The 72,089-nt window shown below is 37.0% G+C and overlaps 1 protein-coding gene and 1 pseudogene across 3 annotated transcripts; one reads left to right on the top strand and one right to left on the bottom strand.

Moving 5' to 3' along the window:
* The first annotated feature begins 10,318 nt into the window (after nt 1-10,318).
* LOC149174308 (Protein phosphatase 2C family protein) lies at nt 10,319-36,546 on the top strand. 3 transcript variants are annotated; one of them, XM_089419302.1, is made up of 10 exons: nt 10,319-10,581; nt 10,663-10,842; nt 11,208-11,530; nt 12,899-13,070; nt 13,319-13,472; nt 13,623-13,686; nt 13,845-13,952; nt 14,149-14,274; nt 14,510-14,742; nt 35,788-36,546. In XM_089419302.1, the coding sequence occupies exons 3-10, from the start codon at nt 11,291-11,293 to the stop codon at nt 36,002-36,004; spliced, it is 1,314 nt and encodes a 437-aa protein (XP_089275428.1). In that variant the 5' UTR covers nt 10,319-10,581; nt 10,663-10,842; nt 11,208-11,290; the 3' UTR covers nt 36,005-36,546. The 3 variants fall into 3 exon arrangements, with proteins under 3 accessions (XP_089275428.1, XP_089275427.1, XP_089275429.1); XM_089419301.1 differs by having other exon boundaries at nt 10,319-10,518; XM_089419303.1 differs by lacking the exons at nt 10,319-10,581; nt 10,663-10,842 and adding an exon at nt 10,933-11,076.
* A 6,042-nt stretch (nt 36,547-42,588) lies between these two features.
* LOC149174309 (S-adenosylmethionine synthase 1-like) lies at nt 42,589-44,617 on the bottom strand (annotated as a pseudogene).
* Nucleotides 44,618-72,089: the final 27,472 nt, after the last annotated feature.

Genomic DNA, 72,089 nt, shown 5'->3' on the forward strand with positions numbered 1-72,089 from the left:
TTCAAAATAACAAAGTAAACCCCTATATGATCTTTTAAAAATTAAAAGCCAACAAAATGCAACACAAAGGCTCCAAATTCCCACAACCCATTGGGCTCATTCTCCGCGTGTATTATGACCTTATGTGATATTATAATGGGCCATATCAAGACAAACTAGGCTATAGTGGGGTTGGGGGATAGTTTATTCTTCCAACATAAACAAATTACCAATTAAGCTTAGAATAGATTTAGGCTGCAAATAATCAAGTAAAACTTATTATGGCCAACACTCTCATTGATTTGGTCTATGATGCTAGAATAAGAATTTTGGACATGCATAGTGACTCAAAAGTCATTATAGGATGGCTATATAAATCCTCATAAAATATAGGTATGATGCATCAAGCATGAATTAGAGTTGTCAACGAGAAGAGTTCAAGTGTTCACCAGATTTCTTTCATGCATGCCTATAAAGAATTAAATTCAAAATGAAATTCTCTAGAAAAAGGTGCAGCCACCATGGAACTTAGGTTTACTTAAGGAAGAGTGCATAATGCAGGGACTCTCCACGTTTCATTCCACAAATCTTTTCTAACATTTTGGGATTCAAGGTGAAATTATTTAGTTAAACAATCTATCACTTTTTATATTCTAACTTTTTAATATTCAAGTGAGGAATACTATTAGAGATAATATTTTTTACCACTACCATTTTTGGTTTGAACTTGTTTGAAGGCTAATCCATTACTACTATTAAACGACTTCATGATATTTTATTATACTATCTAAGATGTTGAAATGTGGCAACAAGAATATTTCAATTTTAATTTGTCCTTGAATTAAAATTGTGAATTAAAATTCGAATTTAGTCTCACCAACTGCTTGAAAAATAATTAATTAATTCATATTCAGTTAATTAGTTGGAGAAATTCAAGTTAGAAGTCTTTCTGAAGTCATGCAACAGTTTTCCCTTAAATTAAGGAGATTATCCCTTAATTAAGGAGATAAGATTGAGTTATATTTGAGTTGTAATTAGTTAGCTCAGTTTACTGAGTTAATTCTAGTTAAATTAGTTCCAAACTGTTTGAGGAACTAATTGTGAGTTATCAGTCAGTTGATGCATGCATGCACTCAACCAGTGTACTCCAGATAACTGAAGATTCCCTCGTTAGTAACTCATGCATGTCTATTATGAGAAAGACCCAGTTGAACTAAATGTCAAGGACAATGTACTATCAGTTGCATGTGTTTTCCTATAAGGAAAACCCATGCATGCAGAAGGAATTCATTCCTTGAGGATTGCGCAGTTCTGACAGTGTGTTAGAGCAGTGTGTGAGATCAGTGTTACACTTGGTAATAGGAGGATCATGATCCGGATCTTGGGAGGAGGCCCCCAAGATCTAAAAAATTGAAATGGATCTTGGGGTAGAGACCCCCAAGGTCTGAAAACTTGAATTGCCAAAAGAAAAAGAGGAGAATGCCCAATAAACAAAACCACAAAGAAATTTTTTATTAAAACCGATAATAACTGTAAAGGCTACATTGTGGCAGACAATCTGTCCTTTTACAAAATGTGACTTGTTACTTATAACATTTTTCAGTTACAATACCACGGGTCAATTCCATGGGTGAATGAATACCATGGGTGGATTTTACAATACCACGGGCGGATGCCATTTACAATACCATGGGTAAATTCCATGGGTCGATGAATAATATGGGTGGATGAGTACCTTGGGTTGATGCCATTTTCCATTCGAATCATTCCTCCCTCCTTAAGAAGCAATGGTCCCCATTGCGTAAAGTTCCCTCCTGCGAAGCCTTTGTTGAATATGAAGAGCCACTGAAGATAAGGGTTTTATGCGGTTAACCCATAACCATGATAAACGAAGATCCGAGGATAGAGATACCCTGTAATGCTTGTGACCAACTGTGATGATGACAGTGTGAGGCCTAGCAAATGGACTTCGATGAAGTGTGGGTTTGTGGATGACCCATAACCATGATGTTGGTTGCTGATGAAGTAGTAGGTGCCTACATAGCCTGGGGTGGGAGGGCACATCTCCAAATAACCCAAGTCGAATGTTGTTATGTTGAAACTGATGAATGTGAAGCAGGTGCCTACTAGAGTGGGGTGGGAGGGCACGTCTCCAATGGGAACCCACTCCGAATGCTGCTCCAGAATTAAAATGGACATAACTCGGCCAATATAACTCAGAATATTTATTATAACCTGTTTTTGGAAGCAGAAGGATCATTTTGCATCTTCCCATGTGTTGGAAATCCTTATCTGGACACCCTAGAATCTCTGATTTGCACTGCAATGTTTTCTGCTATCACAAAAGTTTTGAAAAAAATAGTTGATTTTAAATCAATGATATCTCCCACATTCGAACTCCGATTCGACCCCTTTTTTTTTAAATTGGGTGATTTTTCAAGAGGAGCTCAGATCTAAAATCCTTTTTCTGAATTTCTGCACCAAAAACTTCAAAACATGATAGGAGAGTCGCCATCCACCAGTTGTCATCAGAAAAAATTCTACAACATAGCTGATTTTAAATCAGCGATATCTCCCTCATCCGGACTCTGATTCGACTGATTTTTTTTTGAATTTTGGTATTTTTCACAAGAAATCCAGATCTGATATTTTTTTTTTTAAATTTTGTACCAAAATTTTCAGTTCTAATTTGCAAACTCGCCGCCCAAAAACATTCCTGCAAAAAAATGAAAAAAGAAAAATTGTTCCCGCTTGGCCCAAGAAAATGCTCTGTGGAGGATGTAGCACATGCCTGAAGTTTGTTGAATATTGCTGCAAAATTTGAAACTGAAATATGCATCAAACTCTTGTTCCCATGGAATCGTAACCTGCTCTGATACTACTGATCCAGATCTTGGGAGGAGGCCCCCAAGATCTAAAAAATTGAAATGGATCTTGGGGTAGAGACCCCCAAGATCTGAAAACTTGAATTGCCAAAAGAAAAAGAGGAGAATGCCCAATAAACAAAACCACAAAGAAACTTTTTATTAAAACCGATAATAACTGTAAAGGCCACATTGTGGCAGACAATCTGTCCTTTTACAAAATGTGACTTGTTACTTATAGTATTTTTCAGTTACAATACCACGAGTCAATTCCATGGGTGAATGAATACCATGGGTGGATTTTACAATACCACGGGCGGATGCCATTTACAATACCATGGGTAAATTCCATGGGTCGATGAATAATATGGGTGGATGAGTACCCTGGGTTGATGCCATTTTCCATTCGGATCAGATCACCCAGGAGAAACTGCGCAAGGAAATAGGAGCTGGAGGACAGAGTGGAAGACTTATGAGAAGTCTATTTTGCATGTGAGCATCTGTGAGGATTGTACTGAGAGTTAGCTAGCTGTGAGAGCTAAGGCTTTGTGTAATTCTGAGATATTTCCAACTTGTATGATAATACAGATAGTGGGGTTTTTAGCTGAGGCTTTCCCCTGAGTATTCTTCTGTGTTTCATGTGCATTGATTCTTCTTCTGGTTATATGTGTTCAGCTTGATCTTGCTCAAATCTTTTAAGCTTCCACAAATTGATTGTAGAAGTAGATTAAAGTATTTTGCTTTAGTTATATTGCATTATCAGGTTAATCTACAACCAGAATTTTCTATATAAGATAGTATTTGTATCAAGTTGAGAACCCATACTTAAGTGCTTTTTTATATCAGGTTGAGAATCTATACTCAAGTGCCCCTTTTTAAGTAAAATGAGTAGACTTTTTCCATTGGAAAAGAGAAAAGACTTAATTTATATCAATTGAGGAAAGGGAGACCAACTAATAAATAGTCATTACAGATGATAGACATCTCAACATCTTCTCTAGGGTTCCAATGTGGTCTTATCCAACCATCTAGGGATTTCATTGAAGGCTACATTCCTGTAAATTTACAAATCAACTTGTAGCTCTTTAAGTACATGATAGGGCCAACAATCTTCATAAGATTATTCAAGATCTCCAGATTTGAACTATATCTTTCTAAACAACTCTCCACAAGGGAGCCTAATCCTTCCAAATATTCATAGTTAGCAAGGCCAAATAGATCAATATAAAGGAACAAACCTAATACAACTTCTCCATGAGGATCCTTGACTATGCTCTACCCTTCTTCTCTTTATTCACATTTGTGTGTACCACACATATGCATGTGCACATACCTATACATATATGTATATACATTGATGTGTATGTATATATGTGTACACACATTCATATGTATATGTGTGTATGTCTACACACACATGTATGTATACATACGACATATCTACACACACACATAAACATACATCCATATGTTTATATATACACATGCACATGTAGGTATGTGTATGCGTGTGTTTAGACACATACACAAATATGTGTATGCATACACACACATATGTTCCTCTTTTTAATTGATTTATATGTTTGATGATCATGTAAGGACTGCACTAGATACATTAATTATTGATGATTGAATGTAAAATATTGAGTTTGTTCCCAATTGTATTTTCTACAACCTTGATAGTTTTCATATATGCTTTTGTCGAAGATTTGTAATTAGGCATACAATCTCCCTAAGGAAACATCCATGGCCCAAACTTTTAATTAAAAACCACTTATTACCAACAATTTTCTACGCCAATTGATACTGCAAAACATTACTTACCATATCTTAACTTCTCTCACTTTTATTTATTTACTTAAAAATATCATGACCTCCACCTCCACCTCCACCTCCACCTCCACCTCTAACTAATTTACCTCTAATATTTATCTCTCCATAAATAACTCTTCTTATAGTTTTTATCCTACAAAATTATGATTACCACCTATCCAAACTCCACCAATACTAACACCATTAATAGATCCTCCTCCTCCATCCATGCCACCTCCAATCCTTTGCTATCACGGATGCTTACTCCTCTCCTAACTCCATTACCAAAACCATATATATATATATATATTAACAATCGAAAAGAAGCATTTGAAATTCCCCATATAAAAATATTTAAATAATTGGATGACATTGAAATTCCCCATATAAAAATATTTAAATAATTGGATGACATGAAAATCCCTTGGTAGGCATATATAAAATACTTGAATAAAATTTTATTTTCCATGGTAGACACGTACAAACATTTAATATTTTTATTAGTTGGATGACACTTAAATTCCTTTGGTAGGCATATATAAAATACTTTATTATAATTTTCTTTTCCAACGTAGGCATATATAAAATACTTTATTATAATTTTCTTTTCCAACGTAGGCATGTACAAACATTTAAAAGATGATGTAGACAAGAGAAGAAAACGCTTGAAGGAAGGGGCATCTATTTACCTCCATATTCAACTCTCACACCCTAAATAGAAACGCCCTTTGTTTTGTCTCAAGGACGAAAAAGATGAAGACTAGAACGAAGGAGAAAGTAATTACGTGGGCGCCCCCACAGATTGTGATCCCACGTACACTTGTATGGCCAAACCTATGAGTGGTTATGTTGATGTTCCCCCTCAATTAGATGCAATGGGCCCTCCATCTCATGCATCTGTCTGTAAAGATACTGATTCAACTACGCGCAAATGAAGGACCATTGTCACACTCCACGCCATCTTCACATGCTCTTCTCATCAAACTCGACGCCACCCATTGGAAAACATGAAAAAAGGTGGGCGTTACACTTTCAACTTGCTCGCAACAATTTCAATGTCCTCCTCCTTTTTCCACTGCAAAGGGACATTGCAAATTTTCATTTTTCAAAATTCGCTACAATTTTATATAATATCATTTCATTAAAAAAAATTGATTTATTTTTATTATTATTTAAAATAATAAATTATTAGTTTTTAAATAATATATGTGTTTCCATTAATGGTTTTGGATTGTTTTTTGAAAAAATAGTTTTTTGTTAATAGAAAGAATTTTAAATTTTATTTTAAAATTAAAAATATTTTTAAAAAATCAATATTTTTTATTACGATTATTTAAGTTATTGTGTTGAGAGGCTTTCTATTATTTTACATAGAAAAAATATTGTAATGTCTTGTTCTATTAAATATTTTCATTTGATTACATTACATAAAAAAATAACAATTATAATTATTAGTAAAATATTTTAACTTCCTCAAATTACAAAAAATAAATAAATTAATAATTATATTTATAATTACTATTAATATTAATTAATAATTAAATTAGCTTAGATCTATCTTAACTCTAGATCTACCAAGCACCCACATAGATGAGATTCCTTGACATGCAAACCTTTTTTAGAGTGAAAAGAGATTTGATCTCTTGAGGTGAGAGTGAAAAAATAATTGATGTCTCGCCCCTTGCAAAACATAAATAACATTAAAGATATTGTTACTTCTAAGTTCAAAAAAAAAATGTGGTGTGAGAAAGACTTAGCGGCTAAAAGAAAATTAAGTTATTATAAGAAGGTCATCAACCCCACCCTAGAAGATCAAAAGTATCTCTCTATTTTAACTAGCTCAAAGAAGAAAATTAATATAGCAAAGATTAGAACGAATTCTCATGAGCTCCATAGTGAAACTGGTCGTTGGGCAGTTCCTAAAACGCCCTGGACGGAAAGGATCTGCCATATATGTGAGAATAGGAACATCGAGGATGAAAACCACTTCCTCTTAGAGTGCCCCGCGTATAACCACATTAGATCTCAGTTTCACAATCTTTGCTACAATACTGACCTTCCTAGCCTTTTACAATGTCAAAATTATAGTGAGCTCGGGAGGCTTCTCTCCAAGCTTTTTGAGCTCGGGAGGCTTCTCTCCAAGCTTTTTGAGCATAGGAATAAAATCTTAAATCAAAATAGATAATTTGTTTCTTTAGGTCCGATAGACCATTATTTGGTCTCAGTGGACGTTAACCATCATCATCATCATCATCAATTAAGATGATAAAACCATATATTTTCAAGCAATATTGAGTTTAAGTCCTGTACATGAAACTAAATACTATTAATTTTAATTTTAGTTTCAAAAGAAAGAAATAAACCTCCCTCTCGTAAGTAGTAGCATATAAGTATATTGATTTAAAAGTCCACAAATATCTAAGACAATACAATAATATTCACAGGCACAAAGCAATTACAACACTATTTATCAAAGGATTATAGCTCATCATGTCACTAGTTGAAATTTAAACCTCAGTGAGGAAGATAATGATTATTTTGCCCAAACACCCAAGATAACCCTCATTGATAATTTAAAATAAATTATTATTTAGTTAATTTTTATTGTTTTTTAAATCTTTGACAATATGAAATGTATTATGAGGTAAGTGTTTTGATGCCTATCTCTTATACCGTTTGTTTAATTTACATGACTGCAATAGTAATAAGATCATAACCAACACTAGTAATAAGATCATAACCAAGTAAAATATCAAATTGGTGTATAAAACCCCTTGTTTGTTAGATAAATGATTACCCTTCATCAAATTAACATATAAAACCCCTTGTTTATTAAATAAATAACTCCCCTTCATATAATAAAAATTATAAAAATACCCTTACTCTACTCATCTCTATATTTAAATTTATAACTTTTTAAACAAAAGTATATATATTCTTAACCATTAAACTCATTTAAATATTAACTATATATTTAATTATAAATCTATCTTTAAAAAATAAGATTTAATAATTATTTTAAAAAATTCCATTTAACTTATTCGACATTCATATTTATTATATCGAATGAATTTCCTCAACTACATTAACACAAATAATATCTTTTTAAATTTTAAATTCAAATTATCTCTTCTTTAAAAACTATTTTATATTTTTCACAAATTTCATTAATATTTAAAATTTTAACTATTACAGAGATCTTCATAGTTAATAAATTTGCATTTCTTAAAATTTAACTATTATAGAGATCTCCATAGTTAATAAATTTGCATTTTTTTATCGCAACTTTTGGTAATTTAACTATCTTTTTAAATAAAGTATTAGAATATAATTATCTTTTTAATTTAGTTAATTATTTTTTTAATATTATTTAATTTAAAAATTATTTAATTTTATTTTTGAAATGTTATTATATACAGATTCAAATCAATATAAAAATGCAATAACATTCTTTCACTCTTTGATATATGAAAATTTTCCAAAAAAATCTTCACTCTATTTTACTACAATAATATTGTACAATGATGCCATAATATATTCTTGGGGTGTAATACTAAATCTTAATTTTTGGTAGCTTCGAGATGGATTAAATCTCTTGAGACGCCAACCTCTTTTAGAGTGAAGAGAGATTTGATCTCTCTAGAAGCTTGGTAGATCCAGAGTTAAGATGGATCTAGGCTAATTTAAAATAAATAAATAAATAATATATTACCTCAATTTTATTTTAATTATTAATTTTTTATTTGTCACTCAAAAAGTTTTTATTAATTGATCAAAATATTACATTGTGAATATATATTTTTCAATGCTCTCCCTACTTCACTCTGTCCGAATTTGTTGGACAAGAGAGCAATGTTGAAGCTAAGTAGAAAATACCATGCTTTACATAACAACTAGAAGCAAAAAGATCAAATAGCCCAAAAAACATAGAGAATCAACATACATCTCACGTTCACTGCAAATGAATGGTGAAAATATGGTGCTTGATCCTCACCCAGAGCAGCAAGCGGTCCAAGATCCCTGTGTGCATGGAATTCCACACAAGCAAGGCGAGCTTCCATGCCATCAAGCCTTTCATTTGTACGTCTCTGGCCTCATTGCAAGGAAGCCAGACGATCTAAGACGCCCCACTAATTTTGTTGTAAGTCATTCAAGAAAGCGATGACTTCATTCCTATCATCGTGCCTTTGTTGCCACATTTCCTCCATATTCACCATAATACTACTCATTTGCACATCCAAGGTTTCTAGGGAGGGTGGCTGATCCACTTGCCTCGGCGATTAAACCTGGTCCTCCACAATCTCCACTCCCACAACCCCTTCTTCCTCAGTTGTCGTCGCTCGACCATCCCTACTCTCCTAATGGGCATGAGGCCCCCCTCCTCTACGGACATGACCCTGCTAGCTCAACATCTCTAAATTAACAGTGGAGTGCCCGATACCAAACTCAATTACCACCCCAACATGCCCCCATCTCTAGTGGACCCCAAGGTCACTACCTGTAAGTAACAAAATTACCCAAACTATAAATCTAAACTCACTAACCCCACACTCTGCAACCAGACCCAAGCCTTACCCTTCTAGGCTACTGAAAAGGACACCCAAAAGCCAAAATTCCTAGGTATAACTGTCAATACTCACCAGGCACCAAGATACAACCTCCCAACACTTCAAATGCCTCGACCTAAGGAGTCTAGGCTTGGATTCCCTCCACACAATAATGCCACTACCATACTAGGAAATTAAAACACACTTAAAACCCTCCATAATCACTAAAGCAAAAGTATTTTTCTTTGAAACCAAATACCACAATAATCGACTTACTAGGGTGTCCCTAGACGAGATGGGAACCAACAAACGACTAAGCTCCTTTGGCTTGACTAGTACCATCTTACTCCCTGTCAGTGCAAGACAAAACCATTGCAAATTCTTTCCCACCCATTCCCTAGGATCCCATACAGAGCGACTGAGGTTCCAAGCTTGCACTCGCAGAAACTCTCCCTACGTGACAACTCCAACAACGACCCATTTTAATAATTAATTTAATTAATTAATTATTTTATTTTTTATAATTTGACCGAGTCAAAATGTTTAGATAACATAACATAACAAGACATTACTACATCTCTTCCTCAAACTAGAAAATACCTCCAATAAACCATATCAATATTATAATTTTTAATTATAAAATAAATTATTATTATCCTAATATATGTGAATTGTGAATTGAAAATTGTGATGTTAAAATATTCCAAATAAATAATCCATTTATTATTATATTAATAGTAAACATTCAAATTATCCATTTTTAATAAAAATAACTTTACTAATAAAAGGAAATTTCATTTTTTCATTTATTTTTATTAAAATACCATTTAAATTCAAAAACTTTTAACATAATATTCTATGAACAAATGTCCCCATAAAAATGAGTTCACATACAATTACCACTCCCCATAAAAATGAGCTCAGATATAATTCCCACTTGATTTAAATACCATTTTTACCCAACAAAAAGAACCCTATGAATATCCCTTATTCCACGCCATAAATCATTACTCATGTTTTATTATTTATTAAAGGCTTTTATGTAAATGCGATTTTGCCGTAATTTAATAACTTTTAACATCCGCTATTCTGATATTGATATTGAGTAGCCAAAGGACGTCCAAGGTTCGAACTTGGGATCCGAGGTTCCCGAGCCATAAGCCTGCGCTTCGTGAAAATTTTCGTGTACTATACGATTATACCATTCTTTTTTACCTGTGCTGCTTATGTATTTATATGGTTTTAAAGGAGGTGAAGTTCTTACGCCCGGATTGCACGCAGGCTTTCTGTATCCCAAATCGAAGATTCGAATCCCGGTCAACTACTCTGGCCCATTAGAATACGATGAGGCTCAGATTTGATGCCCTAATGATTAAAAGGTTTCTTTTATGTTTTTCAAGGATACTGAATCGGAGCGGTTTTTCAAAGATTTTGACATGAACTTGACATTTTATGTGCAGCGGTGCATTGTTCAAACAACAATTCTTTAGATCGGAGTTCTGGCCTTACGGGAAATTTGAGCAAAATTTCGGTAGGGTTTCGTACTTGGCGTGAGTTGACGAAGATTGAAAGACGCGCAATCGAACGCGGGATTCCGCATCGTGACAGCGCCATCTTAACTAGCATTCCGCGAAGAGTTGGTGAGATCTACATTGGCAAGCATTTTTTTAAGAAAGATTGAAACAAAATATAATTATAATAATGATCGCTTGTAATAATATGAAGCGCATTATATTTTTTAACTGTTTTTGGCATCTTTTTAATATTTAAAATTGTAGACAATATAATGGAAGTAGGATATCTATTTTTTTTCGGTAGGTGCAATCTGTTAGGGATTTTATCTGGTACAAGGATCCTTGAGTATTATTTTGACTGTAAGTTAAAAAAAAGGGTGAATTTCTGTATTATTATGAAGTATATATATAATTTTGCTTAAAGAATGATTTTATTTAATTTTGCTTAAAGAATGATCTTCGTAATCTTCTAATGGAAGAGATTTGTGCAGGTGTTGATTTGTGTTTCGGAGCAGACGATATGGGATTCGTAGTTGTGAGGAACGAGTTCTAGGTTTCGAAAATCTCTCGGAGCATGAATGCGCCGGAGATTTCAAGTATGAAGCACAGGAACGGTTCAGGGGAGGCCAAACGGCAGCACTTGGTTCCTCTGGCTTCTTTGATCGGCCAGGAGCTTAGACACGAGAAGTTTGAGAAACCTTGCATTAGATATGGTCATGCTGCACAGCCTAAGAAAGGGGAGGATTATTTCCTTGTCAAGACAGATTGTCAGAGGATCCCTGGGAATTCAGCTACCTCATTTTCGGTTTTTGCGGTCAGTAGCTTCAACAACTGTTACCAGTCAACGACTACAAAACGGATTTAGATTTTGAAAGAATGGCAAGAAATTGCAATTGTTTCCATTTTCCCCGATCTTTCTGGATTTTGTTTATTGTGCTGCTTGGTAATTTTTGGCTGACTTTTTGTTGTATATTTTCTCAATTTTTATTTTTCTGGAGCCTTGCCGAGCTATTGTTGGACAAAATTGGTTGCAACATTTGTAACACTTTCTCTTTCTGCACATGAGGCTAAAGTACCTGTTTTCTCAAAGTCTGAGACAGAGAATACAAGATTCAATACACATTGTAATTTCTAAATTGCCTGATAGTGCCAGTGATTACAGTGTCCAGAATAAGTAAGTTTACCAATTTCTCAGAGGAGAAAAAGATGCCCCCGTTTCTTATGCGATGTTAAGGGTTTGATTTCATGGTTGGCTTGCAAGATCTACGGCAGGAATCTGCTATAATTTGGTGATTATGGCTGAAAATGTAATTGTTTTATGGTTTGCACCATAGTTATCACATTCGGTCGGACCTGACTCAGTTTTGACTAGATCCTCCGAACCATCCCTTAAAAACACAAGGAAAAAACTAAAAATTGATTTTAAAGCATGCTATTTTTTGTGTATGTTTACGATTTTTATTTGAGTTTATTTGAGTTTCTGAGTACGTCTTTTTTTTAAGTATTAATTAATGTGTTCCATATGTATAACCTTTCAAATTTCTTTCGAACCTCCTCCCCCTAAACCTACCCACGCTTTTAGAACATGGTAGTATGGCATGCACATGATGCTATGGTAGTGTACTTGATTGCGAGAAAAACACATGACTTTAAGAACAGCCCAGAATAGAGTGGGACTACTGAAATTCTAGCCGAAAAACATGACCATAAGGCAACTATCAGTCCACTAAATTGCTCTGTTGCATTGGATGGTAAATACGCGGTTCATTTATTTTTGGTATTTTGCTCTTAGATCTGCTTCACCTTGTACTCTTGATACCCCTATGTTGGAAACATCCTTTGCTTTGGATGTTACACAGAATATTATTCAACTATTTTCTTCTGATCGTAGACAGAAACCGTCACTTCTACCATTAGTAACTTGTTACTCAGAGTAGAGACGACAATGAGATTTTGGAATTTATTTCAGAAACAAAATAACCCTATGCAGTAATTACTAACGATAGATTAATGGTTATAGTCTGGTAGTCTCGCCTAACTTGACCAAAGGGGCCTACGTTAATTAGTTCAGAAACAAAATAACCCTATGCAGTAATTACTAACGATAGATTAATCGTTATAGTCTGGTAGTCTCGACTAAATTGACCAAAGGGGCCTATGTTAATTGCAATTATGTCTACAGATATTTGATGGGCACAACGGAGCAGCAGCAGCCATATATTCCAGGGATAACTTGCTCAGTCATGTAATGAGTGCGATTCCGCTGGGTCTTGGCAGAGAAGAGTGGCTGCAAGCGTTGCCTCGGGCGTTAGTAGCAGGATTTGTTAAAACTGACAAGGAATTCCAGAGGAAGGGTATGCCTTATTTGCATACTCGTTTCAGAAGTTCCGTGCATTTAAATTCCTTCCGCTTACTAATGGAATCTAGTATTTGTAACACTTGTCAACTTTAAATTTGCTTGTTACCATTTGGAAATTTCAGATGTCTGTGATGAATAAAGTTGCTACATATGCATTTAGTGCCTTTCTTTCACAGTTCAGATGAGTATCTTTTGCTCATTTATGATTAAGTTGACATATTTTGACTTTTTGGGTTTCATCAGAGGAAACTTCTGGAACTACGGTTACATTTGTTGTGGTTGATGGATGGACTGTTACGGCTGCGTCTGTTGGGGATTCCAGATGCATATTGGATTCGCAGGGTGGTGTGGTCTCATTACTTACAGTTGATCACAGGCTAGAAGAAAATGCTGAAGAGTGAGTGCATTTTTCTGTATATCTGATTTCCTTGAAGCAATTATTATAAATCATCAGAGTAGGCATGGGCAACAGGAAAAATGAAAGATGGAAACAGATAATCTGCTATGCATATAATCCAGATAACCTAAACATCAGATTTCCATACAGGAGGGAACGCGTAACAGCAAGTGGAGGTGAAGTGGGAAGGCTCAGTGTTGTGGGTGGTGCTGAGGTAATCACACAATTGTATATATAACCATCTGAAAGATGAATTCGCTTTACATGACACATGGAAGATGTCGTCTGCTTATTTCTCCTATTCTTGACTTAATTTTGTGTTGAATTTTCTTGGCCAAGCATATTCCCAAATGTTGTATTGTGCTGTTTCAGGTTGGTCCTTTACGATGCTGGCCTGGTGGTCTGTGCCTTTCCAGATCAATTGGGGACATGGATGTTGGTGAATTCATTGTACCGATACCTTATGTTAAACAGATTAAGGTTAAGCTTCATCTAGCTTTTTACGTCAACGATGTATTCCCCTTTTCATTTTCCTTGTAGGATATGTCTGTATATCCGCTCCCCTCCTTTGGGTTCTACATCTTCTATGAGATACATGATGTTTCTAATCCATAATGAAGATACAATAGTGTTTCATTTTGTTTAGTGTCCTAACATTAGACTATCGATATTGTAGCTCTCAAATGCTGGAGGTAGGCTAATAATTGCCTCTGATGGTGTGTGGGATGCACTATCCTCTGAAAAATCTGCGAAAGCCTGCAGAGGACTGCCAGCTGAACTTGCTGCAAGACAAGTTGTAAAGGTGCATGCCTGCTTAGATCTGCAGTTGCTGTAAATGGTTTCACATTGCTGTGATACTTCTATCATTTGCCTTATTTATTTCAACCGAAGGCTATCATTTCTGTTAAATTCTTATATAGGCTTCCAGGCAATCATGTATCCTTATCTCAGGAAGAAGGAAGTTGGTTCATTTCTATTTCATATTAATATTGACCCTTGAGAGATTAAATTCTTGGATATGCTTGTTTTCTTTGCAGGAGGCTTTAAGGACAAGGGGCTTGAAGGATGACACAACTTGTATTGTAGTTGATATTATTCCACCTGAACACTCTGCTCCTATTTCATTGCCTCCTAAGAAGCAAAATAAGCTGAGATCACTTATATTCAGGAAAAGGTCTCGAGATTCAATGAACAAATTGGCCAACAAGCTCTCTGCAATTGGAATTGTTGAAGAACTCTTTGAAGAAGGGTCGGCAATGCTTGCTGAAAGGTTGGTAGAAATTTTATCAGATTTGTCCATAATTATCGCATTGTCGAGAAGCCTTAGCCTTCAGGTGAAATTTACACCTTATTTGCTATTTTACTATACAAATCAAGTCCATATTATATATGTCTATCATAACCCTAAATATCAACTATCATAAACCCAAATAACAAGTTGCATGTGATGGTCAGGGTATGGTGTTTGTTAATCTGTGTTGATGATGCTGGTCGGGGGATTGTGTTTGTCAACCTGTGATGATGATACTGATTGCCAAGATGTTAACTTCAACGCCAATACATATTGTCACTCTCTACCTGGCTGTTGGGGAACCAAGGCTTCTTTGCTTTTTAAGGAGATTAGTTTATTCTGATTCCCATTTTCCCATAGTGTTAATTGTCAAGGGGTTGGTTTCATCATCAATGCACACTAACTATAAAGGACCCAGCGTTTTTTTGCTCTCACAAAACTCTATTTTTAATTTTTCCTTTTTATTTATAATTTCTAGTATTTGAACATTAATTTCCTGCTGATTCTATTTGAGTAAGTGTACAAAAAAGCTTTGGTGTGTGTGGTTGCTGCATTCCAGAGTAGTTGTGCGTTGAAGGTCAAATTGAAATGCTGACAATTATAAATAGTTGTTTATCCATGTGTTTGAAATCTCGCATGCTGTACATTGTAAACATGTCCGTAGACTTCTAAAGGATCCACTCTGCTTGTTGGAGAACAGCTTGGAAATTGATTGCTAGGATTTTACAATGCAATATTAAGGAATAAGAAGGAAATTTTAAGTTCACGTGAACTTGTAATTTGATTCTATGAAATTATTGAAAAAGATAAGTGATTTGCAATTATTGAAAAAGATAAAAAGACCTGCTGGCTATGGAGAAGACAAGTGCTTTCCCTACAGAGCAATAGTCTGTGTTGCAAGTGTGTGTACACCTGCTCCTAGGGTGCATGCACTGGGTGCAGACTCTGGTGCAACTGTTCCACACCCATGCGTGGGAGGATGAACATGACTCTGGCTATCGGACAGCCCCAGTTTTCTATTATGATGCTGTCAAACCCCTATAAATGTGAGATGCCTGCTGGGGGCGGGGGTGTGGCGTAAAACCCTTGTTACAGATATAATCCCTGTTATGGGGGTGTCAAATCCCTGTCATAGTTAAATCCCTGATAGAGGGGTGAGCCTTGATCGTCAAAAGACACTGATCCCTCTTACAAGCGCGTTTTGACCCGGTAGATCTGGGGGTGTGTGAACCAAATTAAATATAAATAAAAGGAAGAGAATAGCAAATTTAATATAAAGGAAGAGAATAGCTCCAAAAATTAAGCTGAAATTTCTTAGTTATAAACTTATACAACTTATATTTGATGTACCATCCACTTATAGGGATTTAACATTTAAAGTTCTTATTTCTATTATCTATATTTAATATTTTAAATTTCATTTTTTAACTCATCCAGGTTTCAAGGCTGGTGCACCTTGCATGCATCCACCTTGGTTTCTTAGTATTGAAGAGTCTTAGGGCTATGGAATGGTTTCCCCAGTATGGCAAAAAGATGCTCGTGATTTCCATTTTTTTTCCAAGTCAATGTTTGGGGAAAATCCCCAGGTATTTTTCTTCATTCGAAGATGGTACTGAGGTTAAAGCTTAACGCACTCGGGAAGACAGAGAGACGTCTGGCGGGCGATAGCGATAGCGGCGATAAGGATCAGAGGTAGGATCGTTATCTGTATCTATAGATATCCGCAATGCCTGTGCTGTGACGACGATGTATCTATACACTCTCTATTTGCCTGTGTCAGTCGGTCAGTGAGTTAGTTATCGAATTCAAGAGTTCTGATTAATCCTAAGGACGGAGAGACGTCGGGCGATAGAGATAGCGATAGAGATAAGGATCAAAAAGTAGGGATCGTTCTAACCATCGTTCTAACCAGCGTTTTCTTTCCGTACACAAGGTTAGGTCACTCCATGTGTGATGTCAAAACAACTAGCCAATACCATGGGCATCTTCAGGGTATAAGGCCGTTCAACACTAGGGCTATTAGAATAAAATATTTATCATAAGTTCAACCTGTCATTTGCGGAAATTGAGAACCCGGGTGGAAAGGATTGTGGAAGTTTGATAACTAATTATGTAAATTTGGGTAAAATGTAACAAGTTAGTTTTATACTGAATCATCGGATACGTAATTGAGGAGGCACATATAAAACCAAATGAATGCCCGAACTATTGTATGGAGAACCATTATTGATTGAATAGAGATTCCAATCCCTTGCCCTGTGGATGTTTCCTTGACACCCTGTCAAGGTTTTACCATGTAAATCTTGCGTTGTTTCTTGTGGGTGTGCATTCAGTTTTTACTGTTAGTTATATTCTTTTCTTGGTCAATGTATAACTATATAACCTTCTTTCTTTACTTATTCACCTATTCAAACTACAAATGGTATCAGAGCGAGTTAGTTTAGTTTGAGTGAGCAATCTGCCTGTGGAGAAAAAGTTTGAGTGAGTAATCTGCTTGTGGAAAAAAAAAGAGGTCAGCCTGTGTTGGATCAGAGCGTGAAAACACGCAGAGGCGTGTCTTTTTTTTTCTCTGCATTGACTGCGTGAGGAGGAGAAGTTCCTTTGCGTGTGTTATCTGTGGGGAGGCGTGTTTTTTTTCTCTGCGTTTGAGGAGGAGTACGCTGCTTATCTCTGCATGAGAGTCCCTGAGGCGTGTTTTTTTTCTTTGCGTTTGAGGAGGAGTACGCTGCCTATCTTTGCGTGAGAATCCCTGCCTTTGCTGCGTGAAGGTGCCATGTATTCTCTAGGGGCCTGCCTTTGCTGCGTGAAAGTGCTTGCGTGAAGGCTGTTGTTGTCTCTGCGTAAGGAGCGTGAAGGTGCCTATGTGAAAGGCTTAGTCGTGCAAGGAAGCTGCTCAATGTCCCTGTCGAGCAAAATTGGAGTGCCTCTGTTGCGTGCTGCCAGAGGCTTGGCTTGTGGATCCGGGTAATTTTTCCTAAATTTGAGAGAAATTTTTTCTAGAAATTTGAATTTGGAGGGAAGGAAATCAAAGAAATCCAAGATTCTTTTTTTTCCAGAAATTTGAATTTGGAGGGAAGAAAATCAAAGGAAAACAAGGGTTTGAAAAATAAGGATTTTTTTCATCAATTTGAAAGAAAAATCTGTTGAAGGGTTGTTTTTGTTGTTTGAAAAAGGGGATTATTTTCGACTACAAAGAGTTTTTTTTAAGGAAGGGGAAAAAAAACCCTAGTTGAAAGACTAAAACCCTACTAGGAAAAATGGCCAAGATGTCGAATGCAAAATTCGAGGTGGAGAAATATACCGGCAAGAGAAATTTTGCTCTTTGGAAACTGAAGGTTAGGGATCTGCTTGTGCAACCCTTGTTGCACAAGGCATTGGATGGGGCAACTAAGAAGCTTGCAACCATGGCTGATTCGGACTGGGAGGACTTGGATGCTAGAGCTCTCAGTACTATCAGGTTATGTTTGGCGGATGAAGTTCTCTTCAACATTGTTGAAGAGAGTACAACTTCAGGTTTATGGGAAAAACTGGAAAAACTCTATATGACAAAGTCGTTAACCAATAGAATTTATTTGAAAAGACAACTGTACAGTCTTCGAATGAAAGAGGGTTCAAAAGTTGCAGAACATTTGAATGTTTTTAATACACTTATATGCCAATTAACAGATATGGAAGTTAAAATTCAGGAAGAAGATAAAGCTATAACCTTTCTGTGTTCTCTGCCCGAATCATGGGATCACTTCGTAACTTCAATTAGCTTGAGCACTGCTGATTCTTTGAAATTTGAATCAGTCGTGGGAGCTCTCTTGTTTGAAGAAGTACGAAGGAAATCCAGTACTGAAACAGCTGCATCATAAGCCATGATAGCCAGAGAACGGTCAAAGGAAAGAGGAGAAAAGACAATGGGGTTTTTCAGATCTAAATCGAAGGGAAAGAAGTGTAAGGCAAAATGTTGGCACTGCAATAAAATTGGACACTTGAAGAAACACTGTTGGAAACGAAAAGAATCTGATAACCCGAAGAAGGAAGCGAATCAGGTCGATTCAGGTATGATAGACGAAGTTTTATCTGCTGAAGAATTATGTATGATAGATGAAACTTCACCTGAATGTAATGTCTCTCAGGGTTTAGAAAGCTGGCTGTTAGACTCTGGTGCTTCTCATCACATGTGTCCACACAGAAATTGGTTTACTTCGTATGAAAATTTAAATGGTAGTTTTGTGTTTATGGGTAATAATGTATCATGTCAGACTGTTGGGATGGGAAATATCAGGATTAAAATGTATGATAACACAGTTAGAACATTAACTAGTGTTAGACATGTACCTGATTTGAAGAAAAAATTGATTTCTTTGGGAGTGTTGGATTCGGATGGTTATAAGTTTACAGGTCAGAATGGCGTGCTGAAAGTCTTTAAAGGCGCCCTAGTTGTTATGAAAGCAAAAAAGGTCGGAAATCTTTACAGACTCAAAGGGAGTACTCAGGTCAGTGAAGCAGTGGTTGCGTCGGAAAAGGAAGAAGCAGATATTCGTCTATGGCATCAGCAATTGGGTTACATGAGCGAGAAAGGTCTTCAGATACTGATGAAACGTAAATTTCTTCCTGATCTGAAATCTTTGAAGTGAGATTTTTGTAAACATTGTGTGTATGGAAAACAGTGTAAACAGAGATTTAAAACTGGAAATCATAATAATAAAGATGTTTTAGACTATATTCATTCTGATCTGTTGGGACCATCCCCTGTTGTATCATATGGAGGTGCTCTATATTTTTTAACGTTTATTGATGATTTCTCCCGTAAAGTTTGGGTCTTTATGCTAAAAAGGAAAGCTGATGTGTTCAATGACTTTAAACAATTTAAAGCAATGGTAGAGAAAAGAACAGGCAAATCTATTAAATGTTTAAGAACTGACAATGGTGGTGAGTTCACTTCAATTGAATTTGAGCAATACTGTAAGGATGAGGGAATTATTAGACACAAAACCGTTGTTTATACTCAGCAAAATGGTGTTGTTGAACGTATGAATCAGACTCTTATGGAAAGAGCCAGAAGCATGATCAACAGTGCTAACTTGGAAAAGGAGTTGTGGGCAGAAGCAGTATCTACTGCTTGTTATTTAGTTAACAGATCACCTTCAGTAGCAATTAATTGTGAAATTCCTGAAGAAGTTTGGACAGGTCAGTCTTGTGATTATTCACATTTAAGGATATTTGGCTGGGATGCTTATTCTCTTATTCCTATAAATCAGTGTTCAAATTTGGATCCAAAATCGAAATGTTATGTCTTTGTTGGGTATGACTATGCAGTGAAAGGATACAGGCTATGGGTTCCTACATTGCGGAAGATAGTCATTAGTAGAGATGTAACATTTGATGAATCTTCTCTTTTAAAATCAAATGTTGAAAGAATTGAACAGGAACAGGTATCGCCAAATCAACAAGTTCAGTTGGAGGCTAGACCTTTCGGTGACAGTCAAAAGGGAGGAGAGACTTCTAGAGAAAAAGGTGTTGAAGATACAAAGGAAGCTGTTGAAGTTTCTGAACCAGTTCAAGTTTTTGAACTAGTTCAACAACCAGTTACTCTAAGAAGGTCTACAAGGGAAAGAAAAACTCCCAAAAGGTATGAAGATTATGCTTCATCTTTTGCTTTGATTACTGAAGATGGGGAACCTTCTTGTTATAGGAAGCAGTGGATGATACAAATAGCGAAAAATGGAAAACGGCTATGAAAGAAGTAATGGATTCCTTAGCCAAGAACAATACCTGGGATCTTGTAGAACTTCCTAAAGGGAGAAGTGTTGTTGGATGCAAGTGGGTCTTCAAACTGAAACGGAAAGTTGATGAAGTATCAAAAGGTATAAGGCGAGACTGGTAGCAAAAGGGTATTCTCAGATTGAAGGTATAGACTTTCATGAGATTTTTTCTCCAGTTGTAAAACTTGTTTCTATTCGTACTGTGTTGGCACCTAAGTTGCAGGAAACGTGGCCCTAGGGGTCGTTTCCCCAGGGGAAACGAAACGAAACGCGTTTCCCCGTACCGTACGGCCTGGAAACGCGTTTCCGGCCGTATGGCCACATTTCCCGAAACGGAAACGTGGCCGTACGACCGGAAACGCGTTTCCAGGCCGTACGGGCCACGTTTCCCCAAAAAACAGTTGTTTTTTAATTTGTTTTTAATTTTTTTTAGGGTTTCCAGGATGTTCTAGAAACCTATTCTAAAGTTATAAAAGAGCAGTTTGTCTCATTCTCTCATCACACTATTCAGCAAGTCGTTTCTCTTGGAGACTGGCAGTTGTTTCAGCTAGGGTGTTTTGGGCAGTGAGCAAAGTAGATTTCAGCAGCAGGAGAAAGAGATTTCAGCAGCAAGAGAAAGAGATTTCAGCAGGAGATTTCAGTAGCAGCAGATTTGGCTCAGCTACAACCATATTTCTCTTCTCTTTTCTGGCATTTCGGGGTAGTCTCAGCCACAGATAATTAATTTGGGTAAGCCACATTCATTTTTTTAGTTTTTTCTTACTATTTCTTCAATTTTTCTAGGGTTTAGGCAGCCAAAAATATGAAAAACGTTTTTTATTGATAGATTTGTTTTTTAAATTTATTTTTGCAGCAGATTTGGCTCAGCTACAGCCATATTTCTCCTCTTTTCTGGCATTTTAGGGTAGATTCAGCCACAAAAAATTAATTTGGGTAAGCCACATTCATTTCTTAGTTTTTTTCTTACTATTTCTTTAATTTTTCTAGGGTTTATACAACCAAAAATATGAAAAACGTTTTTATTATTTACAGATTTGTTTTTTTAATTTATTTTTGCAGCAATGGCTTCCAGCCAAAGTGCAACTGCAAGTTCAAGCCCTAGGGCCAACCCAAGGGCTAAATATTATCCTCTTTGGAGGCATGTGACGAAGCTTCAAAGATGTGGAGGTGGTGGCTCATGGGAATGGCGATGCAATCTTTGCAATAATACGTACAAGGGCTCCTACCCAAGAGTGAAGGCGCATCTATTGCATGGAGGAGGACAGGGGATTTTAGGTTGCGCAAAAACATCAGATCCGTTGGTAAGGAGGGCATATCAAAGAGAGCAAGATGAGGCGGATGGTACTAAGAGAAGGCATGATGACCTTACTCAAGCTCCATCTAACATTGAGCCAAGGATTGTAGCTGAAGCAAGAAAGAGGAGAGCTGGTCACACTCAAGAACATGAACAACCAGCACCCAAAAATACCAGAGGCCCAGCGGCATCCCATTCAGTTCAGGATAGCAGAATTGCTAGATTGGTGAATGTGCAAGCAAGAGAAGAAGCTGATTCCAGAGTGGCTAGGTGCATTTATGCATGTGGTATCCCATTCAATGTTGTTCGCTCTCCTTACTGGCAAGATATGATAAGGGCAGTTAACAAAGCTCCTCAAGGGTACAAGGGGCCCAACTATGAGAAAGTCAGAACCCAGCTTCTCAAAAATGAGAAGGAACTTGTGGAGGACATTTTAGCTCCAATTCGTTCTTCCTGGAGTAGCTCTGGGGTTACCATAGTTTCAGATGGTTGGACAGATATGGGGCGCAGACCATTGATAAATATCTTTGCCACTTCCCCCAAAGGAGCAATGTTTATCAAGGCAGAAGACTGCTCAGGAGAGGTGAAAGATGCACAGTTCATTGCTGATGTTATTATAAAAGCTATTGAACAAATAGGGCCTAACAGGGTGGTGCAAGTTATCACGGATAATGCACCAGTTTGCAAAGCTGCAGGTTTAATTATCGAGGGGAGGTATGACCACAACTTTTGGACACCATGCATTGTCCATAATCTGAATCTGATCTTAGAGGAGATCGACAACAAAGTTTCCTGGATAAAGGAAGTCACAGGGGAAGCAAGGGAGATTATCAAATTCATCACCAACCACCACCAGTCTCAGGCCATATTTCGAGAGTACTCCAAATTGGAGTTGTTAAAAGTTGCTGAGAAAAGATATGCCTCAAACTTCGTGATGTTGCGCCGCTTTGTTGAGGTTAAGCATGCATTAGTTTCTATGGTGGTGAGTCAACTTTGGATTGAGTGGAGACAAGCAGATTCAGAGCGGGGATCTATGGTGCGTAGATTGTGCCTTGATGAGGATTGGTGGAGCAAGTTAGATTTCTTGCTAAAGTTCACAACCCTTGCATTTGAGCTTCTCCGGAGTGCTGACACTAACCAACCTTTCTTGGGAGAGGTATATGATGGCATGGATTCCATGGTTGAGAAAACTATGGAAATCATTTCGCAGGAGTCTCCACAACTTTTGTTTGTTGATGATCATTTTGCTGGTTTGATCAAGAAAATCATTGTTGACAGGTGGAACAATTTCAATACACCATTGCACACTTTAGCACATGCTTTGAACCCCAAATTTTATGATGAGGAGCTTATTGCTAAAAGCAATGGGAAGAAGAAGGCACCCCATAAGGATAGAGAGGTCGCTACTGAGGTGAAAAAAGCACTTATGAGAATGTTTCCTTCTCATCTACATAGGGAGGTAAAGGAGGAATTTGCCAGTTTTGCTGCAGGAATAGATGATTATGCAGATATATCAGCTTTGGAGGAGAGAAGCACCATGAATCCAGTTAGGTGGTGGATTTGTCATGGAGCAAATGGTGTACATTTGCAAAGCCTTGCCATTCGTATTCTTTCACAAGTGGCAAGCTCTTCATCAGCAGAAAGGAATTGGAGCACTTATGGTTTTATTCATTCTGTGAAGCGCAATAGGTTGGGCTCACAGAAAGCAGAGGATCTTGTTTATGTGCACTCCAACCTTCGTCTTGCATCTCGTAGGGGTCCAGAATACAACAGTGGTCCTTCTAAAGAATGGGATGTGGATGCAGAAAATCCTGATTTGGATCTCTCTCTTGCTGCCCTGAATATTGAGGACGATTCTGGAAGTGGAATTGGTGCATCATCTTCTTCAGCACCACCATCCACTGTTGAGCATTCTGCTGCTTCTATTTTTGATGAGGATTGTTATGATGAGGATTAGTCTTTTGTGACTTGTCTCTATAGTTCTTGCAACCTTATAGTCTTTATTGTACTTGCAGCCTCATATACTAATATAAATAAAGGCTGATTTTGGATTTTCCAGTTCCTATATTTTTATTTTCATTATGTGATTATTCATGACTCATGAGTAAATGTGATGTAAATTTAATCTTAATGTTTAAATGTAATAAATTATAATCATTAATGTAAATGTATCATTAATGCTTTATGATTGCACATATATATATTAATAATTTTTAAATATTTTTATATATATATATATATATATTCGCGTTTCCCCATTTCCAAAATTTGGGGAGGTCGCGTTTCGTATCGCTTCCTGTTTCGGAAACTCGTTTCCGTTTCCCCGTTTCGTGCAACTTAGGTTGGCACTAACTGCATTACTTAACCTTGAGTTAGAACAGTTAGATGTTAAAACAACTTTTCTACATGGTGATTTGAGTGAAGAGATATATATGGAATAGCCAGAAGGTTTTGTACAAGGTCGCAGCAGAAGATTAGTTTGCAAGCTCAGGAATTCATTGTATGGTTTGAGGTAGTCTCCCAGACAATGGTACAAGAAGTTTGATTCCTTCATGGTGAGCCAGAACTTTATAAGAAGTGAGTATGATCATTGTGTATACTTAAAAAGTTTCAATGGCATATTCATTATCTTAGCTTTGTATGTTGACGATATGCTTATTGCAAGCAAAAGCATGGAAGAGATCAACAGGTTAAAGGCTCAACTTTCTAGGACGTTTGATATGAAGGATCTTGGAGCAGCAAAACATATCTTGGGCATGGAGATACACAGAGACAGGAAAAATGGTAAGCTTTGGTTATCACAGCAGAAGTATGTGGATAAAGTACTTGAAAAGTTCTGTATGAACAATGTGAACCCTGTTAATGTTTCATTAGCTTCCCACTTTAAGCTTTCTTCGGTTTTGAGTCCTAGAACTGATGAAGAAAGCAGTATATGTCTCATGTACCATATGCAAATGCTGTAGGAAACTTAATGTATGCAATGGTATCTACAAGACCTGACATTTCACATGTAGTTGGAGTTGTCAGCAGGTTCATGGCAAATCCAGGTGAAGAACATTGGCGAGCAGTGAAATGGGTGCTTTGATATCTGAGAGGCACAAGTGATCGTTGCATCATCTTTAGTGGTAGTGAAGGATCAGTTTGCGGATATGTGGATGCTGATTATGCAGGTGATTTGGACAAAAGAAGATCTACTACAGGTTATGTCTTTACTCTTGTAGGTGGAGCAATTAGTTGGATGTCAAAGCTTCAAGAAACAGTTGCATTGTCCACTATCGAAGCTGAATATATCGTTGCTTCAGATGCCAGTAAAGAAGCAATCTGGTTAAAAGGTCTGCTTGATGAGATTGGAAGGACGCAGGAGAAAGTGAATGTACTTTGTGACAGTCAAAGTGCTATTCACTTGTCCACAAATCCTGCTTATCACAACAAAACGAAGCACATTGATGTAAGGTATCATTTTCTGAGACATGTGATCGATGGCGGAAAAGTAGCTCTTCAAAAGGTCCATACGCGAGAGAATTGTGTAGACATATTCACAAAGCCAATTACAGTAGAGAAGCTATGATGGTGTTTAGCTTCTCTTGGCTTGCAGAAAAGATGATGAATAGGCATGGGCAAGGGATTAGGAAAATTGTTGTCAAGGTGGAGTTTGTTGGAAGTTTGATAACTAATTATGTAAATTTGGGTAAAATGTAACAAGTTAGTTTTATACCGAATCATCGGTTACGTAACTAAGGAGGCACATATAAAACCAAATGAATGCCCGAACTATTGTATGGAGAATCATTGTTGATTGAATAGAGATTCCAATCCCTTGCCCCGTGGATGTTTCCTTGACACCCTATCAAGTTTTTACCACGTAAATTCTGTGTTGTTTCTTGTGGGTGTGCATTCAGTTTTTAGTATTTACTGGTAGTTATATTCTTTTCTTGGTCAATGTATAATTGTATAACCTTCTTTCTTTACTTATTCACCTATTCAAACTACAAGGATAACAATCATTCCTCCCAACCACCAAGGCTTGAGCTCAATACGTACTCCTCGTAAGCTCAAAGTGTCATTTGTAGAAATTGAATTTCTGAATCTCATTAGGGAGGATAACAATCATTCTTCCCTACCAGCCGAGCTAGACCCCACTTGACCACTTGCTTGGGGTTTCCATAATAAGCAGCTTCGGCAAATATTATTTCTTTTACCAAGAAGGCAACCCCAAGGACTAAATCTTTGGTTCGAACCTCCTTTTCTGTAATGCAAGCTACAAACTACACCTTAGTCAATCATTATAATCAAAACACGAATGATTTTTTTTCCAGCATGAATCTCTTCCCACAAATATTAATGGAACAAATAGAAAAAGGCTCGGGTTGGTAAAGATTGCCCATTCGTTATGCCATAAAATAAAATTGGACGGTTGTGACTAAAGCGTTAACTTGTTGGCGATTACCTAAAATTTAAATAGACAGGTTGTAGGATGTGCCAGTTTTGAAAAGTGGGTTTGGGCATGCATAATCAAAACACGAATGTTTTTTTTTCTAGCATGAATCTCTTCCCGCAAATATTAATTGAACAAATAGAAAAAGGCTCAGGTCGGTAAAGATTGCCCAGACTTTACGCCATAAAATACAATTCGATGGTTGTGACTAAAGCATTAACTTGTTGGCGATTACCTAAAATTTAAATAGACAGGTTGCATGGGTGTGCCAGTTTTGAAAAGTGCCTGTGGGGATGCATAATCAAAACACGAATGGTTTTTTCTAGCACGAATCTCTTCCTACAAATATTAATGGAACAAATAAAAAAAGGCTTGGGTCGGTAAAGATTGCCCAGTGTTTATGCCATAAAATACAATTCGATGGTTGTGACTAAAGTGTTAACTTGTTGGCGATATTTTAAAATTTAAATAGACAGGTTGGCATGGGTGTGCCAGTTTTGAAAAGTGGCTGTGGGGATGCATGGGATATAGATAGTTCCTTCGTGATGCTAGGGTTTCGATGGCCTTTGAATTGACCCAGAAACGTGGAGTTTGATAGCCTTAGAATTAAACTGGAAACTTGGGTTTATGAAAAATGCTCTAATCGAGTAAATCTTGGACCTTTTGTTTGTACAATTTACGACAACAGTAGAATTTTTAAGGGTCGTTTTGTATAATCCTTACTGGACAACCTTAATTTTTTTATTTTGTTGGGGTGTGGCCACAACCCTAGATCGTGTTACAAGGGTCACGAATCTGTCCATAGTCGGGGATCTGCCTGTCATGGGGATTGATGTTGGCCATAACGGATTTGTCGCTAGCAGGGGAGTTTGTCTGTTACGGGGGTGATGCACCTTCACAACCTAAGCCGCAAGGTTCCACAATTTTATTGATGCGATTTGAAGTTGCTGAATATCAAAAGAAATTGTTGGGGTTCACCGAATTTCAAAGCAGTTATTAAGCATAATTTGAATCTCAAGGCGAATTTATAAAAAAATGCCATTTTTAATCATTAAATACATTTTTTAATAGAACAAGGCATAAATTCAAATTTTAAAAATCTATATAGATATATATTTTTAATATTATAAAAAATTTGAAATTTATATATCGACAAACCTAATTGAACTAAATTTCGTTAGATAATTTGAATTTTAGTTTTATGGTGACCAAACTGAACCTGAACCACATGACATAACCAAAGTCTCCTGACACGGGGACATGGGACACGAAGGACTTGGGGATTTGAATGCGGAACATGGACACAATGACCCCCGGAATATGACATGTTAGGACACATATATATATATATAAAATTAGTTATTTCTTACACATTCTCATTCATGATATAATTTCATTGATTCAAACATAATCTTCATCTAGATGTAAGTTTTACAAAGTAAAATTATGCGTACAAATACAATTGTGACATAAATGATAATATATATTCAATTATATATATATATAAAATTAGTTATTTCTTACACATTCTCATTCATGATATAATTTCATTGATTCAAACATAATCTTCATCTAGATGTAAGTTTTACAAAGTAAAATTATGCGTACAAATACAATTGTGACATAAATGATAATATATATTCAATTCATCAATGATTCAATAGGAGAAAGACAAGATGTTGTAGTTTTCTCATTAAGTCATCAAAATCAAAATGTGTTCCATAGGTAGTACATTGCCAATGACAAATAGAAATAGAAAATACAAAACAACTACAAGTATACAAACCTCAAGGCAGTAGGTAGCTCATGAGTCATCAATCCTCATCATCAAAATCAACATCACTGTACTCATCATCATTGTCACCTCTGCTCTCCTATGTTGCATCCTCCTCCTCTGTATCCAAAGTCATCTCTGCATCTGCTAGTGTGGAGGAAGACCCCTCTACAGTATCACCATCATCAAATGTGACAGGCTCTAGCATTATCTCATTGAGATCCAAGTTGGTCAATGCCAACTCAACACTGCTGTCCAGACCCATATCATCAAGAAAGACATCCCACATCTTTGTCTTTCTCTTCAACCACTCATCCCTCTGCGTGTAAATAAGACGAAGGCTGGTGTGCACATACACCATTGTCTCTGCCCTGGACTACTCAAGCCTACTCTTCTTGACACTATACAAATTCCCATATGTGCTCCAATTCCTCTCGCAACAAGAGGATGGAGTCACTTGAGAGAGGAGCCTCATGACTAACTATTGTAGAGGAGGGTTTGTTGCCCCATGAGTTTCCCACCAAAAATAGGGCTTCTTAGCCCCCCTATCTCTAATCACATCATATCTTGCAAATTGACCAACACTAGTGGAAAACTCTGCAAAGGCATCCTCGACCTCAAGGGATACTCTCTTGAAAAATTTGCTTGAATGCATCTTTCCTCCCCTGTGAGATTTCACCATCCATGTGAGGAGGGACTCTGCGGGAAGGTCGACCATTAAGCCACTCATGGTTGTAGTATTTTGGGTTCAATGAGTGAGCCAATTAATGTAAAGGTGTGCAATTCTTGTCCCATCTGCTGACAAGAACATCCTCTATGGTGGTGAAGAAGGCCTCTGATGATGTCTCATACTCGGGGCACACACTCTGTAAAATAATGATCCTCACAGACTCAATCATGGAATCCCATCCCTCATAAACCTCTACTAGGATGGGTTGGTCTGTATCTACAAATCAAAGCAAAGAAATGATAGGGTCCATGATCTTAATAAGTAGATCTACCCTCTCCCACCAAGCATCATCTAACACTGTGTCCTTCACTCTTTTTGAGGCTGCTTGATCTGTCTTTCTCCAAAAAAAACCAAAACTCTGAAATACCATGGCCCCAAGAGCGGTCTTGACCTCCCTCAACCTCTTCAACATGATGAATGAAGAGGCAAACCGTGTATCCACAATCTTCAACAATGATAGGTTGGTGTACTCCTTGTAGATAATGAGGGCATTTGGATGATTTTGTACAAAGTTGTGGATATGTCGTGCATCCTCAATAATGCTTCCAATCCAAATCACATCAGAAGCAATAGATTTAAGTGCTAAGTTCAATGAATGGACAATGCAAGGTGTCCAAAACACTTGTGGATATTTAGCTTCCACAATCATGCCAACAACCTTGCAAACAAGTGCATTATCTGTAATGATTTGCACACAAGAATCAACACCTACATCTTCAATAACTTTAATAAACAACTCACCCATATATTGTGCATCCTTGTATTGTCCAAGTGCATCCACTGATTTCAAGAAAACTGGACCATTCAAGGAAGACACCATGAAGTTGATGAGTGGGTGTCGTGCTGGATCTGTCCATCCATCAGAAACAATGCTAATCCCAAATGTTGGCCATGTTGATTTAATAGGCTCAAGCATTTTGTCCACCTCTTTCTTTGCCTTTGTCAACAATGTGGTTCTAAGCTTCTTTGACCCAGGAGGGACATACACTGATGGAGCCCCTTGAGTTAGAGCTCGACACATCAATAAATAGAGGTGAGCATGCAACATTAAAGGATATGAAGTTTGATAGAAAAAAAAGGTAATGGTGAGATCAAGCTCTTCTTGTTTCTCTTTCTAAAAAATCTTGTCTATTGGACCAAGTGCAATTGCCTTTCTTTTCGCTGTTTGTCCCCCACCAGAACTCTCAAATGGGAATTTGTTGTTGCTTTTCCTCAAGAATGGAAGGGGGTCATCATTCTTTTTTTTTTAGATTTTGTAGCTACATTTGTCATACCAACATTGGCCTCTCTTTCCATTTCTTTCCTCTTTGGTAAAGGCACCTTTGTACAAGCTGCAATTCCACAACTTGGTAAAGCCAACAAATGAGCTTTCACATGGTAATATGTCCTCATGAAATTAATGTTGCAATAGTTGCATTTCCAAACAACATTGCCTCCTCCCTTCATCTTGGTGTTTGGCCCTTGCTCTCTTGTGACATATTTCCACAAGGGATATTTGTTATCTTGAGGATGTTGTCTTCCCTCAACATTTGAAGCTGTTGTTGCAACCCCACTTGCAATACAGGGACACTTGTAGTAGATCCCGATGAAATTGGAACAGGAGGGGCATCTCAATTGGGGACATTCTTCCCCTTCCTTTGCCCCTTCTCTACTGCCCTTGATTGAGCCATGAATGTTGTAAAAAATAAACAAAAAATGCACAAATTTGTAAAAGAAATGCACATGCAAACTGCTGTAATAAAAATGCAAAAAAAATAGAGAGAAAATGCACTTACTTGTCACTTGAATCTCTTTGAAAATGCTCTCACACCCTTTGCTCTTTGCTCTCACACTTTGCTCTTAGCTCTCCACATGACTTTGCTCACAATGGCTAAATCGCACTTGGTGAAGAATACAATGGCGTGTAAAGGCAAAATTCCGCCACATGTGTCCTGGAATTGGCTGCTGTTACGGCCCCACTCACAATAGAGGGAACACTTGCAGTAGACCCTGATGAAATTGGAACAGGAGGGGCATCTCCAATGGGGAAATTCTTCCCCTTCCTTTGCCCCTTCCCTGCGTCCCTTGTTTGAGCCATGAATGCTGTAAAAAATTAACAAAAAATGCACAAATTTGTAAAAGAAATGCACATGCAAACCGCTGTAAAAAAATGCAAAAAAAATAGAGAGAAAATGCACTTACCTGTTGCTTGAATCTCTTTGAAAATGCTCCCACACTCTTTGCTCTTTGCCCTCACCCTTTGCTCTTAGCTCTCACACACCCTTTGCTCACCCACAATGACTTTGGTGAAGAATACAATGGCCAAATTGCACTTTTAAAGGCGCGCGGAGAACAAAATTCTACCACGTGTCCTGAAATCGGGACATGATCCGGAGGACACGTGTCCCACCGAATAGTGTCTGATTTGGGACACGTGGGGCCAGAGGAGCGAATCTGGTTTCTTAGGACATAACCCATAACAAGGATTATATCTGTAACAGGGGATTATGTTCCCTGTAACAGAGTTTATATCTATAACAGGGGAATCATGCCCCGTATAATCGGAATTGTATGTGTATTAGGGGATTTGATTCCCTCATAATAGGCAGATCCTGTAACAGAGAATTGGGGATGCCCTTGTAATTGGAGATTTGTCATGTACCCCAAATCCCATTGATGATGGAGTGTGCATCTCTTCCCACATCCCACAGGCTGGGGTATGTTGTCTTGCAACTGGGTGTGGGACAGATGCACTTGAGTCAGCACTTGATGCACCCTGGTTATACAGGGTTAGGGTACTCAATTAGAAACGGTAGAATGCCCCCAAATGGATTGAAAATGCCACCTTTGAATAACTAAGCTACATTATGGGTATTTGTGTTATTCTTAATAAGAGGTGAATGCAATCCTGGCAAGTTTGGTTTTAAACTTTCGAGTGCATGGTAAATATGAAACATGGAAGGAAATACCATTAGAATTTGCCATAGAAAACTATTGCAGCTGCATGTTTACATTTACGAGATGTGCCTACATCAATCTTCTTTTTAGAACTAGGCTCCCATTCTTAACTTCAACACCCGATTTACTTCCCACCGACATATTAGGTCCATGCTACGATTAGCAAAAATGTTCTTTTAGTTTCTAAAGCCAATATCAACTACCTATCTAGAAATGTATGAAAAGTGTTGTTTCACTCCTATATCCTAGTAAAGTCACCGCTTCCGAATGTGACATAACCATTTAAAATTGACCCATTCTGTTTTAAGTTCTTTTTGGGTTATGTCGTATAATGAAGGAGGGGTTTTTGTTGGCTGCGTAAGTCCTTTGTAATTCGAGCAAAATTTTGGAGGGCTAATGGTTTCCCACTCCAATTCCAATTGCTCTTGCTCCTTGCTTCTCCCATTTGTTCTAGCTCGAATATAGTTTTTTTTCATGTTTTAATGGCTGGATGTAAAAGGAATTGGAATAAAAAAAAATCTGAAATGAGTAAGAAAAATCACAAATAATGAAATAAACTTATCCAGCAAGTTCCCTCCATTGATCCAAATTGAAAATCTCGCTGCTACAAGCAAAAAATTTCTCATCAAAAGCACTAAAATAGCTGCCGCGGTTCACAAACTCTTCTCTTGTTATCACCTTTTCATCACTTGACTTGTAAAATGAACTCTTAGGGCTTTGAAGCAATTGGAAACTTTAAATTGCAACAAAGGTGCATCCTTCGTGAAGAAACACTCATTAATTCAGTCCATAACCCAGTATAGTATCTTGAAACTTGAAACAAAGTGGAGAATAGGAGACTTGAAATGGATGCCCTACTCACAACAGTTTCACATTGTAGGCATTTCATTGTAGCTGCCAAGCTAAGCTTTACCCTGGTATGCAATGTTAGTTGATTTTTTTCATTTCTTTAATGGAAAGACAAATATGTAGACAACATAGATCATTTTTATGCATATGACCTATGAAATTTTTATTTTGAAGGATAGTTATCTATATCATCTACATTCTCTATACGTAGGAAATATAGATCAAAGAGATGCCCCATCCAAAGTTGCAACATCTTGTGTGTCAAAAGGACCATCACAAACTTGCATAGATATTTTTACTAGCTAAACATTGTTAGGGATGTAGGAAGGTTGAACCAAGGATATGATTGTGCGGCATATCTAACCAAACTGGGAAGACATGATTATTGTTAGATAATCCAGTGGCGGAGTTGAGGTTGTGTCAATAGTTATGGTTTTGGGCACCCAATATTGGTGGCTCATGGTATTAAGCTCATGTTATTACATGTAGTTGAAGCCGTTAAAAGGCTTGAGGATTCTCCGTTGTATTGAGCCAGAGTTGAGCAGTGAAAGCTCAGGTTGTTGGCTGGCTTGGTTGTGTTTTAGCCAAGGACAATAATAGATCTATTATTGGCTGGTTTTCCCCGAGTGGAGTTTTCCAGGGTAAATCACGGTGTACATGGTTTAAATGTCTTGTTGCTATGTGTGTGCTTAGTATATTTATTTCTCTCATATTCTCGTTGAAAGAATAACAATTATACAGTGTTCCACGGGGACGCGTGGAACAGGATCCTGTGGGCGCACTCCTCGCACCCGGGACGGGGGGATGTCTGGGGAAACGTTTCCCCACGTCCCCCTTTTGGGGAGACGCAGGGGGGACGTTTCCCCAATGTGGGGGACGCAACTCCCCAAAAGGGGGACCCCTGGGCGTCCCCCCTCAAAATGGGCTATGCGCCCCCCTTAAATTTGCTTGTAAACAATGATTTATGACATGGAAAACGTAGTATTTGACCATATTTCCCTACTAATGCTATGCTATTCATGGTAAGTAAAAGTGACATTCTCCTTTATCTTTCATTTTCATCCTTTTACTTAAATTTTTAACATTACCATGAAATGACTCGGGATGTTTGAGAGTGGTTCTGACCTCATTGGATTTCATATGGAGAAAGTAGAATTTTAGATCTCACTCAAAATCCAGCAGGCTTAACAGTTTTTCAGGAATTCAGGATTCGATGGAGTGCAATGTTTCCATTGCATTTTGTCATGTACAAGGGTATGGAATTGGTATTTAATCAAGAGCACCAAGCCCTTTGTGTACTTTAGAGTGACTTTTAGACTCATCACTCCATTGTTTTCGAGTTTTAATTATATCAATTTATTATCCTAGTCTTTATATCAATTTTTCAGGAATTCACGATTCGATGGAGTGCAATGTTTCCATTGCATTTTGTCATGTACAAGGGTATGGAATTAGTATTTAATCAAGAGCACCAAGCCCTCTGTGTACTTTAGAGTGACTTTTAGACTCATCACTCCATTGTTTTTGAGTTTTAGTTATATCAATTTACTATTCCAGTCTTTAGATTTCAGTGTCTATTATAGTCTATTTTGCTTAGTACTAATTAGATTCTAGAATGATAAATGATGAATTTTAATTTTAAATCAATTTAGAATCTAGAATGATGAATGATGAATTTAATTTTTAAATCAATGTAGATTCAAGAATGGTGAATAATGAATACTGAATATGGATCAGAGTATTTCATTATTGAATCTCATGGTTTATGGATGAATCATGTATGTATTAGTAAGGATGATGAGTATGGATCAATGTATTTCATTATTTAATTCAATTATGTATGTATCATTCTATTTATGCTTTCATTATTGAATATGAATTTGATATATATATATATATATATATATATATATATTAAAAAGGAAAAAAAAATATATACCCTGATGTCCCCCTGTCCCCCCTAAATTTCCCTAAAATTTGAGGGTACTCCCGCACGTCCCCCTTGTGCGTCTCCTCGCACCTGCGTCTCCTCATCCCGGAGACTTGGTGGAACATTGCAATTATATCCATTAATTATAGTGCCAGCAGCACATGGGAATTCTTTCCATTGATTTCTTATGTAGGTTACTAAGTACAGCTAGATGATATGATCAATTCTTTCCCATAGACTTATAGTTGATAGGTTCAGTGAGGTGACAATGTTGGTTCCTTGCAAGAAGATTGTCACAAGGAAAAAACAACCAAATGCTTTTTTTTATATCATGCATAGGTGCATTATGGTTTACTGATCATAGTTGTATTTGATTGTACCTACTTCCAAGATTCATACAAAGGCTGCCTTCTATCAGAGATAGATGAAAATTTGAAGTGGTGAATAGGATAGTACTAGAAGTTTTAGGGATGTTGAGCTATGCACATGCCAAGAAATTGAGTAATAGTAAATACCTAATGCGCAACACAGATGCCATATAACAGGTACAAAGCTCAGAACTTGATCTAAGTTGCAATTGTTTTAGATAGACATAGCCAATTTGGCTTTATCCTTGGCTAATCAAATCACTGAACCGTTGGTGAGGTCTAACATTGCAAGTTATATTATTCCTCACCTTTGTTGTCTCTGTAAATAATTATTTCATTGATTTTAAATCTCACTGCATCCCCTTGCCTGCGAGCAGCACTTTCCATGTCATATGGCTGTTATAGTATGCCTTCTGTCATATTTTAAGCTCTATTTTCAAAGCTTTTGGATCCCTCTGAACAGTACATTTTGGAACATCTCCTCACGGTTTTTATCATAATTCATTGAATGACAATAATACACCGAGGCATGCACCCATTTCAAGGTGGGGAAGATCAATACATCATTCTCACCGGAACTGCAAAGTGCGTTTCTTTTTAACTAGTTTAATCTGTAAATTTTTGTGTCAATTGTTAAATTACGTGTCCCTCATTTCGGTGTAGTCACGTACAAAAATATTTAAATACAATAAGATGCTTTTAATTTTTGCAGTCATAAATATGTTTTGATGACTTCCAAAAACGCAAGGGTGTCTGCTATTTCTATAAAAGCTTTCCTTGTCACATCCTTGTGTATATTTAATTTCTTATGGACAACATGCCAAATTTTGTTTCTTCATAAGTTCATATTATTGGGTAAGTAGTTGAACGAATTCCAGTATCATTTTAGGGTCTTGTTTTGTACAATATAATAATTTTTTATTATTGGATTGGTAATAGAATATGTATTTGCAGGTTGGGGTCAGAATCATCTATGGCTGCAACATCAGGATTATTCACCTGTGCTGTTTGCCAGACGGATCTAACACCAAGTGAAGGAATCTCTGTTCATGCGGGGTCTTTTTTCTCAACCACTGCTAGGCCTTGGGAAGGTCCTTTTCTTTGTGCAGATTGTCGACATAAAAAGGATGCCATGGAAGGAAAACGGCCAAGTGGTGTTAAAGTGGCATAAATATTGTAGTTTTAGCGGTATGATGAAGCTAATGCCTTAATTTCAGAGAAGAGCAAGTTGAGGCGGGCATATTTTAATTTTAAAATTATATACAGCATGGCTTTTGCTGATTATATCTACTCCAAACATAATGGATAAAAAGCCATCATTTTTTGCAGGGAATGTATTTGCTGTTCTCCTGTATTGGGATTAGTATTGCAACCCCTGCTTTTCTGATCAATGTGTTATGTGAACGGGACTGCTCAGATGTGTTAACCAGGAATGTGTTTGAATTTGTATTTTATCTGTCAATAAGAGTGGTCTTAATGCCATTATTTTAGACGTGGAACATCCGGGGCTCTTCATGTGAGAGTTGATGAACTGTGAAGTTGACCTCAAGTTACAATTTGCATTCAGGAAACTGGATATATTTAGTGGAGCTACAACTAATGTGAAGAGGTACAACTCTCCCAGCGGTATTGCTTGTTATGCAATGACTTGTTGGCTCATGTAAAAGACCAGAGATGAATATGAGTTTCTTGAGTGGGCTGTCTTGAAGTTTACAGGCTACAGGTACACTAAAAATGAATCATCAACAATTCTTCATCGTTCTTATGTGATGTCTGTTCTGAAAGACACTGGATAAAATTACAGCTTAAGAGAAACATATGATACATAAGTCAAATTTAAAAACGTATCATTCTTATGTATGCTACTTATCTTGATCTCAAATGGTGCTCAAAGACGGCAACACATAAAATAGATCAACCCAATCTCTTTTCCCTTAACTGGGTACCCTCTACCAAAATTTTGTGTTGCGTATCATGTTCACTTAACTATGTTCCATATCCATAGTAAGTAAGATTCCTGTTGCAAGTAGTCAGAGACAATTAATGTACTACAGCTTATACAAAGGCAGACATCAACAACGCTTTCCTCATAACATATTGACATTATTTTAATATAGGGGGTACTGTTTTAATGAATAGTAGTAATGTTCACTTTAATCTTATTTGCAAACTCTCCTTGGAAGCTCAGCTGACCAAGCCTCTTTATGTGTTTCATGTTTAATCGATTCAAGTTTGTTTGAATACTAACAAAGCCTCTATTGCTATAAAAAATGCACTCCATTGCTGATCTGAAAATTTAAATATAGTAAACATCAGACGGGCTTCAGCCTCCGCCTTATTATATTTAAGGTAAATTTCTGTAGTGACCACCCATTAGGGTCTGGGATGTCATTTCAGAGTTTCAATTTAACGAAGTATGTCATATTAGAATAGTTAACTCGTCTTGTGTATTAATATTTAGTGACATGGTTTGTTATTATATTTATTATTGTAGTTTATTATCATATTGATCATTGTCATGTAGAAAATCTCTATACGTGAATAGCCTTCATGAGTGGTTTTAGGAGGTTGTTGGATAACAGCTAAATTAGCTCCCAGTTAGTTGGGATATTCTCTCAACTAATAATGATATGATTGCGATAAGGTTGTGGCCATTTTTATGCAAAATTTTCATGTATTTATATTTGCACTGAGTTGTTCCTTTTTCAAACTAGGCATTGTCTACCTTTTTTTATTTATTTTTGACATCCGTCAGTCTGCTGTTTTGCCCATTAAATGACATCTATTTATTATATTTTTAACATTTTCGTAACAATTGCAAGTGGTGGCCATTTTTATGCAAAATTTTCATGTATTTAGGCCGATAGGCCTTCCCTTTGAAAGAGACTTTCGTCGTCCCTTTCATTCTGAGGATGACACCTGGTATTTAGGTCGATAGCAGCATTTTTCGTTTTCGTCTACCCTTTTGCCTGTATCTTGACACCTGTCACTTCATATGGTCGTCCGATGAGACAAATCTACAGCATGCAAAGGTTTTGAACTTTGTTCCACTTGTGTTATGTCATGGTTTTCAGTTGCGGGCGAAATGACCTCTGTTCCACTTGTGTTGCGTCATGGTTTTCAGTTACACAGTTACACGCAGAATGGTAGGCATTTCAGTTACCGAGCTGAACTCGGACTTGAGGAAGCTTGCACTGAACATGATTGTCTTCATTTTTTCATGATGGGTTTCACTCCCTAGCCTCTCGAGGTTGCTGACTGTTCCAGAGCTCACGCAGCAGATGCAGGACTCTAAGAACATGACTTGAGGAAGCTTGCACTGAACATGATTGTCTTCATTTTTTCATGATGGGTTTCACTCCCTAGCCTCTCCAGGTTGCTGACTGTTCCAGAGCTCACGCAGCAGATGCGGGACTCTAAGAACATGATATGCAAGGAAACCATGCCATGAACTTTGTTCGTCGAGTGCAGTAGAAAGGAGAAGAGCGTAAGGTGATTGAGGTATGTGTTTTGTCTTGCCTGAGGTAGGATGGAATTTGAGAGGGAAAAATAAGGTCCTAGGAGGGGCCTATACCTCCAGGCTGTTCTGGTTCTGAAAGGGACGTCACTTTCTTGGTTTGTTTAGTTCATTTTATTTCCACCTATACAGTCGGGCAAGCAGGCGTGGGTATAGCCAGCAAGACCCTATATTCTTCAGCCGGGCGAGTAGAGACTGGATTATATATTTCAACAAGCTAGCTGGACTTGGATTGTATAGAGCAAGTTAGGTGAGATCAGGTAGGTTATTCACTTTCATCAACATTTACTACCACCTACACCGATCATTCATTAAAATTTAAAACATATGGGAGCGTTGCAGATCATCAGCATGGAAGGTACCTCACGGCATCCACTGAACCAACAGTAAGAACGGAATGCTGGGCTTTTATCATTTGTCTGTGAAATTGTAAGAAATAAGTATTTTTCAAGAAAAACAAGAGCAAAAAATCGATAAAGATACACTCTGTTTTAATGGCCTCATATCGATTATAACCATGGAAGTACATAATTATTCAATTAGCTTTTATTTACTATTTTTATTTTTATTTTTCTTCTTTGAAAAAGAATAATTTATTTAATAGTGAATGCTTCTTTCATATGGATAATTTCTATGAGCGGTTTATTTTTATTTTTCTTCTCTGAGAAAAGAATAATTTATTTAATAGTGAATGCTTCTTTCATATGGATAATTTCTATGAGCGGTGAGTATTATGCTTTTGCAAAAGAAGTAATTTTTCTCTTCTACGATGCGAAAGTAGCCAGAAGCTTGCCCTGATGCAATTATTATTATTATTATTTTGAATTAAATGATTCATTTAATAAGAAATAACTAAAAGGAATTTAATGTCTCCTCAGATCTTTGTTATAATTATTATTTAAGGAAATGTGATATTTGCATTGTACAAATCAGGACTGGTCATTCTCTTTCTAAATGCAAAGTAAATGTTTCACTTATTTCTTAAGAAATCACATTGCAATATCACTTGTTTCTCTTTGCCCGGGCTACATTCCTAAATTTTTGCCTAGGGAACTTCCTTTAGATTGAGAGCACCACAAATGCATCTACATATGTCAAAATATATTGTTATTTCGGAACCTAGAAACCATGTAATTACAGCTCAGGGTCACGCTCAATTTCGATTGATTCTAAATTAATACAGATTGATTTGATTTTCCTGTTGCTTTGAGCTAGACTCTGTAAAGTATTTTTGCGAAGATTACTTGAATTAAATTTGATTCAGTTTCTGAGTAATTTCAAAGATCTTACAGGTTGTTACTTTGATTTACGTATCAAAATGTATTCCACGTATGGAGGCATAAGTTTTGCAAACCAGCTCAAAGTTGTGCATCTGGTTCCTGTCATTTCATTTTTTGTTTGACGAATGACTTAAAATGGGCTGCTATTTGTATCCAGTGCGTGACAGGATGTTCTTTCCATCACTATTGAATGAGATGGTTGTTGTGGATTGTTGCTTCAATACGCGTGCAAAACAGTTATTAGAATTGCACTTTGCCACTGGATTTGGGAAGTATCTTGCATCGCTGACAAGTACAAGTAAAAGGACCGGTGATCACTTTGCAACGATCAAAGAGGGTGATCACTTTGCAACAATCAAAGAGGGGGGAAATTTAGTAAAACATATTTCCATAAAGGCTCTCGCAATGCGCAAGATACTGAAAACGTATGGCAAGGTCGATCTATATGGACATTAATAACAAGAATTGGTTAATTTTTTTCTGTATAATTTTCAATACTAATGATTAATCTCAAGGCAAAATACTCTGATACAGGAGTTCATGTTCTCCTTCCTCCATCTCTACTTTATACTTTATCGTACAGGGTTAGCTTTTTTGTTTTGTTATTTGTAGTTTTACTAGATGAGATTTTTATTTTATGTATTTTTTTTTCATTTTGAGAGATGCTTTAGGTATCTCCTAGGTATGAGGTTAAACTTCAACTGGGATTATGTCTGGACTCAAGTAGGGGCTACATGACTAGGTCTACATGCTACTCGTAAGCACATGATTCCACTGTAATAATTTAGGTGATGATATACAAAGGATATTGGTTTATGTGCAGATACTATCTATGTTGAAACTGCCTTTTTGAACTACCTTTTTGGTCCTTTTGTAAGGCCGTAAATTGTTTTTGATCGGAAAAAAACGAATGCAGTGCCCACCTGTACTAAGTCTGTGCAAAACCAAACACCTTTGGTAAATGAAGCTCCACAAAAGCCAAAGGCAGTTTCTTCTAAATCCAGAAAATGGAAGTGAGGAAAATACACAGTATTCATGAGCCACATTACCTCTGAAATTCAAGAGAACTGACAAGTGGGCACTTCCTCCAAAACCTTCTTTTGTGGCTGCAGTATAGAGTCTGAAAATTTGGTGGTTAAAGCTTGTAACCTTTCTCACTTGGATCAAGTCATTGGCATGGCTCCCTACTCCATATTAGATACTTTTGAAATGTCGTTGAAACTATGTTGGCCAACCCCAGATTGTCTAACCTTATTGAATGCCATAACTCTTGCAGAATCCAAACCATGATCCTCAACCAAATATTGATGTTTCTGCAAACTAGGTTTGTCACATCAATATGTCTGAGCACAGTAATGGGGAAAACAAGGATTAAAAACGTTTTTCCTAAATTTGTATGCCTATACTTGTGAAATCCGTGATCTACTAATAGCTAGGTAGCATTTGCAAGCAAATTGAGAGATACACCTATATCATTATTCTCCTGGCTTGCAGTGTTTCGAATTCCTGAACCAAGATTGGATCTACTTAAATTTGATCGACTTCTACTTTTGTTATCATATATATGAATACTTCTATCATAAAACTGAGTGTTTGCAAGAGGTTGCATAGATTTCAGGGAGCCCATCTATTAAAATAAGAGTAGAATGGGTACGCAGTAAAGAGATAATTTTGATAAACAACATTTCACACATTGAAGGTCGAGATAGAAAGAGAGATTAGCGTTTACCTCAAAGGAATGTAAAGATATAATGAATTCATTTCTGCCCTTGAATTATTTGTAGGGAACAAGTGTTACAGGCCGCCTAAATTGGCCTGTAAAAGATTTGGGACCTTGGTTGAAGAATCGATTTGTGGAGAAGAATGAGCATTACTGACTTATAATCAAGTTGGGGAAACATCCATTTTTGAAATTTGATAAACTAGAATACTACTTAGTCCATTTCCTTACTTGAAGTCTAATGTGGGTGTCAAGCATATTTGGAAATGAAGCATAGTTCTTGCTGTCTATACCTTATGACATCCCTAGAGGCCTTGATATCGTCTTATCGAACTCACAAATTTCTGTAAATGATGAATTGGGCTGCAAGCAAAGTATTCATGTCTAGAAACTTGTCTAGAAACGTCAGAATTGGGCTGATCTTCGGACTGACCGAAATGTCAAGTTCAGGTAACCATTATTGTTATAGAAGTTGTAGACTTAGAACAGGAATGACATGTGGAAAAGTAGGAATATGAAAAGAAACAAGAAGACCCCTCATGTCTACCTATGCAAGGTCTCAAACACCATGCCCATCTTTGTAAGTATTTCTTTGACTTTAAATTCGTGTTGTAGCTAAGGAAGTTTAATCTATGCTTGTGCTTTCAATAGTCCTAGAAAATAAAGGGAGAAGTGGGCTTCCACCTTTAAAATAATTATTTTTAAAGAAACAATGCCCTCATGTTGTGGATCTATGAACTTTGCTAAAAATGGATAAGGACTAGGCATGGAAGTTATATGTTCCAGGGTACATGTAGGACTTAGCATGGTTGTTACATCTGCCAGGGTATTGTTCTTGTAGCCAAATGAATTGTGAGCACTATGTGGTATTGTTCTTGTAGCCAAATGAATTGTGAGCACTATGTGTAATAGATTGAATTCCAATAGCTGATATGTATGGTGTGAAGAACGAAGATGTGCTATATATATTTCATTGATGGAAGACTTTAAGTGTTGTTTCTGTCCTTTTGAAATTTCCAGGAAATATATTAAAAGAAAAACAAAAAAATAATACAATGTACACATTTTACTATGCCTTTTCATTTCTTTATTTATAAATTTTTCTTTCCTAACATACTCGTGGGAATTCTATTTAAAGTATTACTCGTGGGAATTCTATTTAAAGTATTTCACAATGATGGGAAACAATTAATTTATTAAACAGAATTCTAAGAAAGGGTTGAGATGGAATATACTGGATGACGCTTGCAAAGTTTTCAAACAAATGCCAGAACGAGATGTTTGTTCTTGGACTACCATGATTGCAACTTATGCAAGGCATGGACTTGCTGAGGAGGCATTGAGATTGTTTCAATTAGTGAAATACAAAATACAACTACCTACACTTTAAGCAGCGGTTGTGAACTCAAATGCCCAAATAACTGCTTTGTAAATGTCCAAAATTGAACAGTGATCACAAATTACAATTATCAGTTTCTTAAGTAGCCATGGTCTTAAATACCCAAATAGCTGCTCTTAATTGTTCAAAAGTGCAGAGTGTTTGCAGTGTCGCTATCAATGAAGGAAGAAGGTGATGAGATATTTATCCCCAAAGCATGTAACCAAGCTCTTCGAATCTTCCATACGTCTAAGAGGGAAAATTAGGTGTTTTCATCACCATTACGGGATGTATTGTGGAGTGGGGATAGATTCCCATCTTTTGCTACTGTTACCAACTATGTGTTGAAATTTCAGTATGTATTTCATGTGGTTTTCTAGATTTAAGCAATATTTGAAATGTCCGTTAAATTTGCCTCTTCTGGTTGATTTTTAATGGAAGATTGAACGTTTATGTAACTCCTCTGGTTGATTTTTAATGGAAGATTGAATGTTTATGAAACTCTAATTTTCTTGTTGCTTAGGACCTCCACCTGGAAATTGAAAACGCTGTTGGTCACATGAGTACAGCGATGAGTAATTGTTTTCTTTCCAACTGATTCTACAAATTAGTGTTCAGAGTCCAACAAGTTGAGCACATTTAAATCAGAGTCTAATGAGCACATTAAATCATGAATGGTTTCAAGGTTACCAGATTCTTACTCCAGAGTTGCAAGCTTTCTCCCACTTAAGGACCTTTACAGTCTCCCAAGTGAAATTAGGATCATCCCAACCCAAATGGCCATATGCAGCTATTTTTTGGAACCTCATATTGCCTCCCCGTCTTAGGTCAAGATTGATAGAAATCATGCTAGGGCAGAAGTCAAAATTTTCCTTGATCAACTGCAGGATTTCAGTATATAGAATCTATCCAATTCCATATGTGTCAACAAATACAGAGAGTGGCTCAGGCACACCAATGGAATATGAAACCTGCACAAGGCAGCAACGTTCTAGCCCGGCAGCAACAACACTCTTGGCAACTTGTCTAACAATGTAGCCACCACTACAATCCACCTTGGTGGGACCCCTTCCAGAAAAGGCTCCTCCATCATGAGCACCCCAACCACCATATGTATCAATAATAATTTTCCTCCCAGTGAGTCCAACATCCCCATGGAGTCCTCCAATTACAAAACGCCTAGATGGGTTGAAATGGAATATTGTATTTTCATCTAGATATTGAGAAAGAACAATCGGCTTAATGACATACTCCTTGAGATCAACTACAATCTGATCATTGATAACAGTTCCATCATGTTGAGTAGAGATGTGAACAGTGTGAACTCTTAACAGGACCATTTCCCCTCCCTCATTTTTATACTCAACAATAACTTGGGTCTTTCCATCTGGTATCAACCAGGGGCAGGTTCCATTATTTCTTACTTCAGTCAACTGTGCTCCCAGCTTTGTTGCCAGCACATGATTGAGAAGCATCAACACCGGGGTCTCAAATTGTAGCATACCCAAACATGTGGCCCTTATCTCCTGCACAAATCTCTTTAGGATTCTTAGTAAGATGGCCATGGACACCCTGTGCAATGTCGGGGCTTTTTTGTTCAATGTTCACCAGGACCTTGCAATTATCTGCACGCAAGCCAACATCCATTGACATGAATTGAATTCCTCTATAGGTGTTCCCCTCACTATCTTCTTATAGTCTATATTAGCTTTAGTTGTGATTTCTCCAAATATCATAACCATATTTGTCTTTGTGCAAATCTCACATGCAACCTTGCCTTCAGGATCTTGCTCCAAGCAAGAATCCAAGATGGCTTCAGAAACCTGATCACAAAGCTTGTCAGGGTGTCCCTCATTGACAGAATCTGATGTGAAGAGAAAGGTGTCCATCTAAAAAATACAGGCACATAAAAAGATCAGTAGGCAAGAGAAAATATGACCAAACACTTGACTTAACATGCAAGAATCACCATTTAATATAAACTGTTAAACAACACATAGTTAGCCAGAAAACTGAAAATTGACTGTGGAGTGAGAACAACTAGTATTACATAAGTGCAGAAGTGTATATGCAAAATATTTTATGCAATATGTTGATTGCATGGATATCTTTCTTATCACTAGAAAATATTACTAGAGACAAACATTCCTATGGAGAAGTTGTTGCAGACCAAATGGTTGGAGGATACTGTGATTTACTACAATTCTAAATGAAACTTATTGAAAAACATGTTGATTCTTTGGGTAAATTTTTGGCCAAAGCCCAACCAGTCCAGCACCATTTCAATGCATTTTGATTCTTCAGATATTGTCTTTGATAAGGATGCAAGAACAAAAGATGCGCTAATAAAAGGGGTTTTGAATTGGATCCATTTCCTAGGAGATATGAAACTAGGTTTAAACAGGGTTGTAAAGGAATTAAAGGGCTTCAAGAACTTGTACATAGCAGGCAAGGTGAAAGTAGTTAATTGGCATAGATATATGCTGCTAAGCATGTCAGTACCCCTCAAAAGTGTTTATAGTAGAGTCATCTAGCTTATAAGATGCTTCCTTTGCAAAAAGGAGGATGGATATAAAGGACCCCTCGGCATAAGTAAGGAAAGTATGTCAGCAATGTTTTTTCCAAATGTGAGAATACAAATACAAAGTATTTTATTTTATTTACAGAAATCACCCCATTTCTGGTCCAGCAAGTTGTATACTCCAGAGACATGTTGGTTCAGGGATTCTCAAAGTCCATACAACAATGCGCTGAGAATGTATTTGTGGTAAACTCCGACATATTTACAGATTTAGATCTAATTAATGTAGAAAAAATAAGATCCAGCGTGCTAACCTTTCGAATAAATAGAAACAACCAAGGAAACCTAAAGAAAAACCTAGCCTCAACAGAAGCAGCTTGAGGGATTTAAAAAAAGACAATTAGGGAAAAGTGCAAAAAAATATTTATTTGTGATGTATTGGACAGAGAAGAATTTGTTTCAGCAGGTTGGCAACCGTTGAAACTTCATATAAACATGATGTCCCTAAAAACCTTCCCCAAAATGAGCTCAAATGTTCAAAAATATTAAGTATTCATCTGATTAGTTCGTGTCCCGAAAAGGGAAAAAAAAACAAACAAACAAAAGGTTCATTAAAAAGAGATCTTCGCTGAAATGGTACCTTAGCTTAAGACGTAGATGAATGGTATCCCCTCTTTTCTCCTCCTGTGCATAAGGGCCAACAGATGAACAAGAGAGTGCACTGATAGAAGTAGAGGATCACTTTCTGCTTTTATCGTCATCACTTGTAGCATGAGTTCAATGAATCTGGATGGAATTTGTTGCTACGGGAAACAAGGAAAGGGTCCCTCTGGTAGCGGAGTGGGTTTTCCTCCAATATTGCCACTCCTCCAACCATTCTTTGCACCTCATTCAGAATCGAACTCGCTCCACTCCTCCAACCATTCTTTGCACCTCATTCAGAATCAAACTCGCTCTAGGGATTTTAGGGATTTTAGGCATACACATAGAAGAGAAATAATACACAGAAGAAAAAATAACTGAATGGGAAACTGAAACAAATACATAGCAAGAACACAACAATAGTGTTGAATGCTAGAGTGTTTTTCTTATTCAGTCTTGACAGAGAAAAATCTAAAAACAAAATTACACAACAATAGGACTTGAATTCTGTCGGAGATCGACAGAAAATTTCTGCCTCAATTTCCATGCTTAAACAACTTTAGAGATCAACCCTAATTTCTCTGCATAAAAGTGCCAGAAATCACTTTGAATCTCTTGCAACATTATGTTGTTAATAACAACAATCTGCACTTGAAAGAGGCCAGAATTGGCAAATAGCTATTTTTTTTTTCCACGGAAGAGGTCTGCCACATTTTTTCTCACACATGGAAAGATTTATAAGACATATAGTTGGGTACCTGGTTGTCTTGGAGAACTATAAAATGTCTTTAAAGTTTTTTGATAACAGAGAAACCATTTGGATGCTTACGAGGTTCATTGTACGATCCCCTTAAAAGTCATTCAAAAATAAAGTTAGTCAAGCTTGATGGCTTAAAACTTAAACGCTGACAACATTTAGAAATTTCACTTTTCATTAAGAACTACAACACCTGGATTACTGGTTAAAGATTGGCTCAATCACACTTGTTTTACATCAAGTAAAACAAGAGAATTCATCTGAACTATTGTTGTAAACTTCTTCTATGGCAGTGAGTCATTAAGAGAATTCATTGAGTATTGGTAAGGAACACAGGCTTATTTTTGACATCTGAATTCTCTTAGCAATGAATATAAAACATTATTTTGTTCTTTCTTGTGGCAGATTTTATACAAACTTGTCTAAAGATGACTTCATCATTGTGTATTTTTACATGAACATTTAATGGTATGCTAAGACAAGATTTTGGAATTTTTTGATAGAGATATGAAAAAGGAAATTTTTTCGAAATTGTTTACTGAGGAAATGGGAAAGGGATTTTTTTTCCAATTTAACAATCTTATCGGCCTCTCTTTGCACCTTTTGGGGCAATTGCTAGTTATATTTGCACTGAGGTGGTTCCTTTTTCAAACTAGGCATTGTCTATATTTTTTATTTTTTATTTTTGACATTCGTCAGTCTGCTGTTTTGCCCATTAAATGACGTCTATTTATTATATTTTTAACATTTTCGTAACAATTGCAAGTGGTCCTTTAGATATCGCGGTGGAAACCACTACGCGTTGAGTGCGTGTACAAACAACAGATTCTTCTGAAAAGACAAAACGTAGAACCACGCCAACGCCATAACAAGACACAGAGTCCGCGTCCAAGGGGAAAGGACAAATTGTCCGTGTATAAACAGCAAAATCTAGAAACCAAGGAACTCCCGATATGGATTGACCTTTACTTTTATAACACCCACTATCTCTGGCCCTTGCCCTATTTTTGGTTTCTTGTTTCCTCTACCTTACTGTATATCCATGTGCTACAGGTATCATTATTGTTGCTTCTTGATCTGATCGATCTATCGCTCCCAACGACTACAAACCGGAATCTGGGACAGGTTGAAGAAGCACCTCTCTCTGGCTTGGCTGCTGCTTCTTATTATAGGATCTGTTGCAATTGCCAAATGGGATGTTTTTTCAACGCCTCCCAGACTCCGACAGGGTTTGAGATTAAATTAATATACCGTAAGCTGGAGAGTTGAAGGATGAAAATTTTACAGGGTTTTGTTGCTCTGGCTTAATTATGCATCAATGTGGGTTTCAAATACCTGGTTTTGATTTACAGTCATTTTGTTACAATCTCTAACTTGATCTCGTCGCCAGATTTAACCCTCAACCCCGATATGGAGAAAATCGTCCCAACAGGGCATTTACATTTGCAGGGACGGCGTTTAAATTGCTCAGAAATTGAAATTGGACTTGCGTTGCAGCAGTTTATTTCAGGAGGAGATCTCTTTTTATGTGGACCGTATGTGGACTCCACCGGAATGACTGTGTGGGAAGAAGAATATTGCTAAATTACCATTCAATGTAAGAACAAACCCTTCTTGTATTCACTTTCTTTCTCTCTTTTTTTCCACTTATTATATCAAATAAGTTATTTGCTGGAGCGGAATTGAAAATCATAGGGCCTGTAGCTGTGGAGATTCTGAGCTAAAGCCCATACAGGAATGCCAAGAAAATCACATTTAAATATATGCTAGTTATATTAAATGTGCCCTTTACCGTAGGATGATAGTCAAGATGTTGTGAAAATAATGCAGAAATAGATTTAGTTAGATTTAGTTATGAAGCAGTTGAACAGAATTAGTTATGAGCAGTTGAACAAGAATTAGTTGTGAGTGGTTAGGAATTGGTTGCATAAGTTTTCCTATATAAGTGTGATGTAATTAAGCAATTGATTTAATGAAGTGGTGTGTCTTTGTGTTGTATTTGTTTTTAAGTTGGTATCAGAGCATCTTACTGTCTGCGCCTCTCTCCTCTTCACGGGCAGTGAATGTCTCTGCCATTAGAGTGTGCGCAGTATAAGGTATTGAAATCGGAGCCTGCAAATCTTGTCCACGGGAGGCCTGCGAAGATCTTGTCCACGGGAGCGGGAGACTCGTCAACGGATCAACGGATCTTGTCCACGGGAGCGGGAGACTCGTCAATTCATTGGTACTGAATTTCTTGGATCCGATTTTCTTTGCTAACACATTGAATTCGAGCCGGGTAGCTATAGGCTTGACTCCTCTTGTAAAGTGCGCTTCGTGTCCTAATACATATTTCAGCGTGTTTGACTCTGTAAATCTGAGCCAGTTACACAATTGCGTAACCGTTGCTGTGTGTGTTAAGCTGTTGTGAGTTTTTTGTTGGAGATAAACGTGGAGTGAAGAGCCAAGTCTGGAACGGTCGGTGAAGAGCCAAACGGTGAAGAGCGCGAGACAGTTAACTGAGTTTTTTTTTTCTGAGATATTTTCGTTGTTCAGAGAGGCGTTCGGTTTGGAGTCAAAGCCATGAAGCAGTGAACTCTGCCGTCTTTGTCCAGAACAGTAAAGCACGGTTCATCATAGCCCTTACGAAAGCGTGTGTAAGAAGCTTGCGTGAGTCCAAATCCTGCGTGTGTTGGTGCATGATTGTGGCTGCCAGAACTCGGGTATTTTTTAATTTTCTGTTAATTTTTTGTCTCAGAAAATTTTAAAGCTGTTTTGCCTCAGAAATTGTTTCCAGAAAGCAGTCAAGATTTGATCTTTTTGGCTCGGTTTTGCTCCATATTGGTGGAGAAATGGCTAATCCCCTTGCAGATTCATATTTAAATGAGTCTTCAAGACTTGATGGAGAAAATTATGTCAATTGGAAATTTAAGATCATAACAGTACTGGAGGCATACAATCTCTGGCCGATTGTCAAAGGTGACGAGACCAAGCCTCAACCTCCTACTAATACTCAAGATTGGGAGAAGCGTGAAATGAAAGCAAGGGTGCTGCTACGCATGTCAGTGAAGGACAATATTATTCCTCACATTCGGGACTGTGAAACTTCGAAGGCGACATGGGACACTCTCAAAGGTTTGTATGAGACTTCTAATGCAAACCGTATTTTATTTTTAAAAACAAAGCTGCTATCTATCAAAATGGATACCAATGAAAGCATTAGCAACTTTGTTTCCCGAATTAAAGACTTTAGTGATAAGCTTGGTGATATTGGTGAAAAGGTTTCTAGTACAGACTTGGTAACTGTTACGTTAAAGGGGTTAGTCCCAGACTATAAAGTCTTTATTTCAGCTCTCTCAGCTAGACCGACACCCCCTACATTTGAAGAATTGGCTGGAATTCTTCTTCAAGAAGAAGAGCGCATGAAAACTTTTGAACTGGAGTCAAATGGTTCTGATTTGGCTTTGACTGCAAGAGGCCAAAAACCATTCCGAGGGAGACCATGGGACAGAAACAGAGGCTGTTTTCAAGCAAAGCAGAAAGGTATGGCACCTCCTGATTCTTATGTTAAAAGGAACATTGTATGTCATTATTGTGGAAAACCTGGACATCTGGCTAAAGATTGCTATAGGAGAAAGAATAATGAATCAAATCAAAGACATAGCAGGCATAATGGAAATTACACAAACAAAGACACCTCAGTGAATGATGGATTTAAAAATCTTAAGTTATTTCTTTCTGATGCTGCATTGTCTGCTGAAACTGATGATGAGAATGCTTGGTTTATAGATTCTGGTGCATCGGCACACATGACTTGTAATAAAGAATGGTATGATAAATATTATGAGAAATCTGATGGTACACACATTTACCTAGGAGATGATAGGTCACTTAAAGTTCAAGGCTATGGCATAGTAAATGTGTACTTATCTAATGGACAAATGCGACAGATTCACAATGTGATGTATGTCCCTGCTCTCAAAAAGAATTTGCTATCTGTTTCCACTATCACTGATAATAATTTAAAAGTAGAATTTGGTAAATTGGGGTGTATAGTGAAAGATGTTCAGGACCACTACAAGGTTGTTTCTACAGGTACCAGGGTTGGAGGATTGTACAGATTGGATGTGACAGTCAAGCGCCATGTTGCATTGACATCTCAAGAGACATCGACAGCAGAATTATGGCATCACAGGTATGGGCACCTCAATTACAATGATTTATCGTTGTTACAAAGGAAATCAATGGTTGAAGGTCTTCCTGTTATGAAGTGTGAACATTTACCATGTGAAGCTTGTGCACTTGGTAAGCAGCATAGAGAAGAGTTTCCTGTTCATAATGAGAAACGAAAGTATGATATACTTGAATTAATTCACACTGATGTATGTGGACCTATGCAAACTAGGTCTCTTGGTGGTGCTTCATACTTTGTTATTTTTATTGATGATAGATCTAGATATACCTGGGTCTATTTCGTTAGAAGGAAAAGTGACATATTTGAGTATTTTAAAGAGTTTCGAAATATGGTTGAAAAACAAACAGGAAAGTGCATCAAAATACTCAGATCTGATCAAGGGGGTGAATATAAATCAAAAGCATTTAACACCTATTGTAAATCTAATGGAATTCAACAACAGTTCACAGTGCCACATACCCCTCAGCAAAATGGGGTTGCTGAGCGATGGAATAGAACCTTGGTGGAATCTGCTCGTAGTATGCTGCAAGGTAAGAACATCTCTAATGGTTTCTGGGCAGAAGCCATTAACACTGCTGTTTATCTGAAGAATCGATGTCCCACTAAGAAATTAGTTTTTCAAACTCCTTTTGAGGTTTTTTATGGTTATAAACCTGATGTGAGTCATTTCAAAGTCTTTGGATGTACTGCTTTTGCTCATATTCCTGAAGCTAACAGAAGAAAACTTGATGCCAAGTCCATCAAGTGTATTTTCATTGGATATTGTACGGATCAGAAAGCCTATAAATTGTTTGATCCAAGTTCCCATAAACTATTTGCAAGTCGTGATGTATTGTTTCATGAGCAGACTGATAAAAATAATACAAAGAATGATACATGGCATATTTCTAATGATGCGCATATCAAGCTTGATACTTTGATTAAGCAGGAACAGGAACGGGTCCAGGTACAGGTACAGGATCAGGATGATAGCAACAGTACGAGCACATCTAGCAGCAGTGAGTCATCACAAGGAGGTGATACACCTCAAAGCCAACGAATCATGGATGGAACACCCACACCAAGAAGGTCGTCCCGACAGACTCGGCCTCCTGCAAGGTATAGAGACTATGCCTTAATGTCTAATATAATGAATGTTGAAGAACCAATTGATTATGAGCAGGCTAAACAACATGAACCATGGATTAATGCTATGAATGATGAGTATGCTTCTATTATGAAAAATCAAACATGGGAATTAGTGGAACTTCCTGAAAATAAAGTTCCAATTGGAAGCAAATGGTTGTATAAAACAAAATTTAAAGCAGATGGTACAATTGATAAATTTAAGGCAAGATTAGTAGCAAAAGGATATGCTCAACAGGAGGGCATTGATTATGAAGACACTTTTGCTCCAGTAGCTAAGTTGAATACAATTAGATTACTGATTGCCTTAGCCACAAAACATAATTGGAATATACATCAAATGGATGTCAAATCTGCTTTTCTAAATGGTGATTTACAGGAAGAAGTTTATTTGGTTCAACCTGAAGGGTTTGTCAAACAGGGACAGGAGCATCTGGTTTGCAGGTTAAGAAAGGCATTGTATGGTTTGAAACAGGCACCAAGATCATGGTATGTAAAGATTGATACTTTCTTTCTTCAGAATGAGTTTGTGAAAAGCAAAAATGATCCTAACTTGTATGTTAAGAAAGATGAAAAAGGACATGTTGCTTTAATATCTTTATATGTGGATGATCTCATTATAACAGGCAGTGCTCACAAGTTAATTGAAGAAATTAAAGTTCAGTTGTCACAGGTTTTTGAAATGAAAGATTTGGGTGAAATGCATTACTGTTTAGGCATTGAGGTATGGAGAGAAACTGGTAAAACATTGATCACTCAAAGCAAATATACAAAGGAGATTCTTAAAAAGTTCAATATGACAGATTGTAAAGCTATGTCAACTCCCTTAGAACAGAATGCAAAGTTGTACAAAGAAGATGGTTCGAAAGAGGCAGATGGAACATTATATCGTCAGTTAGTGGGAAGTTTGAACTATCTCACCACTACCAGGCCAGACATTGCATACTCAGTCAGTATCCTTAGTCAGTTCATGGCTAAGCCTTCAGGAAATCACTGGAATGCTGCAAAGAAAGTTCTCCGATACTTAAAGGGAACAGTGAATCTTGGTATTATGTATACTGATGTATCTGATGTTGTACTGACAGGTTTTTCTGATTCAGATTGGGCAGGAAATCCAGATGACAGACGATCTACCTCTGGCTATGCATTTCATATTGGATCAGGGGTCGTATCTTGGAGTAGTAAGAAACAGCCAACTGTTTCTCTATCTTCAACAGAATCAGAGTACAAAGCTTTGACCAATGCCACCTGTGAAGCTATTTGGTTGCGGAGAATTCTTGCAGATCTTGAAGAAGCGCAAAGTGGTGCAACATGTATCAATTGTGATAACCAGAGTGCTATCAAATTAGCACATAATCCAGTTTACCATGCTAGAACAAAACACGTTGAGTTACAGTACCACTTTTATGTCAAAAGAAATTGGATTGATATTTTGTAACACCAAGGATAATGTGGCTGATATATTTACTAAGCCCCTTGGTAAAATCAAATTTGAAGTTTTTAGAAGTCAGTTAGGTATTGTAGAGAATCCATTTCTCCATTAAGGGAGGATGTGAAAATAATGCAGAAATAGATTTAGTTAGATTTAGTTATGAAGCAGTTGAACAGAATTAGTTATGAGCAGTTGAACAAGAATTAGTTTGAGTGGTTAGGAATTGGTTGCATAAGTTTTCCTATATAAGTGTGATGTAATTAAGCAATTGATTTAATGAAGTGGTGTGTCTTTGTGTTGTATTTGTTTTTAAGTGATGTGCCCTTTACCGTAGGATGATGGTTCAGATGAACAATCAAGAAAGTTCATATTGATGGAGTGCAAATGAAACATCAAGAGAGTTCATATAGTATGGAAGGAGGAGATTCACAAACTAATTTTGGAAAGCACAAGATGAAAAGTTTCATCAAGAGAGTTCATATAGTATGGAAGGAGGAGATTCACAAACTAATTTTGGAAACCACAAGATGAAAAGTTTCAACACGCCAACTAGAAACCACAAGATGGAAAGTTTCGTACTTGTGTTTATAATGTATAGAAATAAGGATTAAGTTCAATTTACCTTGCATTCTTTCCATCTTGTTTATAGGAAGTTCACTCTTCCATATTTACATGGGGTCGTTTACTTCCATCTTTCAAATTTAAAAAATGATTTTTATTACAGTTATTCTATTGTGATGGTTCAGTCTGATCGATACGGCCGATGCAAAAGAAAATGAAAACGATGAAACGGTCATTTAACTCTGTAGGAATTGAAGCGTATTTCGAAAACACGGAGGAAGAATGAGTCTTCATAGGAAAGTTATAACAGAGAACCACCGATGATTCATGAAATTCAATATCTTTAACCGCCCAAATCAAAATGTCTCCTCCATCTCATTGACTTATTCCATAATTTAGATTTATGTTTATGTGTTTGCATTCTTGGGCATATAACACATTGCATTGGAGCTGAAATATTTCCCAGCGCAGTCCGTCGAAAATTTCTAAGTTGTTACAGGTTGATGGGCTCTGTATGCATCGTGCTGTGTTGTTTAAAACCCCAACGTCGGCGATTAGTGTTTTTACTAAACAATTATACTGTAGCCGAGCTGGTCTCTAGATTTTCCGCCTTTCCCAATGGCAACGAGTCCCTCGACATTAGTGCACATACGAAGCCTGAGCCGCTCCGTCTCAGCGTTATAGCGGCCACAGATTAGAAGAGCAGTCATGGAATCGAGCCATTGAAGAAAACTCTGAATGAATAACTTCGCTAAATTATGGGGATATTCATCCAAAGAGACTCCGGAGGTCAGATCGTTATGCAGCCCGATTGAAAAGCTGATTGCCCAGGATCAAAATCCCAAGCAAAAGCTGGGGGAGAAATGGCGGGAGTATCAGGGAAGGCTTGCTGGATCCCCTGGATGAGAATTTGAGACGAGAGATTGTCAAATATGGAGATTTCGTCCAGGCCACCTACAACACCATGGACTTCGATCCCAAGTCCCAACAATGTGTGGCAAAGCGGGGCTGAAGAACTCTGGATATAATGTGACGCAGCACATACATGCCACTTCAGGATCCACTTTAATTTTATTTTTATTACGCCTCGTCCACTTGATGTCTCTCAGGTAACTTTTTCCATTAAGCCTCGTCCACCTTGACAGTAATCTAGCAGGTGGTAACAAGTTATGACAAGTTGAATCGTTGAATCAATGATTGAGAGTATCAAGGTGGACTAGGCGTAATGGAAATATAATAATAATGTTGGAAATTGAAAGGCAGGCGCGTGTGGTCTTTCAAATTATTATTAATTTTCTACGTCAATCTAGAAATAATTTCTGTTTTTTTTTTTAACAAACCATAGAAATTAACTGCACAATTATGAAAATTGTGCTTTACAATCTCGATGCCCAATTTGATAGAAAGTGTAAATAAAATATTATTTAAGTACTAAACAAAATAAATAAATAATAATACTAAATAATAATAATAATTGTTATTTAAATATGTATAAGTCTAATTTAATATTAAACAAATATAATATTTTTATAATTGATTTAAATGTTCAAATTTTTAATAATGTATATTTTTAATCAAAATATTTATATATATATTTTTAATTTTAATAAAATTGTAATTTTTAATAATTTTTGTAAAAATATAAATTTGATTTTTTTAACGTACTCTATAAATTTTAGAAGTTTTGAACCTACTCTATCTTATATAAATTTTAGAAGTTTTGAATCTACTCTATCTTATATAAATTCTAGTTGTATTGTAAAAATAATAGAAAAAAATCTCAATTCTAAATTCCAGTGGTATTGCAAAAATAATAGGAAAAAAATTAAATTTTAGAAGTTTTGAAGCTATTCTATCTTATATAAATTCTAGTTGTATTGCAAAAATAATAAGAAAAAATCTCAATTCTAAATTCCAGTTGTGTTGCAAAAATAATAGGAAAAAAATTTCAAAAATATCTCAATTCTAATTGTTGCATTGCAAAAATAATAGAGAACAAAATCTCATTTAACTATGATATAAGAATGGTTAAATAAATAAAAAAAAAATCTCATTTAACTATGAGATAAGAATGGTTAAATAAATATCAAAATAAAAATGTTATTGATTAATGTAAAATTATATTTATATTTTATATATTAAATAATGGTTGAATAAAAAAAATGTGTTAGGTATTATATAATTTTTTAAAATATTTTTAAATTTTGAAACTGAATTTTTAAAATTATTTTTATTAGATAATTTTTTTTTTTTTAAGATAAGAAAATAATTTTTTTTAATGTTTTTACAAATCATCATAAAATTTAACATAAATAAAAGTCTACTAATTTTAATAAAGTAAATATTTTAAATATTTATTAAAACAAGCATCACCTAATTTTTCTTACAGTCTTTACAAACCAACATAAAAATTTATTTTTTGATAATATATATATATATTTACTAAAAATCATTTCATATCACCTAATTATAGTAACAAATTAGTTTCAATAACGTATTGATTGATAAAGTAAATATCTTAAATATTTATTAAAACAAGCATCACCTGATTTTTCTTCCCATCTTTACAAACCAATATAAAAATTTATTTTTTGATATATATATATATATATATATATATATATATATTTACTAAAAATCATTTTATATCACCTAATTACAGTAATGAATTAGTTTATATTGATAAATTCTTAAACAATAAATATTACATTTTTCCTATCTATTAACAAAATTATAATAAACTTTACTCAATTATATATATACACACTTCAATCTTAATCTCAATCTTGCAGCCTCAATTTCAACATAGATATGATATGTTTTATTGACTCTTCCTTGACTTCCATCCAACAAATGAGATCCATCCCTTAATTCAAGAGTGAGTTGTCTAGATGATCTTTTCCATTCTTCTATTCCTAAGGTGTACAGTTGCACATTTAGGGGCAATTGTTAGTTGTACAATTATATAATTACATCGGTGAATAAGAGAACAATCAATATTAGAGTTTCTGAGGTGAGAAGCTTGTGTGAGTTCTTTCTTCTTGAAGAACTCTTCCACAGTTGAAGGATGTGAGGAAACTAATTTCTATGTTGTTGTCATATAAGATTGGAAAGAGAGTAATGGTTTGTTAGAGTGATATGTTTTACCAACTCTTCCTAAAAAAACGCACAAACCTCTATCCAAGTAATGAGATCCATCCATTAGTTCAATAGTGAGTTGTCTGAGTATTCTCCATCTTCTATTCCTTAAGTGTACCTCGCACATTTAAGGGCAATGGCTAGTTATACAATTATATAATTACATCGGTGAATAAGAAAACAGTTAGTATCAGAGTTTCTAAGGTGAGAAACTTGTGTGAGAACTCTTCCACAGTTAAACATGGGTATCCCCTTGTACCGATATCTATAACATCCTGCAGGGGAGCTTTTAGTTCCAGACTTGCAGTTTGAGCACATGGTGATATATACAATAATAATATTCCTCTGCTTCTGATTAGCATTAAATATATATTTGGTAAGTAATTTAATGTCCCAATGGTAATCGCCACGCAAAAATGTTCGTTGATCTGTGCTTGTCCTCAATTGCAAGACCCGAGCCTTCATATCGACATTTAGTAGGTAGTACATGATGAGCCCCTGAGGCACCCAAATTGCGATCTTGCGTCTGGTCATCCTGTCAGCGAGCACATTGGCCTCATTGCCATGCAGCGGGCAGGTCTGCCAGGCTTCCAGGTGCGATGTGTTTGTATCGTAGAAATATCGCCTCAATTGTTTGTACAACAACAGCAGGCACGGTTGCTACGTGTTCAAGTCCTACAACCAGACTTAAAACAGAAAAACTCACACAACTTCATTTAATTTCTTTGCTTAATTACATCACACTTATATAGGAAATAACACAAACTAATTCCTAACTAATTCTGTTCAACCACCTACAACTAATTCAGTTCAACCACTCATAAGTAACTATTTCTGCATTATTCTCACATCCTCCCTTAATGGAGAAATAGATTTTCTACACAAACTAATTCCTAACTAATTCTGTTCAACCACCTACAACTAATTCAGTTCAACCACTCATAACTAACTATTTCTGCATTCAGTTCAACCACTCATAACTAACTATTTCTGCATTATTCTCACAACCAGTGCGATCCTCCTCGTCCCTTGGATCGGCAATGGGATTGGAGAACAATCATTGGATCTGGGACGTCGTCTTCGTCCCCTTTTTCATAGGGCAACCACATGGTCATGGCCGTCCTGCTGGATCTCTCCACTGGCTACTTTAGCGCATTTTCCATCCCGACCCCACAGCCCTACTGCTTCTGCATTGTCATTGTTGTTATGACTGTGACTGTGCCTTTTCAAAAGCACCTACCCTTCGTCTCCTTCCGTATTAATTGTTTGCAAAGAGCACGAATTGTAGAGGCTTCAAAATTAGAGATGAAAAAACGAGAGCGTTTGAAGAATCTCTAAGTGATGGAAGTGAGTTTTTATGTGAAGATGCTTAGGACGCCGAAGATGAAGGTCATTGTTTGAAGATGATAGTGAAGCCGATTTAGAGATATCTCTAATAGATGTAGAGGTTCAAGATCTGATCAATGATTTTTTACAGGATCAAAGAAATGCCGCGGATGCTCAAGAATCAATGGGGGAGGAATCCTTTGTCCATGTTAAGGGATGTCAGGTCTAAGTTATCCAGGTCATTAATTGGGAAAGATTTAGAAGATGATGTTGAGAAATTCCCTGTGATTTTCTAATCCATGGACATGCTCTGAAGTGTTGCCATTTGCAAAGACAGGCAATCATTGAGTGCTGTCTTTTTGGGAGAGGCCTTCACTTTTGAGAACGATCTTCTTATTGTGCCCAGCCATAAATTTAGCCAACAGGCCATGATTTCATGTCCCCAAAAATATGTTGATATGTACGAAAGTTCTATTCACGATCCAGCCGGTTTTTGGGCTGATACCGCATCTCAGTTTTATTAAAAAGTGAAATGGTGCGTGCAAGTTTTGCTTTAAGAATTCTGATTCAGGTTGCAGAAATTTTCCATAAGAGGCTATGGTTCAATGCTTTGATCAAATGATATTGGAAAGAACTATCGATACTCCCGGTGATATCTACAAATTTGCTTGGATAAAGGTAGAAAGCTATTGTTGCCCCCTGGTACCTGCTCTACGAGAAAATGAAGACGGTGAAGATGGTGAAAGGAAAGAAGCAGGGTTTTAGAAATGATGGAAGGATTGCAAGGGAAAAACTATGGCAATGCTTACTTGTATCGATCGCAGATCAAGCTGGTCGTGCAATATGTGGGGAAGCTGCAAAGGTTATACAGAATAGAAATGGATGTGATGTTGCCATAAACAAAGCAGAAGTTGAGGAATTCACTAGTAGAGGTTGATATTGAGCAGCACAATGGAGAGAAGAGATTGATCAAATAATACAAGGTATCAGTGTTTATTGCATTGGTTGTTTAATTTATTAGACCATATTAAACCATATAATAATTTTGATGGAATTTTTAGTTTGTGGTATTAAGTTTAAAAATTATAATAAAATTACGTGTTCAATTTAGGGAGTGTATCCCTCTGAATTTGCAATGGTAAAGATTGTTCATTATTGCCAATTTGATGGTCATTACATGTTCAATTTAGGGCGTGTATCCCTCTTATTTGTAATGGGAAGCCAAGAGGCGCTTATTAAAAAGGTATTGGAGTCCATATGTCATATTGGAGTGGATGACTGTCACAAGATGACAGCGATGTCATTTGATGTGTGACATCAAATGTAATTGGAATCATTTCATGGTATGCTAATGTCAAATTATCTCGAGAAGTTGTTGGTGCATGATTCTACATGGAGGTGTTACCGGACATCCTAAACTGAAGATTCAAGGATACCATGTTTATGGTAAGTGGTTAATTAGAAGTCATCAAGTCATGATGTAGTGACCAGTGAAAGTGTCTGTCTTTTATGATGTGATTGATCACATGGGAAATAGTAAGTTGTTATATAGCATGGTGTTTTAGTGATGTTTATGTGGGAGAACCTATGTTGTAAGCATTGATTATCGGGGGAGTAATATTGTATAATGTTTGTTTGTTGTTTTGTGTGTGTTTTTTTACTGAATTATATATGAGAGTACAAATGGGGAATAGTGTTTGGTTGTAGAGGAAAGGTAAAAATAAGTAGCTCTTATTGAGTGGTTTGTGATGGAAATTATTTTTGAGTCATAATTTAAAGTTGTAAGGGTTTGTCCAATATTGGAATTAGACATTTCAATATTGGATGAGCTTGTTTGCAAGTACATACTGTGGATGATAAAGATGGAAACACCAATTGTGTATATGATTTTAAATGAATACAAGGAAGAAGAAATCAACAAAAGAAAGCATTATGGTTCTATTGTATTTGAGGCAGGGTTTAAAATTTGCATATTGTGTGGCATTTGAGGTAGGACTTTTGATGTTTATTGTTGAGTTTGATGGGAGGTTGTTCATTGGCATTAGGAGTTGCTAACACTTGTATGTTGGGAAAGCCTTTTATTGGCTATAGATTCTAAGTGATGTTGGATTAGGTGTGTTAGAATAAAATCAAATAAGATTCAAGGAACAAAAGTCATTGGAGAGTAAGGTGCATTAGTTGCATTAGTGAGTTCTTGGAAATGGTTAGTGGAGTTGTTTACACATTTATGGGGAGTTCATCACAGAGTTGACTGGACCATATAGGTGAAGGGTTTCTTACTAGTTTGATGGTTACAATGATTGGGTACTTAGATATTTTGACAAAGGGTTGTTCCTTTGTATGGACTTTGATAGTTTGATAGTGACTTTATGCACAAGTTAAAGGATCGAGGTAGACCAAATGAAAACTTTGTAGTGTTGGATCATCTTTAGGGTTTGAAGAAACGTTTGTTGTAGTGCATTACAGAATAATGAAGATCTTATTGGAAAAACCAATTATTCACTCATTAAAGGGGAGTATTAAAATAATTAATTCATATTTGTTGTGTATTGATATTTAGTCACATCGTTGGTTATTATATTGATTATTCTCAAGTAGAAAATGTTTCTACCTGAATAGTCTTCTTGATTAGTTTTACATGGTCATTAGATGAGAACTAAACTATCTCATGGTTTAATGTGTGGTTCAGATATTCTCTCATTTAGCCATGATTGTGATAAGGTAGTGTGTTGATTTTTAGGCAAAACGTTCATTTGCTTATATTTATATAATTACATTAGTGAATGAGAGAACAATCAACATAGTGTTATGCGACAACTCTCTTTAAAATTTGCCGATGTCTTAGTGGTTAGGTCTATGCACAAACTTGCAAGAGACTAGAAATCATAAAAATAATGATTTATGAAGACACTTGATATTTGGGATTTGTTTTTAATTCTAAGAATTAAATAAACCTTTATTCTTATCTTTATCTTATCTTAATGTACTGTATCTTTACAATATGTTAGGGGTATGAAAGAGGCAACAACTCTTTTGGCTAAAATTGTGTTGTATACTCATGTTGACATTTTAGATGTGGAGAATAAACCACATTTTGGTAGGCAAACACTAATTGGCATTGATGAAAGAACAAGGCACCAAGGTCTGAAAACTTTCCTTAAAGCCATCAAAGGTCCCAAGGTTAATATAGACCCTAAAGATCGAGTCTCAGGGGTTCATCTCCCTTTCATCTAGGGGACCACTGATAAGATTGCGAGAATCCCCAGGAGGCATAATGTTCCCTCTACCTTTAGACCCCTTAACACCATCCTTAGCTCCCTTAGATCGGTAAAAGACCCTATTGACCCCAAGGACATGAAAGGTGTTTATGTTATTCCTTGTTCCTGTGGGACCCCCTATGGTGGTGAGACTAGGCAGTTTTATTAATCAAAGGATTCATGAGCACTTAGCCTACATAAAACATGGGAGGACTCGGTCTTCCGCCCTTGCAGAACACGCGGAAAATACCAAGCATCACATATGTATTAAGGAAGCCCGTGTTATTGCCAAGATTGTGCCTTTTCATCACTGAAAGTTTAGGGAGGCCATAGAAATTGAAAAAAGGCTGAGCAATCTTAATAGGGACCACTGATAAGATTGCGAGAATCCCCAGGAGGCATAATGTTCCCTCTACCTTTAGACCCCTTAACACCATCCTTAGCTCCCTTAGATCGGTAAAAGACCCTATTGACCCCAAGGACATGAAAGGTGTTTATGTTATTCCTTGTTCCTGTGGGACCCCCTATGGTGGTGAGACTAGGCAGTTTTATTAATCAAAGGATTCATGAGCACTTAGCCTACATAAAACATGGGAGGACTCGGTCTTCCGCCCTGGCAGAACACGCGGAAAATACCAAGCATCACATATGTATTAAGGAGGCCCGTGTTATTGCCAAGATTGTGCCTTTTCATCACTGAAAGTTTAGGGAGGCCATAGAAATTGAAAAAAGGCTGAGCAATCTTAATAGGGATGACTACTGGAAAATTAGCAGCTATTGGATCCCTGCCCTTTCATCTGCGTTGTCTCCCCCCCCCCTTCGCTCCTGCCCCTTGTGTTGTTCTTTTTAGTGTGGTCTTCTCTGTTTTTCCCCTCGTCTTCTGGATTGTTTGTTTTCCTTTTTATTCCTTCTCTGCTCTTTGATTTTTATTCAGTTTTTTAGTATTTTATTTTAATATTACTTGTTCTCTTACATTTCTTCTAGATTAAAAATAAGAATAAGATGTTTTTATTTGAATAGGTAATAAAAATCTTAATTAATTAACATATTGTATAAATAAATATTTTTTATACCTAAACATAGATGAAGGAATTTTAAAGATAGAAACTAATTATCGTATTATACCTTTAAATATAAATAAATAAAATTAATAATGAATTAACTAACTAATTAGAAACAACTATATTTTTCTCAATAGTTCTTCAATGACTTCAATTTATTTTCCAAGTGGTTTTAATGAGGAGAAATTGCTACATATTCAATATAGTTAGATTCCTTAAATTTAGTATTAGGTCAAATATCTATCTAACTAATTAGGTTATCCATTTAATAAACATTTATTAATTTTTTCTTATTATTTCATATAATAATAATAATAATATAAGTTTTTTATTTAGTTTATATAGTTTTAATAATAAAAAATGTCTATTAATTAGTTATTGATTTATACTCATTGTAGTTAAATACAAACAATTACATTTAATCAAATATGGAAATAAATAGAACAAAACTAACTTATTAATTATTTAACTAATTATTTTTCCTTGTCCCTATCTCTTGGTCCAGTCCAATTACCCAGTCAAATATAGTTGCTTCCTAGTCAAATATAGCCGTTGAATGATTTGCTCTCTCTATTTAACTTATAGCCATGATCTGGTTCTTCAACTTGTCTTGACGATGAACTAGACTTCTTGGTTCGAAACGCGTCGACAAATGAATTATGATGTGATTTTCGCCAAAAACTCTTCTCAATAAACTTGATATGGATCACAAAAGCCTAAATTCAACAACAAGAACAATGTCAAATGTTGGATTTCCATCATAAGGCACGATCAAAGTAAAACTATTTATAATGCGTGCCATTTCTATAAATTGAATCAATATGTAGTATTGATCTTGCATTCAATGTTCTTATACCCTAAAGGAAGAAATTCTTGAGGATGCTTGATCCTTGAATTCCATCCTTTTGGCTTGTCAAATCAAAGTAGTGCTATTAAGTACATCATAGAGATGATGGGCAACGATATTTTTAACTTTTTAAAATGTTGCTATTATGGGTCATTTTATAGCTTTTCATCTTTTGGTGAGTGTGAAGCTATGGGTGATCTCAACAAGAGTGTTTAGGATGATATTTGAACGCATCAATGCTAGTGAGATTTGTAAGGAGAGAGTGTATTCTATCCATTATCATGAAAGTTGCCCAATGTATGAAAGAGGGAGCATTTCTTTTCATAGGCAAAAGCCTTCAATTATTTTATCATCTATCTGAACTCTTAAGGTAAATGGATATCCAAGTTGTGTATAAGAACACAACAATAATGTAACAAGTAGGTACAACAAATTTGTTCTTTTTGCAACTGTTTAGAATTAAAATACTAACATGTTGGCATTTGTGGCTTGAGACGTAGTAGGAATAGTTTTGGATTGAAGGAATCACAAATATTAGAGATTAAAATTGCATAATTTGGTTGTAGTAGGGGTATTTGATGGTGTTGAACAAACAACAATTTCACTTATCAAATATTGTTGCTTCAACAAAGATTGCATCATAGAATTTTGGTGATGGCAAACCATAAAAAATGTTTAACATGTGGTTGGTCTAGCCTTATTCATAAGGTAAGGTTGTCGGCCATTTTATATGTGATATGAGTATTGTTATAACAAGGACACTCAAATGTAAACTTTTAAGCAAAATTATAAGAAATTTAGGTTGATTTAAACTTAGGTTTGTAAACAACTATGAAGTACAAGTTGAATGTAGAGGGGAGACTTATCTAGATTTCAAAGGGTCAATCTTGCTTTGGTTCATTGAGTTATCATTGATCCTTGTAAAGGTAGGGGGAATGCTAAATTATGGCAATAATTTATATAGAGGAGTTCCCATACTTTGTTGTTATCTTCTATCTCATTCACATACACACCACATTGGCCATATCCAATTTGATGTCTTTGATGTTGAACATGATCTTCACCTAGACATGTGTTGAGTTGATTTTGTAATATGATCTATTTCACTAATTTTTCTCTAAATAAAACCTGCTAGATAAGCCAAAGGGATGTTTTCCCACATTCATAGAGGGCATCCTTGATCAAACTGTTGACGTAGACTGGTGCATCTAACCCAAGGGGATTCAAACAATGTTCTTATTGGTATGAAATGACTTAATTCATCCTTACACTTTTTCCTTTTCTCTCTATATCTATGTATTGGCATATCTCTTCAATTTTCCAAATCCTCGCTCTATTGTAACCTGCTCATTTACTTTCCTTTGCATCTCTTGAATTCTTTTCTTTAGTGAGGTTTTTTCTTCTTTACCTCTCAAAAGTGGATCCCATGCCTATTTATGGTCCATCAATTTATTGTTTAAACAAACTGGTTTAGTATGTGCTTTGATGCCCTTGATATTTATTTGGATCTTTCCACCCAAATTACTCCCTTTCAGTGTGAAACCTACAATCTTGTACCATGATTCATTGTTTTTTGGGATCAAAGCAAATAGGTGTAATTAATGTTTTACTATGTACACTTAAATGCAATTTTTACTTGGCGTCGTCATTGTTAGACCGTAAAGATCCTTCTTTAATGTGGCAGTGGTTAAAGGCTTCTTTGTAATGGTTCCTAGTAGTGGTTAAGTCTAGTTAACTTATAACTAATTCCTATATAAAGGGGCTTGTACCTCATTATACATCATAATGTGAGATACATTATTTGACATTCAAGTTTATTATAATAGAAATCTTACCCTTTTGTTTTGAGTGTTTTCTTATGTGTTATTGGGGTGAAAATTCTACTTGCTTTATGATGTTTATGTTTTAACTTCAACATGATATTTGTGTTGCATTTAGGCTTGTTATGGAGTACTTTTGGTTTTATGGACATTGAAATGGGAGATGAAGTATTGTTGATTTCTAGTACACAATTTAGAAAGAGGCCTTTAATCAAAGATTGGTAACAATGCATGAATAGAAATTTTAGTATGTTTATTAATCATTGTCAATGCTTTTCTACTTTACTGTTTGTAGGAATTTCTTATGAGGCTATAACTTTAGAGTTGTGGGGTTTTTTTTTTTTGGTATATTGTGTGGGATTGTTTTGGTAGCTGCATATAAGAAATTTTGTGTTGGATGTGAAAATTTTGTAACTCAGAATCATATTGCAACAACTGGAAAATAATTCTCCTAATTGTTAAATAAATTTTAACTTTTTATTTACTGTTTGCTACAACAAACACTGAATCAATCACAATCCAACCTACACAAATAAATTGCCGAAGAAATAAATGTTGGAAGAAATACTAGCACACACATAAAATGACAGTTATTTTTGGACCAATGTCCTCGGAAAAACCCAACTTGGGAAAACCAATGCAAAAATTGAGGGTTTTAATATTAAGCAACAGTGAAAAATTTGAGTACAACTAGATGCCAAAACTGGCAATCCTACAGAGAAAAATTGGCAAGAAAAATCTAGTGAAAAATTTCCTCACTCCACGGGCAAATCCGGGTTTTGACCTCAGTTCAAATTGAGCCGTTCAAACTAGCTTTGCGCAGTCACTGCGTCAGCCTAGCGCATTCACTTATGCACTCAGCTCAAAACAACTTCTCCTCAAGCTGTCTAGTCTGCTGTTGCCTGGGAAAATGTATCTCCTGGCCTTCGGAACCTCTGTCCAGCTTCTGGCACTAAAACTCGACGTTCTCCATCAGTTTCGAAATTGCCTTTAGAGGCTACTATGTTGCTTTGCATCAGCCTCACTGTGGCTCACTTGCCTCTCTGCAAATTGTAGAAATTTTGAATAATTTAACACATATTCAACAGAGATTATCCTGATCATGTATTATTGCGGAATACATATACAATACATAAGCTCCTCTATGTTGATCATCAATATAGCAGCATCAATAACAATAAAACATCAAGAGCATTCACACATTAACACAGTATGTAACCCGGGGAAAGCATCTCGCTAAAAACCCCACACTATTTTGTATATTAATGATTGAGACCATGTAACATTACAAAGTACAATGCTTATCACAAGCAATCCAGTAACAGCTCCACCTGTTACACACAATACAACTCAGATCTGATCTCCAAATCTATTCCACTGCTTGCCTGCCTCTCCAGCTCAATACCTGCTCAAGAAATGATGAGAATGGTTTACGAAACTCGTATTTGACCTGCAAATAATCACTCACACTATGTTGGACGTGAGCACAAGCTACAATTCTTGATATTGGCCAATTCATTGGCATACTCAATCCCTCTGATTGTGCAAATCATCATGCACAACTATAGTCACAACTGATAGCAATCTGATTCTCTAACACCTGTCCCTGCTGAACTGAACATGCACTGACATGCAATTGAGTTAACTGATGTATTCTATAGTTGCATTATGAGTTAATAACTTGTGAATTAATTAATAACTAATTCACCCAACTCATCTCTAGTCTATTTACCAGTTAGACTAAATACAACCAATTTAACAAAGCTAAACTGAACACAACTCCATCAACTGCATAATCAACTCCACCAAACTCAACTGATTGAGTTCTAACTGAAGTCATGCATGCAACAACTCAACTGAATCATAAGAAAAGCGTACTTCCCTCTGACAGTTGCATGGGCCACATTTGTAGCTCAAACTGAAGTGCTCCAAGAGAATAAGATCAAGTTTATAGTCCAAATATTATTATGAGACAATAATATTTGACTTTTCTATTTTTGACAGCCAGTCTAAAAATAGACTTTGATCACCCACACTGTGATCACTCACACTGTGGTCACCCACACTGTGGTCACCCACACTGTGATAAAAAATAGAACTTGCGCCATAATTTGCCTGCGGGCCCACTTAGTGAAGGAGAATCTTTTCACTAAGCTCCATCATCTTGTTGCAATCTCAACACTCCCTCTCGACAAGATATGGATTATCAGCAACCCCTATCCTGCCTCGGTGGTACTCGAATTTGCTCCTGGTGAGAGCCTTCGTCAGAATATCAGCATCCTGATCCTCCGTTGGAATGTATGAAAGCAACATGATCCTTCGCTGCACACAATCTCTGATATGATGGTTCCTGATGTCAATATGCTTAGATCTATCATGAAATACAGGATTAGCCGAGAGTTTAATGCAACTCTGGTTATCACAGTAGGATCCAAATGAGAACCGAACAAACCAACCAGGATCTTCCTCATCCATATAGCCTCGCATGCAGCCAAACTTACTGCCATATACTCGGCCTCCGCTGAACTGAGTGCCACGGATCTCTGCTTTCTGTTGTACCAAGAAACTGCTGTCGATCCAATACTGAAGACCACTCCTGATGTGCTCTTTCTGTCCGTTGGGCTCCATGCCCAATCTGCATCCGTGAAGCCACATAGCTTCACCTCATCCTCCTGTCTGTACCATAAACCATATCCCGATGTGCCTCTCAAGTAGCGCAATACATGCTTGCTCGCCTTCCAGAAGAGCTTGGTAGGCTTAACCATAGCTTGTGAAAGCTGGTTAACTGCATAGCATATATCAAGTCGTGTATTGACCAAATACATCAGCGACCCCACCAACTGTCGATAAACAGTGGCATCCACTTCTTCTCCCGAAGTAGCATCCTCCTTCCTCCAACCTCCAGGAAGAGGAGTATCAACAGGCTTGCAGCCATGCATGTTGAACTTCTCCAGTATCTCCCGAGCATACTTGCCCTGAGAAACAAACAGTCCACCACTGCGTTGCCATATTTCCAATCCTAGGAAATAGTGAAGGAGGCCCAAATCCTTCATCTCAAACTCTGTAGCAAGATCCTTCTTGCATGACAGTATCAACAGCTCATCACCCGTTAGAATCAAATCATCAACATACAGTACAATGATAAGCAACTTACCCTCCACCACAATCTGGTATAGGTTAGGATCCGCCTCGCTCTTGGAGAATCCAAGTCCTGTGAAATAGCTGTCTATCCGTGTGTACCAAGCATGTGGTGCTTGCTTCAACCCATACAACGCTCTCTTGAGCCTGCACACATGCGACTCGCTGCTGAAGACCTCAAAGCCTTCGGGTTGCTCAATGTACACCTCCTCCTCAATGACTCCGTTGAGGAACGCAGTCTTCACATCCATCTGATGAATGTGCCATTCCATCTGCGCTGAGAGAGCAAGAATCGTCCGTATGGAAGAATACCTTGCGACAGGTGCAAAGGTCTCCTCATAATCGATCCCCTCTATCTGTGAAAAGCCTCGGGCAACAAATCTTGCCTTGTACTTCTCCACACTCCCGTCAGCTGCCTGCTTGACCTTGTAGATCCATCTCGAACCCACCACTAATTTCCCTTCCGGTCTAGGAACAATCTCCCATGCACTGTTTATGACAATAGAATCATACTCTTCCACCATGGCGTCTACCCATGCGGGATCCTCCACAGCTTCCTCGAAAGAGGATGGCTCAGTCACAACACACTTGCTCATCAGAGCCATGCATCTAGTGTACCGATCAGGTGACTGTCTCTGCCTGCGTTGGGTTGTAGGTGGTCCTACAACTTTCTCTGCATCTTGAGCCAGTCGCTCAGCTTCTGTCAAGCGCTTTCGCCCTCTGATGGTTGGCGCTGCATGAGTGGTCTCTTCCACTCCATGAACCTCATCCTGTGGCTGATCCACGTCCTGAAGCTCATCCTTAGGAACTAATAGCTCCTCATCTGCATGCAAGTGTAGCTCCCTCTCAAGCGAACACTTCATGGATTTCTCCTCCTGAAATTTTATATCCCGTCGCACAACAGTTTTACCACTGTCTGGAAAATACACACGATAGTTGTGGGGCGTATCAGTGTACCCCACAAATATCCCAACCTCTGCGGTCGGTTCCAACTTCTTCCTGGCATCCTTCGTCACATGCATGTAAATGTTAGCACCAAAAATCCTCAGATGAGAAAGATCAGGCTTCTTACCAGAATAAGTCTCCTCGGGTGTACTCATGCCAAGTAGCTATGAGGACAACGGTTCTGCACATAAACTGCTGTATTGCATGCTTCCGCCCACAAGTGAAGGGGTAGGCCTTGATCATGCAACATTGCCCGTGCAGCACCCACAATCGTTTTGTTCTTCCGCTCAGCTACCCCGTTTTGTTGTGGGTTATGGGGAGCTATGAGCTCTCTACGAATCCCTTCTGCCTTGCAGAAATCCTTGAACTTGTTCGAGATGTATTCACCACCATTATCGCTCCTAATAGCCTTCACCTTCTTCCCCGACTCCTTCTCGACCAGTGCTTTGAATTCACAAAACTTTGAATATGTCTCGCTCTTCTTTTGCATGAAGAAGATCCAACACTTACGAGAGAAATCATCAACAAAAATCACATAATACCTGTGTTTTGCTGTCGAAGCAACTGAGAAAGGTCCACACACGTCTGTGTGAATTCTCTCAAGAATCGTCGTGGCGCGACTATCCTTCTCGTGAAAGGTGGCTTTCACAAACTTCCCCAATGTACACCCCTTGCACTGATCTGACTGCGCAAGTGTGCCTTTAGGAAGCCCCGTAGTGATCTGCTGCAGTATCTTCAAGGCTCCATGGTGAAGGTGACCCAATCTCCTGTGCCACAACTCGCCATCATCCCGGCTCACCAATCCTTCTGCCTTGCCCGCCATTGCTGCGCATCCATCTACATGCAACTGATAAAGGTTCCTCACTCGAACCCCTATCTTCCGGGTCTCACCAGTTGTCTTGCTGCGCAGGAAAGCCTTTCCCTCGCTGAAAACAACATCATACCCCTTGTCTTCTAACATCGCCACTGGGATGATATTCTTCGTCAATCCTGGAACATGCATGACTTCCTTCAATACAAAGGGTTTACCAGACTCCCTCTCAAAGGAAATGGTACCGATACCGGTCGCACTGTATCTACCATCATCGCCCATCTCGATGTGCACTCCAAGATCTTTTTCCTCCAGATTAGAGAACAAATCTCTATCTCCCGTCATGTGAAAAGACGCACCACTGTCCAAGAACCACACTGATCCCATCACACTTGAAACCAAGCATGCGATCAATGAAAAATCAAGCTCAAACTGTGAGGTTAGAGCCTCTCCTGCTGAAGATCCAACACCCTGCTTTTTCTTCTTCTTCTGCGGACAATTAGTGGCATAGTGTCCGTGCTGGTGACAGTGAAAACACTTCACCTTGGACATATCCTGCTTCTTACCTTTCGCACCAGACTGAGAAGCTTTCTTGCTCTTCCCTTTCTTTGCTTTGGCAGCCAAAGCACAATTCTCCTCATCAGCTCCCTTTGACGAAGATCCGTTCCTGGTACTCCGCCTGATCTCCTCCTGCACAAGATCTGACCATAGTCTTTCCCATCCTGGCAATTTCTCCCGACCATTGACAAAGTCCTGATAGGAATGCCAACTCTTCGGAAGACCAAGGAGAGCCAAGCTCACCAAGTCCTCATCATCGACAGTAACCCCCACACTTCCCAGCTCATCTCGACATTGAGTGAACTTCGTGAGATACTTGGGAATACTGTCACCCTTCTCGCATTTGATGTTTCTGAGTTTATCTTTGAGCGCCAGCTTCCTCTGATCGCTCTTGCTTTGGAATAATTTTGTTAATGATTTCCACATCAAATATGGAGTAGCCTTTCCATGGAGGCTGGACACAATGTGATCCTTCACGCCCTCCAACAGAATCCTTCGACATTTTGCGGTCTTCTTTTGCCAAGCATCAGCTTGAGTAGCATCATTAGGCTTTGGGACATCCGTCTCTATGAACTCCTTCAACCCGTTATCATCCAATACTGCCTCCATCCTGTCCTTCCATGCAATATAGTTTGAGATGCCCTCAAGAGCATACTCCAATCGCAATCCGTTGAAAGACATTGCTGCGTTGTCACCAAGAAAACACTGCTGCAAATTCGAATTCCACCAGCAACCAACTCAACCGCCTTGGATCTAAGATTCGTGAGAACACAATATTTCTCGTACAGAGATTGACTGCATAGGCATTCACCGGATATCTCACCTTCCAAAGGAAGGATGAATCGAGAGGCTACCTGGCCCGATTACAGACTCTGCCTGAAGAAATAGAATGTAAACACTTCCTGAATAGTAGATTTGATGATCAACAGCTCTGATACCATGTAGAAACTTTTTCTACAATTATCTAGCTCTGATACCATGTAGAAATTTAGAATAATTTAACACATATTCAAGAGAGATTATCCTGATCATGTACTATTGCGGAATACATACACAATACATAAGCTCCTCTACGTTGATCATCAATATAGCAGCATCAATAACAATAAAACATCAAGAGCATTCACACATTAACACAATATGTAACCCGGGGAAAGCATCTCGCTAAAAACCCCACACTATCTGTATATTAATGATTGAGACCATGTAACATTACAAAGTACAATGCTTATCACAAGCAATCCAGTA

This window comes from Pinus tabuliformis, chromosome 4_1, assembly GCF_031772625.1.
Source record: "Pinus tabuliformis cultivar Carrire ecotype Pingquan chromosome 4_1, CPIR1, whole genome shotgun sequence".
Taxonomy (NCBI): domain Eukaryota; kingdom Viridiplantae; phylum Streptophyta; class Pinopsida; order Pinales; family Pinaceae; genus Pinus; species Pinus tabuliformis.

What these genes read in the sequence shown, in the direction of transcription:
- LOC149174308 (XM_089419302.1), top strand. Translation starts at nt 11,291, where the DNA reads ATGAATGCGCCGGAGATTTCAAGTATGAAGCACAGGAACGGTTCAGGG. An exon ending in CAAGGAATTCCAGAGGAAGG is followed by an intron (nt 13,071 to 13,318) that starts GTATGCCTTATT and finishes GGGTTTCATCAG; the next exon opens with AGGAAACTTCTGGAACTACG. An exon ending in GTGTTGTGGGTGGTGCTGAG is followed by an intron (nt 13,687 to 13,844) that starts GTAATCACACAA and finishes GTGCTGTTTCAG; the next exon opens with GTTGGTCCTTTACGATGCTG.